The sequence below is a fragment of the Pleuronectes platessa genome, chromosome 4 (assembly GCF_947347685.1).
Source record: "Pleuronectes platessa chromosome 4, fPlePla1.1, whole genome shotgun sequence".
NCBI classification, from domain to species: Eukaryota; Metazoa; Chordata; class Actinopteri; order Pleuronectiformes; family Pleuronectidae; genus Pleuronectes; species Pleuronectes platessa.
Window position 1 is genome coordinate 29,947,531 of NC_070629.1, and position 61,691 is coordinate 30,009,221.

Sequence of the window (61,691 nt, forward strand, 5' to 3'; positions counted from 1 at the left end):
GAATTCTCTTTACTGAACTGCGTGGAGCGATGGCGTCCTCCCATCACCCCCCCCCCCCCCGCGCCCCCTCCCCCTCCCCGACCACCAGTCACCCCGCCCCAAAACAAAACAAGACGAGGACACACCCCCCACGGACCGTCACCCGCTCGTCTCCCTCACGTGCACACGCCCACCTGCTCACCGGGGAACTGAGCGAGCGGCGAGGGGGCGGAGCTACTCCTCTGGTCACGTCGCAGGAGTCCGGTCGTTTACGTTGAAGATTGTACGTCCTCCTTCACGGCTCCAGGGCTCATGGGTTCGATTCCCACTCACTCACTCACTCACTCACCTCCGAGCCTCCCCACCCCCCACACCGCGAAACCACGCTTACAAGTGATTGTGGTGATGTGGCGCCCGCTCTGCCACCGGGGACGGACTTCACTCTGGGGACATGTCTTTGTTTTCCTCATCCAGCGACTCTCTGACGACTGTTTTGATTTTTAATCTTCTTTAGTTTCAACGTGTGGTTTTTGTTTAAGGTTCTTTTTTTCTTGCTCTAGTGGCAGATGGATGTTACTGGTTAGCATTTCATTTCCCCGTCACGTTGTGTGTCTGTTGGTGTGTGTGTCGGGCTGGTTGTGTGTCCGCCTGTAGCTGAGCGTGCTTTTCTTTGCTAAAGTCCAAATGAGCGGTCTGGGACGGGTGGGGGTTGGGGGGGGGGGGGGGGAGATATCCTGGTTAAGGATGTGTAGCAGCATCTTGCTTGTTTTTAAAGTGGCAGCGGATCTGATTGCAGTAGTGTGGGATTTTATACCTAATATTATTTTCCGTTTATATATATTTTCTGGATTGTGAATTCCCCCCCCCCCCCCCCCGCACCCTTCTGGTAGCACCTGATATTTTCCTTTTGACATAAATGTGTGTGTGTGTGTGTGTGTGTGTGTGTATAATAACACACAGTACTTGTTGTGTTGAATGCGATTGTGGCTGGTTCCATTTTGCAGCAGAAACATGAAAAGCTGACGTCGGTGTCACTCGTTATGAAACAGATTGTATTATTCCATCGTGTAGTAATATGAGACACGAGTACATATGAGTATAAATACACAGACTTTGATTATTACATATCCACAAATACTGGAGAATGTTCTTAGTACGTAGATATTGGAACATGGATTCTACATATATATATATATATATTTGCTGTCATGCACATATGTATATATGCTTATGACTGTGTGTGGTCACCGTTACACAGACACACACTTGAACACTTTGCAGAGGCCGCGGCTTCCTGTCGGTTTAGAGGCAAAGCGGTCGCTGGCGCTCGTCTGGTTCGAGTCCGTCTTTTTAAAACGTCCACGGAGACGAGAGGACGTTTGACGGTTCGGAGGATTTCAGCTTTTCTGATTTGATCAACATGAAGTCAAACTGAATTCTGCTTCTCATCAGTTTGATTCTTTGACTGGAGGAGAAAAGAGTCGTTTCTTTGCTGCTGTTCTAGAACCCCCCCCCCCCCCCCCCCTCCCCCCTCTCGTAGGTCTTTTGCACTTTATCCGTCTCTGTCTTGTCTCACTGTGGACGCCGTCTGTGCTTTGCCTCTAAGCCGCATGAATCCTGCTCTTCTTCAAAACATGCCCCCCCCCCCCCCTTGTGTTTTCTTTCTGTTGTGCAGTGCATAACTCTGACCCCCCGGGGTCAACACGGCCCTCCAGATCACCTTCTTCACCAAAATCCTAGTTCTGGGTCGACAGACACACGTATATATATATTTTCTATGTTCAGATTCAGACACAGATGAATATTCAGTTTATTAAATCGCCGGGCGAAGATGGAGGCGTTCGGCCGCTGAGGGGGGGGGGGGGGCGGGGACAGATTTAAGAATCAGAAGTGATTGATTACTTTGCCGGCGAGGTCGGTCATATCACCTTTAATCCTGAAAACAAAGACAATGCAGTGAAACCTACTTGAAGATAAACAGCTGAGTCATTGGCCCTGTTACAGTTTTTGTATATAAAGTAATATTTAAGGTTTTATATGTATTTCTACCGGGTTAGTTCTCTTACTTCCCCAACTTGAAGCACTTTTGTTCACTGTACCTCTGGCTGTGTGTGTGTGTGTGTGTGTGCGTGTGCATGTGTATTAGCCCACGTGCACGCCGGCACACCAAAGCGAATGTTTGGTTCCTTTTCCTCCGACTTGTTTTATTTCTCTCTCTCTTTTCTCCGTCTGTTTAGTTTGGAAGTTTTTTTATTTGATGGGTCCTGTTGTGTTTGTTTTTCCTCTCCCAGCTGTTCGGCGTCACCGTCTCTCCCGGTGCTCCGCGGCGTCGGAGTCGGGCTGGACTTTGTTTGGAGGAGATTTATCCCCGGTGTTTGTTTGGTTGGTTTGTTGTAGCTCGGTGGTTCGAGCCCGTTGGAGGTTCAGGTCTCTGCTGAGCCGTGGCCAGGGCGAGCTGGAATCTCCCACCGCGTCGCAGCCTTTACAGAAAAACCCTTTCACCACCGCGCCCCCCCCCCCCCCCCCCCCCCGGCTGCCACACGGGACATCCTGAGCTTTTAGAAACGCTGGCTGTGAATATCTGATTGTACTTCTTCAGAACTTTGTCCTGCTTTGTTTGATGGACGTTCTGGTTCTGATGACTCGTGACCTCAGTCGCTTCGTCCCAGTCGAGGAGCGGCCGCCGTTAAACCAGTTAGAGACATGTCCAACTAATTCTACCCTTTTCTTTTCAAAAGCCCAACCCCCCCCCCCCCCCCAGTGTTTACATGGTGCATTCAGGCGCTCTTTGTTAGACCGTAACCTTCGGGACCTTTGACCTCACTGAGTCATCAGTGCTGGTAAACTGGTAAAAGACATTTCGTGAAAACTCGCTGAAGTTTTCTTCTTGTTACTCGAGAAAAGGACGAGATGTCCCGATTCAGCAGCTTCCTCCGATCGACTCGATCACATCAGACGATCGAGTCGAGTGATTCAACGGATGAAGTTCACACTTTGTCCCTGAGCTCCTGTCTCAGAGTCTTTAAAACGCTCTGAGGACGAGACGTGTGAACGTCAGCGTGGCCTCTAGGAGGCGCTCTCTGAAGGGCCCTTAAAGATCACGGCTCCTGAACTGGGACGAAGCGTTTTGGGTTCATGTCAAAAACTCGGATTAGAGTTTTTTTTCTGGGACCTACAAAAATTTGATTAATCACAAGTTTTACACGATGACTGGTCCTCAGTCCTGCATCAACTATCATTCACTGTATCAGAAGCATTATCAACATGTCTGTCAACGATTTGTGATTGACAGGTCGTTGTACAATGTGGCAGAAAATGGTGGAAAAGGCCCAAAGTTACATTCTGAAAATATAAGAATATTAAATGTATTATCATTAAAAAACTGATATTAAAAGATAAGAAGATGTCTGCTTTAAAGACGGGGGGCGGGGGGGGTACTGGTCGTCTGTGCCCCACTAGCAGAGCCCCTGTTCTCTCCCTCAGATCAGTAACAATAAGTCGAACCAACAAAGAGCCAGTGTCACGCCGGTGTTTACCAAATACGACCCAGGTTCTACGGAACGCGTCGGCGACAGGAAGTGAGGACGCCGGGCGCCGCTCTGCCGACTCGAGCGTCAAACCAAATCCACGAGGAGAAGCGTTTGTCTCTCTGTGGAACGTTTGCTTCTCAGATGTAGAAACCTGCTGCTGATGTTTACTTTGTGTTGTTTCCTTGTGACACCGACGTGTTGAGCTCTGTGACGTGGACCCGAGGAACCACAGGGACGGTTCACAGTGTGAGGTCTGACGCATGTTGTATTTATAATGGCTATATGTCGTGCCTGTTTTATTATTATTATTATTATTATGATTTCTTTCCTAAATTTTAAAACAAAAATACTCTGCTTTTTATTTGACTACATCGCTTTGCATTCTGTATTAGTGAAGCCATGTCACACGTCTGTTTTCACTCTAATGTAAACTATCAGATATCACAATAAATTTTCAATGGCATTAAGTTGTGTTTGTGAAATATTTTGCATTTTTGTGGAGTTATCAGAGGGATGTGAATTTCAAAAGCAATAATACAAATCTAATAATAAAGATTCTCGACGTGGTGAGAACCATAAAACAGGATGTGATGGTTTGAGAAACAGGAACAGGTGTGGGACTGTGGTCGTGGTAATGAGTGTGTGAATGTGATGAACGGTGACAGAGGCTGAAGATGATTTATTATTATTATTATTATTATTATTACAGATGAGAAGAAACATGAGGTTCACTCGGTGCCTTCGTCTTATTACTGTAAAGCTCAGGAGTCGTGTTGCCTCCTCTTCACCGACCCTCTGACTGTTTGGATTAATGCTCAAAATAATGTTACAGTGTCAAAGTTATATATTATATTATCTTGTTATTATTATTATTATTATTATAGACCAGGCCTTCGCTTTAATAAAGTAAATGAAAATATTTTTCTCCCACCTGATGAACCAGTGTGAAGATCGGATGAGTCTCAGTCTGATGAACCTGCAGCTGCCACGAGTTCAAGAGAAACATGAATATTCATTTATATTTTCTGTGAAAAGAACTCGCCACTGTGTGTGTGTGTGTGTGTGTGTGTGTGTGTCTGTCTGTGTGTGTGTCTGTGAGAGAGAGAGAGAGAACAAAGGAATACAAAAAGCAGAAACACAAAAGCCTTTTCATTATAATCCACCTGTTAATTCCTCATGTGTCTGTGGAACATTTAAACATTTATCTCTCAATGAAACATCTGTAAATAAAGATAAATTAAAAACCATCACCGTAGCCTGATTGGCCGTCAGCTCGGCCAATCAGGCGTGTGATTAGAGTGTGATGGTCTGGAGCTGTCATGATAGGAGATGATGCTGATGCTGAACCCACTCAGCTGCTCGGCCGCTCTTCAAGCATCTGACTGGTTCATGAAGAGTCTGACGCTCACAGAGAGGAAACCACAACAACCACAGAACACAAAGGAAAGAGAGACATGAATCCAGTTATTCACAAACTGGCCTCACACACAGTTTGTTACTTTCCACTGAGATGAAGCCGACGTCATGTTCTAGAGTCTGAATCATCCACAATCCTTGATCAGGACAAACATCCGCCTCACACTGATGACTTCATGCTCTTCACACACTGAGGTCTGACAAACAGGAAACTGGTCGATAGGATCCAGTCGACATTCTGAGGCTGGTTTGTTTTTTCCTCTCAGAACAAACATTGTGCTTTTCTCTGATTTAAGACTTTCACATGGTGGAAGAGATGTTTCTGTGAAGGATGGTTTCACGTCACGTGAAAATGAAAATCACCACAACGGAGAGATATAAAAAAAAACACACAAAGAGCCGCAAGAAGACTAGAAAACAGAAAATGAATCACAGAGAGAAAGAGAAACAAAATGCAAACCGACCACAAGGCGAAAAAATGAAAAGAAAGAGAAACGAAATGAAAACACAAAAGAAACCACAAGAGACACAAGTTCTGCAAAACAGAAAATTAACACAAACACCCACGCACACAATTAACTGTATCTCTCCCACCATGTAAAACACCTCATAACACAAACTGACCAAACAGATGCAAGTCCACACAACATGTTGTCTTGAAACAGACACACACACACAAGCAGGTTTGAGTTGACTTCCTCTGGATGTTACACACAACGACATGAGAACCAGAGCAGTGTACTGTGTGTGTGTGTGTGTGTGTGTGTGTGTTTGTGTGTGTGTGTGTGTGTGTGTGTGAGTTCACTTCAGTCCACACACATTACTTGTGACCTTTAACTTGTCACATCATCTTTGAGACTTGTAATACTCTGAACTACTTTATTCTGATCATATAGAGGAGGAGTCACAGTCCAGAGAGGAGGAGTCACAGTCCAGAGAGGTGGAGTCACGGCCCAGAGAGGAGGAGTCACAGGAGTCACAGTCTAAAGAGGAGGAGTCACATTCTAAAGAGGAGGAGTCACGGTCCAGAGAGAAGGAGTCACAGGGGTCACAGTCCAGAGAGGTGGAGTCACAGTCTAAAGAGGAGGAGTCACTGTCCTGAGAGGAGGAGTCAAAACCCAGAGGAGGAGTCACAGGAGTCACAGTCCAGAGAGGAGGAGTCACGGTCCAGAGAGGAGGAGTCACAGGAGTGACATTCTAAAGAGGAGGAGTCATATGAATCACAGTCCAGAGAGGAGGAGTCACAGTCCAGAGAGGAGGAGTCACAGGAGTCACAGTCTAAGGAGGAGGGGTCACGGTCTAAAGAGGAGGAGTCACAGGGGTCACAGTCCCGAGAAGAGGAGTCACGGTCCAGAGAGGAGGAGTCACAGGGGTCACAGTCCAGAGAAGGAGTCACGGTCCAGAGAGGAGGAGTCGTGGTCCAGAGAGAAGGAGTCACAGGAGTGACATTCTAATGAATCACAGTCCAGAGAAGGAGTCTAGTTTGCTTTTGGAGTTGATTCTGATCTGAAACAGGAAGTGACCTTCACTGACTTGTTGCTCTGTCACTTCATCATCTTCTCTGTTTTCTTTGCCAGCCCCGTCCTCCCTCCCTCCTCCTCCCTCCCTCCTCAACCCCCCCCCCCCCCTCGCTCCTCGCTCAGATGGAGGTGAAGTCTGAACTGGAAGCTTCCTCGATGCTGCAGCTATTTCAGGAGTCCTGATGTCATCTGAGGGAGGAGCTGGTCATCAAGAGGGTGAGTCACAGACTCAGAGGAGGGGGGGGGGGGGAGACAGGGGAGGGGGGGTTCACATCATCAAAACAGCAGCTTGTCTCTTTGTTGAAATGGTCGAAGTGGACGTGATGTTAAAAAAAGTGAAAACCAGTAACAAACTGTTACTGTGACAAAAACAGTTTTATTCTGAAAACGTCATTCCCAATACAAACAAATATAATATTTAGTTTTAGTTTTTTGTATTGATAGTGAATAGTGTTTCGATTTGTACCATTTAAATCTGTGCTATTTTTTAATCTGTGCAATTTTTTTGCTTCCCTTTAGATTTTATGATAAAAGCTTTTTGGGGATTTTCTTTAATATTAAGATTGTTTTTATTTTTCTTCACTTGGTGAATTAACACAATCACAGTCACAGAAAATCCTTTTGGGAGAGAAACAGAAAATCTTATTAAAATATCAGGAAACAAATTAATAACAGTTTAAACCTTTTTATATCAAACTACATCTTCTGTGGAGACAAACAGGTTTGATCCAGTTTCCTTCAGCTTATGAATCGTGATCTGATGCAGAGGAACAGGATCTGAGGGAGATGTTGTTTTCCTCTCGTCTCTCTGAGTGATGTCATCCTCGTTCAGGCTCCGCCCACACAAAGTCGTGGCAGCGCTCAGCATCCACTGTCGCCATGGCTACAGCCCCCCCCCCCCCTCCTCTACCGAAGCCGCCGGGCAGCGAGGTCATCGTGAACGAGCGACAGGCGCTGCGTCCAATGAGAGGGCAGGAGAGTGATGTCACCACAGAGATCAGCTGACGCAGCAGCTTCAGGAGACGGAGCCGTCGTCTCTCTGGAGGAAACAGGTGAGAAGACGTCAGCTGAGGGAAATCTGATTCAGAGCTGAAGTCACCACCAGGGGCTGATCGGGGGGGGGGGGGGGGTCAGGGCGGGGCTTGGATCAGAGCTGGAAAAACATGTTTTAATATAATGATCTATTTGTTTTATGCACAAAACAAACATGACTCTTCTTTACTGGATGAGAGGATCTCATCTCAGCAGCTCTCTGTGTTTAGAAAGAGACGAGCTGATGAACCAGAGAAGATGTGGGAGGTGACTAAGAACCTGAGCATCATGTGACCACAGCAGGAGAACGTGGAATCCAGTGGAAGCCGGTGAACCAATCACACGACAGCAGACGTCTCAGAAACCAGGACGTGCACGTGGTGAAGTCTTTTGTCTCTCTGTGATGTCCCTGCTGCGTCATGGTCCTCTGGTCTCCTGGAGCCTCACGTGTCTGGAACATCTCGTTTGAAGCTTCTACAGATAACTAAAAAAATCCCTTTGTTGAAACCAGAAGCAGAAAAACTCCTGAGCTTCTGGTTTTTCATCAGTTTTTCCTTCTTTCTTTGTTTCCTGTGTTCTCTCTCTTCCTGTTTGTGAGTGGGCGTGGCCATCCCCCTGGCTCCTCCTCCTCCTAACTGCATCAGCCAATCATCTCACTGACCTTTCTCACGTCTTCAGATCGTTAAGTGGTTTTAATGAAGTTTTGTCCCAGACGTCTCGTCTCTGCTCAACATCTCTATATTTATACTTGCCCATATATAAATAATATATGATTTTTTCTATTTGGGGAATTTTTCCTTGAGCACATACAAAAAACAATTCAGCCGACCCCACCCCCCCCCCCCCCCATTCGGCTTCATAACCCCGATGGTCTGTGAATCTACTTTAATCCCTTTCATGAAAAGCTTTTATCACAAATATAAAACTTCATATTAGCAGAATTAATACAGCGTTTGTGTCGTCATCAGGTTAAGAATCTCAGTTAAAAGCTTTCAGCTGCGAACACGGAGCTTCTCCTGATCGGTGAGAGTTCCTGTAGCTTCATCATCTCTCTGTGGACGATGAAGCATCATAAATGTTTCAGATTCAAAAGCTCTGACGAACCCTTTGCCCTCGTGGGGGGGGGGGGGGGGGGGGGGGCGGCTGCCTTCTCTTCCACGACGAGGATTCACTTTAACGTCTTAACAAGAAACCAGTGATCTCCTCCCACAACGATCCCAGTGAAACGCTCTCTGTGTGTGAGAGAGGACACAGGTTGTCCCTCAGGGGCCATGGGACTGAAGGGGGGACGTGACAATATGTGACTTTGGCCTCTAGGGGGCTCTCAGTCCCAAAATAACAAATGACCTAAGCTGTGTCCCAGTCAAAGCTCCGCCCCCCTTTTGAGGACGAAGAGAATCTCGATGATTGGCGTCACGGCGTCGTTACCTCTCTGATGACGACTCGTCAGCGAAGCCCAATGCATTCTGGGACAGGTTGACCTGAGGAGGAGCTGCCTCCTGGAGCCGGTGGAATCTGTTTGTCAGAAGAAGAAGTGAAGCCGCTGCTACGTTCATGTTGGTGATGAACCCGTGATGAAGACATGATGAAGGCTTGATGAAGACATGATGAAGACATGATGAAGACTTGATGAAGACTTGATGAAGACATGATGAAGACATGATGAAGACTTGATGAAGACTTGATGAAGACATGATGAAGACTTCATGAAGACTTGATGAAGACTTGATGAAGACATGATGAAGACATGATGAAGACTTGATGAAGACATGATGAAGACTTGATGAAGACTTGATGAAGACTTGATGAAGACATGATGAAGACTTGATGAAGACATGATGAAGACATGATGAAGACATGATGAAGACTCGATGAAGACATGATGAAGACTTGATGAAGACATGATGAAGACATGATGAAGACATGATGAAGACTTGATGAAGACTTGATGAAGACTTGATGAAGACATGATGAAGACATGATGAAGACTCGATGAAGACATGATGAAGACTTGATGAAGACTTGATGAAGACATGATGAAGACATGATGAAGACATGATGAAGACTTGATGAAGACATGATGAAGACTTGATGAAGACTTGATGAAGACTTGATGAAGACATGATGAAGACATGATGAAGACATGATGAAGACTCGATGAAGACATGATGAAGACTTGATGAAGACATGATGAAGACTTGATGAAGACATGATGAAGACTTGATGAAGACATGATGAACCCGTGATGAAGACTTGATGAAGACATGATGAAGACTTGATGAAGACTTGATGAAGACATGATGAAGACTTGATGAAGACATGATGAAGAGTTGATGAAGACATGATGAAGGCTTGATGAAGACATGATGAAGACTTGATGAAGACATGATGAAGACTTGATGAAGGCTTGATGAAGACATGATGAAGACTTGATGAAGACATGATGAAGACTCGACCTCCATGTTGGAGCTCATTAATCCTGATGGGAACACACAAAGATCACGTCTTCTGGTGGTTGTGGAGACAACTCGTCCACATGAACTGAATTAGTTATATGAATAAATTAAATTGACATAAATCCACTGTCCATGATTCTAATGAACTGTGTTTTGCTAACATCTGTTTCTGTGAATTAAAGTTAACTGTCGCTCTGAAACTAGACGTAAGTTGGAAAACTAATTCTTTAAAACTCAAACTTAAGTCTTGATGAGTTTGAGTTTGGCAGAATCACCGGCTTCACTTTAACGGTCGCTCTTGTGCTCGGCGCTGAACTGTCCAACAAACATAAAGCAAATGTCCTCGTAAAGTCCTGAGACGTCTCGGGGACAGAAATACAGGAGGCTCGTGATTACAAGTGTCCTCGTGAGGACAATTAACTGAGACCTGAGCAAAGGACAGACCTTAAGAAAACTGTTATTTCAGGTCAGACACTAAAACCTGTGGCTGGAAATCAGCCAATGGAACATTTCATCAGTCTGTGTTTAGGAAACTGTTTTAATTTACATTAGAGAAGCTGCAGGTCGAGAACAAGAAGCTCAGAGGAGCTCAAATAACTGAAAGTATTGATTCACAACTTTTCTGTCGTTCTTACAGTTTGTAGATGAATTCAGTTAATGTGAAGGAATTTCTTCTTTTGATAGAAACGTTGAGATTGACTCAGTAATGACCTGATGAGGATTCAGAGGTCAAAGGTCAAATTGATCTCACAAACTGTCTTTATTATCCTTATGAACGAGTTATATTAAAAACTCCTCGACAGGATCCTGCACAGAAGTTTGAGAACAGCACAAACTTTCACTGCCGATTGTAACAGATGAATTTAATATCTATAAAGCACGTACACACACTTTGTTTTACATGTATATATATATCACACAATGGGCCCCTAAAAATTCATATCTGCCAAGATCTAATTCAAACATTTATCAAAACAATTTGGTCAAACATATAAATTACTCGATAGATACTTTATTAATCATGGGGTAAATAAAGTAAAACCTTTTCAACACCTTTAAGTATCTGTATATTCTCAGTCTATTGTATTGAACCGTGCAGTTAAACCTAATGACACCGTGTCTGAACATTATGTGAACTGCTTCATGTCTGAAGTTACCGTGACCTCGTGACCCCCCCCGTTTCAAATCACACGTTCAATTCTTTCAAGAACCACAGAACTCAATTATTCATTGAATCAGCGACTTCAGAGCCGACGGGACAGAAACGCTGAGTCACTGCTGCTCGTCCTCAGGACCCGGTGTGAGGAGGAGAATCATGAAGCTCCGGTTCTGGAGTCTTCATCGTGAAGCTCTGGAAGTCACACAGCTTCACCTCACTGAGGCAGAGAGCACGGTTTAAAAATAAGACCTCAGAGGAGAAGCATTAGAGACGTTAACCAGGCAGCTGATGAATTATGGATAATGTGACAGGGGGGGAATCGGGGGGGTTCCACTGTTCCTCCTGAGCAGCGAGGACCTGAACAGGAACCGTCCCAGTTTAACTTCTGCTTCACAACCAGCAGCTGCAGATTCCACTGGAAACTGATGTTTTCCAGAAACCAGAGTCTGAAACGTTGCATCATTTTAGATCTTAATGACACTCGAGGGTCGGAAACTAAATTACAACTTTATACTTGTTAAATTATGACTTTAATGTTTTAATATTACCACTACAGTCTCATATTGTTAATATATTCTCATAGTATTGCTACTTCATTCTTTTAATAATGCGACTGTTGTCTTAACAGCTTCAATCTCATATTACGATTTTATGTTCATATCGTTAAATTAAGACTTTTATATCGTTTATATTGCAACTTAATTCTTGTTGAGGTTACAATTTTATTTTCTTATTACAACTTTATTCCTCAAGGCTCATATTCATATTTAATATGTAGAAGAGCTCCTCCGAACTTTTCTTTTTCACTTTTCAGTCGGATGAGTAGAATCTGAAAGTCCTGAAATAAGCAGACGTCCTCTGTGGACATGAAGTGAGCGAGCTCCAGATGAATCTTTCATGTGTTGACTTCATCTTTACCTGGAGCTTTGTGAGGCAGCGGCTGAAGGACTCACATCCACTAACAGATCTGGGAGCTGCGCTGGCATCGTTCTTCACCAGAGAGTAAAACCCCCTGAGTCTCTCTGGTGTTTATCATTAACTGCCCACAACCAATCAGTTCCCTCACATGGTCTCAGCCCAAACATTGATCAGATGGTGAATCGTGAAAAGATGAATTCATTCTTACTGAGAAGTGTTTCATCTTAGAACTGTGGAAATCATTCTACACAATCACACAGTTAAAACAACACACAGGATGTGACACAAAATACAAGTTAACGCATCATCATTGAAAAACGTGACTTTAATCGAGACTTTCACAAGACACCAAAACTGAGAAATGATGAACAATAATAAAAATGTAAATGTGAAGTAGAGCCGACATTTAGCTTCACCAGTAAAAATACAGAGCAGCTGAAAGTGTCGCTCTACCAGGAGCTGAAGTCCCCCAGACTCGACTTCCCTTTGGACTTCTTGGCTGCAGCTGCTCCGCTGGTGGACGCTCCGCTGGTGGACAACCTGCTGGGTAAGGGTCCCGTGATGGACGCTCTGCTGGTGGATGGTCCACTGGAGGACGCTCCACTGGTGGACGCTCCACTGGAGGACGCTCCGCTGGTGGACGCTCCGCTGGTGGATGGTCCGCTCTCATCTTCAGCCGCCGGACGTTTTACTCTGAAAGAGCCGAACCAGATGATCAACACACTGAGGTCACTATGAGATGATGGATTACCTGAATAATTTACTATTTCCACACACAGACTGTAAATAACGATAGCAACAGGTTTCCAATTCCTCTCAACATCCAGAAATGAGCCCAAAACCTCCCGGATATGAACAAGCTACAACAGTCGATGGGTCAAAGAGGAAGTTGAACGTTCTCCAGAGGAGGAATCTTCATACGTCTGGTTTCAGTCACTAACTCCTGCTTCTCCACCGACTGCTGCTCAGACACAAAACTACTTCCTTGTGTTTAGGCTAAAAGCTCATTTCTGTCATCCTGAAAACTTATGAGACCATTGTTCAACGAGCCAAAAGCATTAATACTTTTCAAAGTTCTGAATATAAAGATGTGACAGCAGCCAGAAGACAAGAGGGTTTCATTCTGAAGATAAAACCTTTTCCAACACAAACTATTTCTACCATAAATCCATAAACCAGCATAAAAACCCTGCATGGCTGAGTTTAATAAAGCCACAGAACAGAGATCTGAAGTGTTCCTCTCTTTATTGTGTCTGATGATAAAGTGGCAGCAGTGTGCGATGTCTTTATGATTTCAGACAAACATGAACTCTCCTATAAAAACACAAAACACATAGAAATGTCCCTGAATTGTCCCCATGAGGAAAAAAGGTAATCTTCTCTATAATTGACAATTTAGAATGTCAGGCCTCGGCTCCTTCTGAGTTACTATAATGTTTAATCATCTGTTTCCTTCCTGTTCATCAAACCTCCTGCTGAGAGAAAACACTTAGAGCCGGTGAGGACCAGAGAAACTTCTGACATCAAGTCAATGATCTTTAAACTTCCAGCAGCTTTTATAAGACGTCACAGCAACATTAACACGAGTCTCTTCTACAGCAGAGGACAGGGACGTTCCTTGAATAGTACATGAGTGAGTGTGTGTGTGTGTGTGTGTGTGTGTGTGTGTGTTCTTACACTTTGGAAGGGTTGATGTATTTCCCCACACCCTCTTTGAAGGTCTTAGGCGCCAGACGCTCCTGTCTTTTCTTCAGGGAGACGCTGGCCTGCTCCTTCTCGTCCTCCTGCCTCTGCACCTCCTGCTCTCGCTCTGCTGCGATCTGAAGAACACGCATGACAGAGGACACGCGTGACAGAGGACACGCAGGACAGAGGACACGCGTGACAGAGGACACGCAGGACAGAGGACACGCATGACAGAGGACACGCATGACAGAGGACACGCAGGACAGAGGACAAGCGACAGGACTTCCCTCCGAGCAGCTGTTAAAACCGTGTCCACTCTTTCAATCACTCTAATCTGGATCTGCTCATTAATTCTGATCGGGACTGAAATACAATGGGTTCTTCTTTGGGTCACCCCCCCCCCACCACAAAATATCCACTAACTAGTGAACAGATGCTAATAACAACAACAACATCTGCAGATGTAAACCAGGACGTTCAGTGAGTCTCTGCTCAACCTCACTGACCCACACACATTCAGCTGATGTGGCCTCTGCTCTGGATGACGTCCATCATTAACTCAGAAGTGTTCATGTGAAGAAGAGACACCCACCTGAGCGTCGGCCTCTTCGTACGGGTCCACGAACACCGTGGCACTGATGAGCTTGATCTCCGACTGGAAGACAGAGACATGTGGAAGCTGAAGAGCTGAGAGGACGAGTGAATATAAGAGAAGTGTCTCGTCCTCTCAGCTCCTGTTAACGTTCCTCATGTGAACTTCACAGACTCTTACCTTTGGTTTGTCTGATTTGGGATCACTCTCCACGTTCTCCATGGCTGTGAGGGCCTCAAACCCCCCCACCACCCTGCAAACACAAAACACAACATCCTTCATGTTCTACACACAGAGGTGAACACAACAGAGACCCAGGTTCCCCCCCCACACACACAGATCAAACAAGGGCAGAACAAGATTTAGTATTTGATAATATTTCCCTGAATCCAAATCCAGAATCAAATCCACTTATCCGATCTGATCCGTTCAGATCCCACTGGAATCTCAGTAAGAAGCTTTAACAGCTGTCAATCACAAACACAGGTTTTTAAATGGTGGTTAATCAAGATTCTTCAGATTCTTCAGGATTATTTCAGTTTAACCTCGTTCACTTCACCACCTGGAAACGAGCAACAGATGATATTGATATTAATGTTAATTGATTCATTCCTGAACCCTCCAGCTTCCTGATCCATGTAACTGAGACTCATCAGCTGATCGTTACTACAGTTCAGCTGCAGGCCGGTGATGTCACACCCTGATGTGTGGTTCTGAGCTCTGAACCAATAGGATGAAGTTTCAGCCGTTACACAATCACCTGTAATTAGCTCCTGATCGAATCTACCGACGCACAACAGAACCTGAGAGTTAAATAAGAAGCTGCTACCTGCTCCTTTTTAACATCGGCTTGTTAATGAATCTACAAAACTGATCCACAGGAGGAAGGCTAACCGAAATGAATGCAACCCCCCCCCCCTTGTTCAAAATGACATAACCTTTATAAAGATGTGACATCGCCCTTTAGCCAGACACTAAATCCATCTCCACTGCAGGGCTGCTGAACTGCAGGCGACCCTGCAGCTGAAGGAGAGGGGGGGGGGGGGGGTTCACACTCACTGGTTGTGTGTTTGAAGTTGTGCAGGGGTGTGCGATGATGCATGTGTGTGCTGCAGCAGGTAAAGGTGAGAAGATGAAACACGAGGACGTTCAGACTGAAGCTCTAAAAGCTGCCATGACACCAAACTGCAGACTGGAGACGTGTGGGTCAATAACACAGTGAGTGTGAGACTGAGTGAAACACACAATATCTTCCTCTGGACCAGAGGCCACATAGTTTGATTTGAGTCACAACCTCAAACAAGCGTTGAACAACCTGTGCTACAAACTACAGAACCCAGTGATTTGAGCCAAGACAGGAAGCAGATCATTATGAAGTCTGAGAAAACACATTCACGTTGTGTTACACTCGTCTCTCAAGTCCCGACAGGTGCACAAGATAATAACTTGTTCCCACAGGATAATGTCTTAACTTCTTCCCACTGGATAACGACCGTGTGGGAACTAATTGCTTCATGTGCAGCAGATGTATCGGAGCTGAAAGAATTTGATTGTGCGACATTCGAAGGTGAAATCAGAAGCTGCTCAGCAGAGTTCTCTCAGTTTCTGGGCCTCATGAGCAAACCAGTTTACATTTTCTGCCCACAACATAACAAATATCAGCTGTTGGGACTTAACACTGGAGGGATGGTTCCCTGCTGCCACGGACTCAAACACCATCACTGCTGGGCGGTGGCCACAGCAGCTGCCACCCGCTGCCTGAAATCGCCTCAAGTCCAATATTCTTCTAACTCGGTTTAGGGCTCCACCAACCCCCCCCCCGAGGTAAACATCTGTCTCCAGCTGCTCTGACTGTGTCTGTCTGAGGTCTGTCTCTGAGCAGGTTGGGAACACTGGGTTTTTAGAGCTTCTTCACTGGAAACCACTTTCTGCTGCGACCCCCCCCCGAAAAAGACATGATGAAAACTGTGAGTGAACTAAAACAGTAAAGATGTCGGCTGAGAAACCAACATAGAAACAGAGGAAAGAACTCTGTTGGTTCATCACTGCCTACGACAGCCTTCATATTACTAATACAGAAAATATGGATTATTCTTTAAGTCTTTGCAATGTCACTGCTTACAAATGTAAAGATGTTTGGTTTCTATTGGTCGATCACAACCAATCAGAACACCAATTAATACTAAACGTGTCATCATTTAGTGACTTAGAGAAACACCTCAACTCTACCGGGTCCCTCCCCCTGATCGACACCAAAACTTAAAGTGTTCTGCCAGAACCGATACCAGATTGTTTGGGGTAAACCGTCCAGTAGATTCTGTACAATCGTGGTTACACACAAACCAAACAACCAATCAATGGACAGGAGTGAAACCAGTAGACCCCCTGGTTCTGATAGCAAACCAGTCTGGACAGCATGAGACGCTGCACTCGCTCAGAGCAGAAGCTTTAAGTGAGTCGACCATGAGAAGAATCAGTTGAAAGCAGCCTGAATATTTTAAGACAACTGCAAAAAGAAAAGCATTTAATATCTTGCTCAGACAGAGCGAGAGAGCGAGAGACAGAGGAGAGAGGGAGAGAGAGAGAGAGAGAGAGAGGGAGAGAGAGAGGAAGAGAGTTTCAGTGATGCATGTTTCACTGGTCCTGGTCGAGTCGCTCTGGAAACCTCACATGAGGGAGTTCAGTCAGAAGCACCAGGCTCATAATGAGTTGTTATTACAAGTTGAGTGACACATTATACATAACAAAGGCCCCCCCCCACCACCACCAAATTTGTGATTGCACTCACACACCAAGCAAAGATTTTTATTTATGCACAAATCTAGTTGGAACAAGAGTTATAATTCCTGTGTCTTTGTAACAATATAGAAAGCTTTTAATTTATATTTATTATAAATTGATTACATTTTGTAATATTGGTCATCTGCCTCTTTCAAGGCTCATCCCAGGTAATGTGCTTTTTCATAATTGTTGATTAATCAGCAGGTTTATCTGACACATTGAAATAACGGCCTGTAAATAGCTCTACAGTGTGCAGGTCTACAGTGTGCAGGTCTACAGTGTGCAGGTCTACAGTGTGCAGGTCTACAGGAAGGTGTAGAGTCTCCCTCTCTGTCTGGTGACTCTCTGCTCTGAAGCAGCTCCACAGGAAACAGGTTATTAAAGAACAACATGAGAGGATCAGAGAGTGAGAAGAAGATTTAACAAGCGTCTGTCAAGATGATCTCATTTCAAACATCTGCTCCGCTGCTTAATTACTCACAACAACAATAATAATAATATAAAAAGTTTTACCTTCCAAATATCGTGTGCTTTCTGTCGAGGTAGTTGCACGACCGGAATGTGATGAAGCTGAGAGAAAAGGAAAAGAACACAAAGCAACGTTAGTATAAATCCTACGTATATTTAAAGTACTTTTAGGAAGAAGCACTTTTTAAAAGAACATCTCTCACAACTGGGACTTGTTGGTGTCAGGACCGGAGTTGGCCATGCTGAGGATGCCGCGGCCGGTGTGGGACAGGTTGGGCCGGAACTCGTCCTTGAAAGGTTTTCCCCAGAAGGATTCTCCACCTGAGCATAAGGAGACAGGGTGAGGGAGGAAGGAGAGAGACAAGGAGACAAGGAAAGGTTTGAAGTTACATCGACTCTTCAGCAACATTAACTGAGAACAGTAACACATATTCATCTCCCCCCCAGAGTCCCAGTTCACTGGAGTTCAGGCGTCTCTATCAGTGGTTTCCTCTTGAAGGGGAACAGATGACTTCAGCAGACAGAGGGAAGATGGAAGTCGCTGAACCACCTCACATTCCACCATGATACAGTGAAACCATTTCTCAGGCTGATACGCAGACTGGGAATAAAGATAGATGAGACGTCTCCACTTTCTCCCAGTCTCCAGAAATGAAGCCCAAACAAATCCCAGATTCACACTTTGAGCTGTGGTATCAAGTTCCTGCTGAAACACACACTCGACCAATCAGAGTCAAACTCAGCTGTCAATCACGAAGCTTCACCCTGTTAAAGCCAATTCAAACCAATCTGATTAGAAACATGAGGTTTGAGGAGCCGCCATCTTTATCATCTCGATACAACAAGTCAAAACCTCATGTTTGTAAATGTGATTTAAATGAAAGTACATCATGTTTATGCAAGTTTGTGTCTGCCAATAATTACACAGGGATATTACTACAAATAAAAACTTCCTGGATGAGGAAAAGGAAGTTGTTTGGACGAGTACAACTAGTCCAACAAGTTATTAAAGGAACTCATCGAGTTCTTTCCCTTCAGGCAGCAGGTCACTGACAGTTCAGTGTTAATCTGTTGAACTGAACCATCTGGAGTTTAATGTGCACACGTCGCTGTGTACAACTGATAAGTGTGTGTTTAAGTGTCATGATCCTCTTAGTTTGTATGAAAACAACACACAACCCTCGCTCATTCAAACCACTGCAGCATTCCAGAGGCTCGGTGTGATTTCACGAGAAGCCGGTTTGCCCTCGAACACGTCGAGAGGCTTCAGCTGTGAATCATTATTCAGAGCGACTTCATGATGGAGATTCAACACGATGAGTTCACAGGAACACGCAGCGCGGGAGCTCATTGGCTCACGATGGGGAAGAGGATCTGTCGCCCTGAGGTGTGTTTCAGTTTGTGTCCTGCCAGCTGGTGTACGTGCATGAAACTGTGTGTGTTTGTATACAACTATGAGTGTGTGCTGTGTGTGTGTGTGATGGGTTGGAAGTGTCTAAACATATACCACCAGCCAATCAGCTCCTCGGAGGTGTTATGCAGCCGTCAACACCCCCCCCCCCCCCGCCCCGGTGACATTTCTACATAATTTATCAACTTGTTGACATTTTACCTCCGTGCGTCTGGATCGTGAACGAAGAGGAGAGCGAGAGGGAGAACTTCTCCACCGACAGTTTGTGAAGCTGCAGTCGCTCTGTTGTTATTTCAAATGATTCCATCACAACAGCAACATCTTGATTCAGAGAGTGTAGGAAAACAGAAGAGGAGGAGGTCTCCGTCTGAGAGCCGCGAGGCATCTCCACTAACGAGCACGTTATCTGACCACTGCCCAACACGTGAGCTTCATTTCATATGAGGAGTGTGAGTCCGGGTTTGGATGTTTAAAACATCTCCTTCTCCGAAGCAGCTCCTTCTGGAGGGTTTTAGATACATGAGGCTCATCTGAACTGGAACGCCACAGTGAGCAGCTTCCAGGAAGTGGCTCTGCTCAATTTACATGAAGACAATGAAACTCAAAATGAGCTCACATTTTCAGGTGGGATTTTCTTGCATAGCCTCAATTCATGGTGACATTTCCCCTTCTACTCCTGCCTCTGTCAAAGAACCACTTCCTCTTTAGCAAGTCGTCGTTAGAGTGAAAGCACCAAGTTGGTTCTGTGGATGTTCTCCACGAGGAGAAGTCGTCTTTAAAAACACATTAGAAAGTCTGTTCGTGATTTTCAGTGCACACGTTGTTCGCTCCAGGTGACGAGGAGAGTTTTACCCTCAAGCCAGATATTCTACACCTTCATAAATCTGTCAGCGTGTGTGTGTGTGTGTGTATTTTGTGTAGCGTTCAGAGACGCCCTCCGACACAAAGCACACTTTGTGCAGTGAAGTCCCTCAGCGGCACAGACGGCATGAAGGCAGGAAATTAACTGGATGAGGCCTCGCAGTCAATTACACCAAGCTGCCTTTGAAACTCACTTTAAAAACAGGAACATGACACCGAACGCTGGTTGTTTGGTTGTTTAACACCCCCCCCCCCCCCCCCCAGCCCCCTTTCTGCCCCCTACACCCAGCCCCTTTCCCTCCAAATAATCACTCTCTCTGTCTGTGTGTGTGTGTGTGTGTCTTCTGAACCCCCATGTCCTCTGCAGAGTATATTTAGTAACACTCTCGACTTACATGTGAAGTTGCCAGCGGTATTTACGCAAAGCTTCCAAAAGGGAACTATTAATAATTCAACAGGGAGCTGTTCTGTGGTGTGAGTGCTGGTTCTCACCTGTACCGGTGCCAGTCGGGTCCCCTCCTTGAATCTGGAAACAAAAACAAACTCTGTTACGTGCTGGTGACGTGTGATGCTCATTCAAAAGCTGAATACACACTTTGTTCCTTTTACCTATTAGAGGAAAATGTTAAATTTTTGTTAAGCGGTCAAATGAGGGTTTAACTTGTAACGTTATATTTTCCTTTTGTCAAAGGGCCAAACTGGAGTCGTGTTCCTTGTAATCATTAGGAACAGACGTCAAAGCCTCGCAGGATACTGGCCTCCATTGTTCATTGTTAATCAAGAGCACTTCTCTGAAAAGCTGCAGGTTCTGACCACCGGTGCTGCTGCGGAGCACATTGAGACGAGTGGGTTCCTGCAGTGTGTGTGTGGACGCCATGACCCCAGGCCTGGCAGAATCATTTCTGCCAACACTGGAGGAAGCAGGAGCAGAGAGTTTGTGTGTTTACTCGTCTCTGAAGTGATAAACACTCACATGTGTAATTATCTCAACAGCAGACGAGGTGAATGACTCCCTGGTTAGTGGTTCATGGGTAGGTGGGTACACGGGGGGGGGGGGGGGGGGGGGGTAGAGGATTAATTCACCTAAATATAAAATAATCTAAACCTTATTCACCAACATTCATATAAAATGTCTCAGTTTCCAGTTATGAGACGTCCCCAGATAAAATCTATTTGTTCTGGAAACTGTCACTCATCCTTTTATCACATCTCACTCTCTGTATTGAAATTCTCCGTATATTCCAGTTTCTGCCGACATAACCAGTTCCAGCTCTTCTTTGTTGGTGCAGAGGAGAGCGAATGAGAGAGAGAAGCAGAAAAGCATTGTGGTGGAGTTGGAGTCCTCACCATGAAGTTCTTGATGGACCTGTGGAACACCGTGCCATCGTAGTATCCTTTCTTACACAGACGGACAAAGTTCTCTCCAGCTTTGGGAACCTGGAGGACAGAGAGAGACACGTTTATTAGATTAAAACAACTATCATTAACTGACTCAGCTTCTCAGTCACTGGGGTCGAGGAAGGTTTGTCCACAGTCAATAATATCAGCTGCTCTATAAGTTTATCACCTCTGCCAAAGAGATTATCTTTGGCAGAGGTTAGTGCAGCAAAAGGGATTTTTAATTCCTCTCTCTTTAACATTGTGAGAGACGTTTTTCAACATTTTCATACATTTCCCAGAGAATAATTCATGGGTCCTGATATTTGGTGCAGCTTGATTGAATTGAAGGAACTTTCTGGTCTTGGTGGAGGTTTGGGACATGACTTTAATTAATTAATTTCAACCTCCAGATATCATCCCATAGATATCAGAACAGATGTCATCTACATCCCAGTAACCATTGGGATTGGCTGCTCTGTGGTAAACGTAATGCAACGCTGAATCATCCGCTAATAGCTGACATGATTTTTGCAGATTCTGGATATCATTTCCCTGCTTACAGTGACGCCACTATTACACCTGAGGATTGTGGGTAGTGTAATATTTCTCCTCAACATTGAGAACTCAAGTTTTCCTTAAAACAAGGTTGATCTCAAACAGACTTGTTGTTTCTTCAGGAGCACGTAACGTCTTCATGAGGTTTTGGGAATGGGAACCACGCTGGTGAGCTCTGTAGACAGAAGCCAGGTACTCTACACAGTCACAAGGATGTTGTGTAGGTGTTTTTAAAGAACACACATCTGGAGGGTCGACCTGTGTCTGTGTTGGCGTCTGGTAAATCATAACAGAACCCCCCCCCCGCTGAGAGAAGCTGCTCTTGACGGGCTGTCGCTCTGTGAAATGAGCCGGCTGCTCTGGTCCAGTGTTATTATCACCAACAGCCTCGAGGAACACTTCTGTGTGTGGGAGAGAAACTTAACTTCCCCCCCCCCCGGCAGCGGTGGCTGGTGGTTTCCAAGAACCTTCATCAAACCAGTTTTTATTCATCGGCCTGTCGTTGTGTGACGAGTTCCTTGAAGCTCCGCTGGTCTTATTTCCTCCTACGTCTCAATTCTGCTGCTGAGGCTCGACTCGCTGCTTCTTTTACCCTTCATGCTAAATCCTGGTTTGTCAGAGCACTCTGGTACAAAGAGGCTTATTGTTTTTAAACCCCTCCACAAAAGAAGGAAGAAACTAAAAACAGGGATTGGTTTTAACCAATTTTAGCCATTAAATACAGTTTGTGGAATGGAACAGAACGCGTCAAACACGAATCTCATGAGAAACTGTCTTGTTGGAAGACAGAACCAGTTTGCATTAATAACATTTCAGTAAAATTCAAACCTTTTCCTTTCTTTCATCTCAATGCTTCTGATCTGTAAACAGAATCTTTTACGTCAGAGATCTTTGTCTGTGACACGTCTGCCTGCCGCCGCTGTGTATTAGTGATTAACTTAGCGTGTCCGCCTGCTTCTGTGTTTGTGTCTCCGTTTCTCTGAGAGACTTTTCAGCCGGGGAATGTTTCGAATGCAGTCCACATAAAAACAAGCCTGGCTGCCTGGAGCTGTCAGCAATCAGTGATGTCAGCAGGGAAACAGGATTTGCTGACGCAGACTTACAAAATGGTAATTCACATTAAGTTACGAGCTTTTCTCCTCTAAAAGTATTACCCGGGGGATGAGGGACATAAAAGCCATTAAAATAATTCCATTAGTCTGAGAAAATAAAAAATGTATTCTGCCAAGATTGTGTGCATGTATTTAGAACCCCAGGAACCTAAGCACATCATTGAAAGTTAAAGAGAAGGATGTGGTAAAGGTCAAGAAGTTACATATGAGGTCAGATAAGTTTTAACCTTTCAAGATCTCGTTTGTCTTATTTCTTGAGAAATTACCAGAAAATGTTGAAAAACCTCCTTTTCACTGTTAAACACAATGAAAACAACAACTTAGATCTGAACCCCATCCTTCCACAGTGTTGGAATCAAATACACAACCTAAACACAACTAGAATGGCACTACACGCACATCACACACACACACTGACCTGAAATACAACCAAGCCCAAACTGCACCCCCCCATAGAAATCAGTCAAGATGCATGAACTGTTCCCAGGAACTCACTAAAACAACCTCCAACACAAAAACAACCCCGGCCCCGCCCCCTCAATTTGATCTGCTTATATAAATAATGAGTTTCATGAAGATCGGTTCAGTGGTTAAATGTCCTGCTGACAGAAAATAAAACCTCCTTCAGATTGTTATTTGAATCTAAATATAAATCTTCACTGTGTAAAAACATTTGTGAATCCATCACAGTCATCAGGTGAAGTCTATTTCCAGCTGTGTCGTCATCATCACATCTCCCACGTCTGCCCCCCCCCCCACGTCTCATCCGAGCCGGGACAACGAGGGCGGTGGAGACGTCCAACGTGAACGGGCCCTTCAGGCTGGGGGGGGGGGGGCTCTGGACTGAGAGGGCATGTGACAGCGAGGCAGCGCTCATTAATTCATAAACACCCGGCCGCGAGTAGAGCCGCTGTGTGAGAACCACCAGGGAGGAAGGTGCTGAGGAAGAGGAGGAGGAAGCGGGGCACCGAGGGCAGCTCGTCTAACCGCTGCCTCGCTCCACTCATTATTCTGATTCGACGGCTCAGGGGCCAATGAGAGCCCAGCACTCGAGACGCCTGGTTACCGGGGCAGAAACACATTCCTGGAACGCACGCCGTCTCCCAGGAGCCAGAGAACAACCTTAAGAACGAGGAACACGACAAACAACTCTTTGCCAAGATGTAAAAACTTTGGCCGGCTGAAGGTCAGACTCTGCAAAAGGTGGATTTAAGTGTTTGGATGAGTCGAGCAGGAGCTCAGGCCAAACCTGCGTCACAACAACATCACAAGACGAGTGTGTGTGTGTGTGTGTGTGTGTGTGAGGTCGTTACCTTATCACAGTGCAGCTCCACATTCACGTCCCCCTTGTTGGTGTGGAGCCGGACGTAGCCCTTCTTCTTCACGTACCCGTAACGCACCGTGTCGTCAGCGATGGCCTCTGCAACAGGAAAATATGATTTCAGTTCTTGTGACTTATGGATGACAACCTTTTGAGATGGAGACAGTCTTTGGATTTCATTGATTTTTGTTTGTGAGCCTCATGCTGCTGAAGGTAAAATCTCTGACCTTTGAAAACCCTCAGAGCTTCGTCAGTGTGACGGTTATTAAGATTCACCAGGAAATGATTCTCTCATGAATATTATTTCATCCAAATCACCTTTTTACATAGAGCAATATTTAAAAAGAGATTTAGAGACATAAATAAATCAGTAACTAAGATGGAAATCCTGTCTATTCAATACCACACACACACACACACACACACACACACACACACACACACACACACACACACACACACACACACACACACACACACACACACACACACACACACACACACACACACACACACACACACACACACACACACACACACACACACACACACACACACACACACACACATCATCAGTCCCAGTGACGCCAATGCTTCAGCTCACTGAGACATTTTGGACAATTCTAAGCTTCCAACTTTGTGGGAACAAATTTTTCTGTTCCAGACTCTGGAACTGAATATATGGATATGATAAATACATGCGTTGTCTATACAATGTATAGAAAATTGTGTAGTGAACGCACTACACAGTTGTGTAACAGTGACTCTTTCCCATGAAGCAGCTCAGAGTTTGACAGGAGGAGGAAACACAGTGTGAGCACAAAGCTGCACGAGTGTGACCCCCCCCGACTTCACTGGATAAATAAAGATGAATGTGTTGATCTGAACCAGAGGTGCACGTTTCTCTCTGCTGGGAACCTGAGGTTCACTCACCTGCTACGTGAACAGTGGCCGGAGTCATGGCCGTGGACGTGAAGGAGGCGGACACTGTGCCTGTGGAGTAATGAGCCTGAGGGAGAGAAGAGAGAGAGAGAGAGAGTTACAGTTTGGATGTTTCCTCACTCCACCTTCTAAACACCACGTCTGCTCTTAATGAATTCATTTATAATGTTGGTTAATTCAAAAGCCAATGAATGGGTTGATTTTAGTTTCTTCTATCTACAAACATAACACGATGAAAACGGCTTTGAACAGCAGAGACCTCATTATATATTTTTACTTTATGCAAGTTTTTTTTCACGCTCTTCAAAATATGACGCCATTAATTAAAATGAATGAAATTAATAGCAGATTAAAACGAGCATTGGACTGACACAGAGACGTCAGAGGACGAGGACAGATCCACAGGAAGCAGACGAAGTGATCAGATGAGAGAATTGGGTTTGATACCTTGATGAATACAGAATGGGTCGAGGTAACAACTTCATATTTTCCCTTTTGACAAATTAAAACTTGCTCTTTACAACAGTTACGTTGTTTTTAGGATTAACTTTGTCATATGTGCACATTCTTCATTTTATAACCAGAAATGTTTCTTGCAGACGTGCACCGACATGCAAAGAACAATAACAAGTTTTAAAGGAGAAGTTTTGTTTCCTCACATGGACTCACAGCGTTGTGTGTCCTCACATTCAGCCGCGGCAGCTTCTGTACGACTAAGAGCACAGCCCCCCACCCCAGCGTGGAGAAATCGCTGCCATCTCATAATTCGGGGCACTTAAGATGCTTTCAGGTCGTTTGAGCTTAAATTATAGTAGAATACATTTGCTGAATAGTGATGTTCACCTTAATATACCACAAAACCCAGCCGGGAGACCGGAGGAGTTATTTAGGTCTAAGAGAATAAGAGCTGAGCGAAGATGAAAGCTGAGAAGTGAAAATGGATTTTAAAAGCTCACGTCTATTCTACAATCCTGGCTTAGAATTCTTCTGCTCTAGTTCTTGTGAAGACGCTTGAAAGCACAGACTTCACCTTGTGTGCTCAGTCTGACCTATATTCCCTGTTCCCTCAGAGGCTGCTGAGCGTCACCTCCACGGTGAACTGAGAGCCAGCGGGGGGGAAGCTCTGGTGCTTTTCAAATGTAATGTAAAATAATTACTTTACTATAATGACTAGATCCATCAGTGGTCCAGTTTGACTCAAACCAGCTCTGACAGGAGCTCAAACAACTCTGTGGAACAACTTAGAGAGAAAAACACAACAAAATCTAACCTGTTATGAAAAATGTAATGAATTTCTGAGTATTGTGTCAACGTGATTGAAGCAACATGAGGTTGAACATATTTTTCGGAGGAATAATTCAGATTTGGTGTGAAAGACCTTTACACTGAAAACTGGTAAACAAGACAAACTTAAAGCTTTGTGAATTTACAGAACACTTGATTTTCACTTTGACTTCAAATCAAAATCTCACCAAAAAATATCATTTTATTTCCTTCTTTGCTTTCCCACAGATTAATAATGATGTAAATTTGCAAAGCAAGGAAGCTCACACACCGAAAGGTTGATGTACATATTTTTAAACTTCCAATGAGAGCACTGAACGTTTGCTTTACAAATTTTCCCGGTAATTAGATCTACTTACTCGTATTTTGTATTTTAATGACCATGAATCTTCTACATGGACTCAGTTGCTCTCCAGGTCTGGAAACCAGACGTGGTGGAGCAGCAGCTGATAAAAGCAGAGATGTTGTCTCTCAAAGTGAATCAGGATTCCTCCTCCTCTAACCTCCTCCTCCACCACCTCCTCCTCCTCCACCCGGTTATTCAAGGATACGTCTCAGAGGCAGCCTGACCACAGACGACCTTCTTTGTTCAGCATCTGAACGTTTTCTTTCCCTTTAGTTAAACTGGAAACCACTGAGGCCAGAAGTTTACACCAGGTAACACAGAGAATCCAGACGCTGTTTCAAAGTTAATCCTTTTCTACCAATCACATTCCAAACTCAAAGGTTTAATTATGTCTAATATTTTAGATCTCAACGTGTTTTTCTAAATATCTTTGTAAATACAGACATTTGCTGTAATTCATTGAACGCACATGTTAAATATGATCCATATTCCTCACAACACTGAAACATCCTTTGTTCTGTTTCTGGATGTTGTTGTTTTGTCTTGTTGTCGTCAGTGCAGTTCATCTATTAATGTGTGTTTGGCTCCTCCTGGTGTACGAAGTGAAAGTTACACTTCTTCACTGGATAAATTCCTCACAGCAGCTTTACTGTAGAACTGTTACATCTGTTTAAATGCTTTTAATAAATTATTCATGACTTATCAATTTTTTTAATCTCCCAAGAGCTGAAACTGAAAAATTGATTTCTTATGATTCAACAACTGAGAAAACTGGACCTTGTTTCCACCAAAGAGAACTGAGTCCTTGTGCTGGACCGGTTCTACTGCAGGTTCTACTGCTGGTTCTACTGCCGGTTCTACTGCCGGTTCTACTGCAGGTTCTACTGCAGGTTCTACTGCTGGTACTACTGCAGGTTCTACTGCCGGTTCTACTGTTGGTTCTACTGCCGGTTCTACTGCCGGTTCTACTGCAGGTACTACTGCAGGTACTACTGCTGGATCTACTGTTGGTTCTACTGCTGGATCTACTGCAGGTTCTACTAGTGGTTCTACTAGTGGTTCTACTGCTGGTTATACTGCCGGTTCTACTGGTGGTTCTACTGGTGGTTCTACTGCAGGTACTACTGCTGGATCTACTGTTGGTTCTACTGCTGGATCTACTGCAGGTTCTACTAGTGGTTCTACTGCTGGTTCTACTGCCGGTTCTACTGCCGGTTCTACTGCTGGATCTACTGTTGGTTCTACTGGTGGTTCTACTGCAGGTACTACTGCTGGATCTACTGCAGGTTCTACTAGTGGTTCTACTAGTGGTTCTACTAGTGGTTCTACTGCCGGTTCTACTGCCGGTTCTACTGCCGGTTCTACTGCTGGATCTACTGTTGGTTCTACTGCTGGATCTACTAGTGGTTCTACTGCTGGATCTACTGCTGGATCTACTGCAGGTTCTACTGCCGGTTCTACTGCAGGTTCTACTGCCGGTTCTACTGCCGGTACTACTGACGGTACTACTGACGGTTCTACTGACGGTTCTACTGCCGGTTCTACTGCTGAATCTACTGCTGGTTCTACTGCTGGTTCTACTGCTGGTTCTACTGCCGGTACTACTGCCGGTTCTACTGCCGGTTCTACTGCCGGTTCTACTGCCGGTTCTACTGCTGGTTCTACTGCTGGTTCTACTGCCGGTTCTACTGCCGGTTCTACTGTTGGTTCTACTGCTGGTTCTACTTGGGAACCTTTTAAAAACCAGTTCGAAGCCTTTCAGATCTTTCACCTACCTCTAATTTACTGAAAGTGAAAAATGAATTACAGAATTCAGTTCAGTGTAATTTCTGGTCACATGTGGTCAGTTCTGGTTTCTTCGTTGTCGCACACAGACGGAGGATGTGAACCCACAACCCTCAGGTGATTTACTTACTTTACCAAGATGTGAATCTGTTTTTCTGCTTATGTTTGATATTTTAACTCAGAGTTTCTTGGTCATTCGTCATGTTCCCTCCACAGGTTTCAGTTTGAAATCAAATGAGCATCATAATGTTTTTGCTTACAGCGTTTATCTTGTCCGTCTTCTTGGGCACGGGCACTAACATGGTGGAGGCCAGCAGCTTGTCGCCCTTGTAGTCTTTGTACAGCTCAGCTAAGGTCTCCCTGGTCTCCAGGTTGGTCGTCTTCAGGTGGTACTGGGGGTGCAGCTTGGCCTTTTCCTCCTCTGAGAGAAACAGAAAGAGGAAGGAAATGATTTAAAACTCTTTCAAGTCCGAAGACAACGTGAGACTTTAGGCTTTTAAACCCTCAACTGTATTTGTCAATTTCTCATATTTGTCTGTAGCTATTGTTCCATTGTTTTTGGCTTTAAAAGGATGTGATGTAGATAAATTCGAAATAGGTTCAAGCATCAGGCAACACAACTTCTGTTGAAGAAAATTAATTAACCAAATGTGTAAAACTATGATTAGTTCTGGAAACATCCTGTGAAATATCCTGAAGCTCAGAAGCATCTGAAATTCTCTCTTTGTCAATAATGTTCTTTGTATTTAATTAATTTTTTCTTGAATAGAAGAACAGATCATCCTCGCTTGATTCAGACTCTTTCATTTCCAGAGGCTCATTATTTTCTGAATCCATATAATTTCATGTTTAATGCAAACAACATCTCTACAACTCACCTGGATCCAACACCTTCAGGTTGTTCTTCACGTGGAAGAAGTCGGAAACATTGAATTTATCCAGGTTTGTTGGATCCTATGAAGACAAAACAAAAATCAACTAAACAATATAGGCTTCTTTCCCCTAATTATTAAAAATAATAATTACAATAACCTTTGTGAACCAAAGCAACAACCCACCTGAATTGTGATGATGTCCTTTCTGGTGAAGGGTTCATCGGTGAGCAGATCTCTAAAGCTCTTGGTCTTAATGTTGAGTTGCTCCACAGCCTGAGTGACAAGGTGAAAGAGAGAGAAACTAGAGATCTTTCCTTTGTATATACTTCTTATCATCATGTTATAGCAATTTGACAGATTTTTGTTGCTTTTCTGATTTTTTCATAATTAAAAATAACGTATTTTTTAAGAAAAAGTCAGTTTCTACTTTGTTGAAGATCTGTCAAAGCAGAGGAAATGTTTCCTGAACGTGTTTAATCCTCATTTTAATTGGAGAAACGTTTGTTGTACACAACTCGTACTCTGATGTCAGGCAGCATCTTATGAGACCATGTGCACTGTATCACACTGACGTGGATAATCATCATAATAACATCTCTGGAGCTGTTTGTGTAATCTGAGACATGTGGACAAAGAGGTCGTGTGAGGATCAGTGGCACGTCGGTGATGTCACTCACCTCGTTAGAGAAGACGTTGCCTGTGACCTTGTTGGTGACGATGTGAGAGTTGTTTGTGAAGATGTTGTACAGAACGGGGCAGTGATACTTCCCTGGTGGAAAGAGAAGAACACATCAGAGGAAAGCAAAGCAGCAGAGTCACAGAAGCTCCTCATGAGTGTGCCCCCTGCTGAGTTAGATCTCCTCTCCCGTAGCCACTTGCTTTAATTTACTCCTTCAAAGGCTCTCTCACAGAACCGCAGTGACATTAGTGGGACTCTGACCTTTCTATTTCCCAACGACCCACTAACTCTGGTGATTTGGAGCTGAGGAATTAAGCCCTAATGTCAGTGTTAACCTTATTATGCTTTGTAATTAGTGTCTGTGTGAATCTCTGGAGGTTAAATGAGACGGAACTCGAGTTTATTTACCATCGTTGTTTTTGGCGAAGTTGAGTTTGATCAGAGACTTTGCTTCAAGTTTCTGTGGGAACCAACAAACAAGTGTTAAAGTGCAATCAACAACGTTTTTACACTTCAGACGTTTAGATTCAACCCATGGTGATTTTGACTTTAGATTTGTAACTGTGACTCATTAGAGTTTCCAAACACATGTTAGACACGTGTCCGGTGCAGTGCTTCATGTCTGAAAACAGCATTCGATATACATTTTCATATTTCGACCCCCAAACAGCTGCAGAACAGAAGTCAATGTGGTAGATGAATGACAGTAGATTAAAGAACCTGTATCAATATGATGAGAATCATTTCTTACCTCTCCAGAGATCGGATTAGTGCCGAACCTCTTAATCCACGGAACAATGCTCCTAAAACCGAGGGAAGAGAGAAGGTAAGGTATTAAACAAATAACCAATAACAACCGACAGACAAAGCTTCACTTAGAGTCCAGCAGACATCTTTAAGATATATATTTATTAAATATGATGTTCTTACAGCAGGTCAAAGAGGACTCCCTCCTCCGTGCAGACAGGATACTCAAACGGCTGCAGGGACAAGCTGAAAGGTTTCAGAGAAAACTGCTTTGAAATAACTCGCCAAAAACAAATGTTCAGTTATGAGTTTGAGTGTGAACCTAGATTTTAACATCTCTGCAGTTTACAGTATTACCTTCAAATGATCGTACAGTAATGGAACAGCGAGGACATAATTTCATAGATGTCTAATTTAGACGTGTTGTGATTCTTCTTACCTGCAGTGGTCGAATGGAAGGCGTCTGAAGTTTGCCTGAGGGATCACTGGAAAGTAAAAACATAAAGACAAACTTCAAACTTCTTTAAGTTCCAGACGTCTACTTGGTTTTAAAGAAACTTTCTAAAACTGGTCTGTGAACAGCAGCTCGAATCTTTATTTTGAAGACAGCGATCGGAGGAAATGTTGATAATGAAATACTTTGACAATTAATAACTATTATAATTAACACTAACATCCTCACTGTGCTTAAATAATGCATAATCAATATATTTATGTATTTAACTGGAGAGTAAAACTACAAGAAAGGAAAAGAATCATTAATGATCCAAACATGAACTTCAAATCTGTGACTGATGATCGCAGCTGATTGTGGATTATTAATACAACTAGAGCTCAGATACACAATACTTCTACACTGTACTGCTTATTCATCTGTCAGACTTTTGCAAAAATACCTGAAATATTAATACAACCATTGGCTTATGTAAGTCAGTCTTTTCTAATAAATGTAAATATTGTTGTTATGCTCTGTTCCCTGATCCCTCACACGTGACCCACTGGGGTTTCTAATTATTATTAATTTCTATTAAAGGTTTTTTGAACGTTTTACTCTTGTTGAGGTTTAACTGCAGAGATGTCGCACCTCGTTAAGTCCAATGAGACAAACTGTGACTTGAGAACATTTATAAATATTTATTTACACTACACAAATACAATGAAAGGTTTGTTTTCACAGGTTAAAGTTAATAAAGCTGTAAACACAGTTTGTGGGTTGAAAGGTGGTAAAACACAAACCGTTTCGTTTTCCTCCGTAGTAGTTGGTGTACTCTGTACACGTGATGTACCTGAAGGGGGGGGTAAACACACAATAATACATGTAAACACCGGAAGATACGTTAAATAAGAGTAAAAGTAAAGTTAGCTTGTTGACAAACAGCGTTAGCATGCTAAGCTAACAGCAACAAGCACGTCTCGGTGTCGCTGTTTGATCCAGAAACACGTGATCACTCACATTTTATCCTTTTGATGCTGCCGCTTCCCCATTTTGAGTTTCTGTGTAAAAACCACGAGTTTCTCTCCAGAAAAAATCAAATAGTTCACCGACACAACAACAGACGCGCTGCTCTGTTTCCTTTCCGGTTTATCTTCTTCTTCGTCGTCGTATTTTATGATGCTTTATCTGCTACAGCGACACTCTGCTGCCCCCTAGCGGAACATTGGTTCAGGCCAAATTACCTCAGCAGCATCAACAAGTTCACTTCCGTTCAAGTGTGTACAAATAAATATAAATACACAAATAAGTACCTTCAAAGACTGCTTTGATCTATGAGCAATGACACTTCAGTCTGGCCTTAGATCAATGCTCCCATTGAATCCCAAAAACAAATGTTACTTTGTATAAATATTAGAAAAAGTGAGTAATTAAGAAGTAAATAGTGAGTAAATTTATATTGTTTCTTTTCATTCTTATGTGTGTTATTGTGTCTTTATGTTTTTATGTTCATTGTACGCACCAATAACCAGAGCAAATTCCTTGTGACATGAGGTCATGTGACCGGAGCCCGACGAGTGAAAATCTACGTTGTGACTGAAGAGAACCAATCAGCAGGAGGTTGTGAGCGTCATTGTTTCCAAACGTCTCCGTCTCTGTTCGTCCAGACTGAAACTCATCCTGAAGTTTTCAAACTAGAACCTGGCACCAGACGTATCTTCAGCTGAGTTGATGCTGAAGCAGCTTCTGGCTCCAAAGACGTCAAAACCACAAAACGGTAGAACTCGTATATTTACATATACTCTGATATTTTGGCTTTATTTTTGTACAGTGGGAGGAAGTGGGGACGTCCATCTTTATTTACAGTAAAATAACAAAGATTTGATTACAAACTTTAGACTTTACACTGAACGTAGTGTTGCACAGAGAACAACTCGACCAGTGAACTTTCTCTTCGTGGAACTTTATCCATCAGGCAGAACCAAACTTTTACAATAACAAAGGCTGAGTTACCGGACCTGTTACTCACAAACACATTTTTATTTATAAAACAAAAATCTGAATGGGCAGTAAAGCACATGTTCACAGAGACAACGGGGGTTGAAGAGCCAGAGGTTGAAGTTGTTTTTGCTCAAAAAGTGCAGTAATATGTAGATTGGTTTTTCTGACAGAGCAAAAACATAAGTTCACGTTGTCGTTCCTTTGGAGAACGACTGAAGTCCATATGAACGGTAAACTCGAGGGCGGCATCTGCTCGGTAGCGTCCCGACAATAAAACAAGTGTTTAGTCCAGTCTTCATTTGATAAAACAGTCTGTGAGTCTTCTGGTGGACAGAAGAAACTGAATCACCGCAAATCCATCATGGACACGGTGTCGTTGGTGATGGTGACGTGTCCCGCGTGCTGGAGACAAGAGACAGATGGTTAGACTCTGTTCACGAGGACAGATGACATCAGACATTAGAGTTTCTCCCACAAGCCAGAGGAGTCGATGTGAGAACCCAGCAGGAGATCGTCCACAGGATTCAATGCTCCCACATGTTCCTGTTGTTGTGAACGAGTCAGACCCAACAACCTGCTGCTGCTGCTTCACAAACACTAACTGAGTTCATGTCTGAAAACTGCTCTAGATAAGCACGACTACTTTCCCCCTGACAGGGCTAATATCAAGAAAATGATACTGGACAATTACAAAAATGAAATAAAACAGTATTTATAAGGAAAAGGTCATTGAAGTGTGGATTGCTCTCAGGGGGGGGGGGGGGGGGGCTACTCACTGTAAATAGAGGGGGTTCTTTGCTGTGAGGGTGGAAGCCTTTCTCTTTACACGTGGAGATCTCATTGGTTCCTCGGTCCGTCAAACTGAAGTAGCCGATTCTGGGTCAAACACAATCACACTTCAGCACAGAGAAAACACATCGACACAAACACACAAACCCTGAAGTAATAATCCTCCCTCGTGTCTCATGTTCGTGACCACGAGACACGAGCGGGTTTCCGACTCACTCGTTGAACTTGGGCGAGCAGACGATGGCGATGGCCTCTGGCAGCATCATCTGGTAGGAGCAGTGTGTGTGGAGGTCCACGCTGGACAAGAAGGCCGTCTGTGTCGGGTGAGTCTGAGAAGAAAGAGCACAGGCTTCAGTTTCCTGCTCAGCTGGTTTCAATTTACTGTGAAAAGTTATCGACGCCTCAACACCACGACTCGTTCTCGTGAGCCTCGGACTTGACAAACCACATTTTGCACGTAGCTTGTAGCTGTTCAGTGTAAAACCTCGGGTTGCAAAGGGAGGACAGTTTCCGGTAAATTTTCGGAAACTTTCAGGAAACTTTCCATGGGAAGTTAAGCTCAGAAATATTGGGAATTTGAAAGAAAGACAAATCTACGCAAAGTTTGGCCAACTATTCATATCTCTGCCATTGCTTTAGTGTTTTTTTACAAGCTTTTTTCTCATCTTATTCTATAGAACAATTCCACGTGCACTATCTCATGTGTGGAAACACATTTCACCTAATCCAATGTAGAAGGAAAGGTTGTGTGCATTTGCAAATACGATGCAAAGACCTATGTTGAGAACTAAGACACTAAGATGCAGAAGGAGTGTCAGTGCCCAAAGTTTCCTCAGGGCTCAAATCAGCCTATGAAAAAACAAAATGTTTATATTTAAGTCTGTATATGACAAGGTAAATACAGTTAGTATAAATTACCCACAACATTTCCAGTTTATTCCCGTTAATTCCCATGGAAAGTTTCCCATTTTGAATATCCCTGGAGTTTTGCAACCCAAACCATGAATTACTGACACCACTGAGTCTCATGAAGTTTAAAAAGCCAGAGGGAGATTCCTGCAGCTCTGCTCACTCACATGAATCCAGCCCAGGGTGATGAGATCGTACTGGTCCTGTATGAGGAAGAGCTCCTCCTCATTTTCCGTGTCACAATAGTCGGGTCCACCGCTCTGCTTCGGTACGATGACGTGTGTCACAGTAAACGCATTTCTGGTCTGAAACAAACACACAAAGCGACACACTGTTTGTTGCTCTGCGTTAAATTATGCAAAGCGGCCGTCTGCCAACAGGACGTCCACAGTCTCTGTCGACTTTGAGTCTGGACGGGCAGAGTTTGGAGACGATGACACAACCACTTGCTGATTGGTCTCGATAGAACTCCGATCACATGACCTCCCTTCAGAATAAAACAACCAACTGAAACGAAGACAAAACACTCAACTGGACAGAGATTGTTTTAGTTTGAAAACATTATTTTCAAATGAAATCATAGTAGAATGGATGTAGCTGCTATTACCGTGGCAAAATATCTGATTAGATGAGAAAGAATTTCAACAAACCGGAACATTACAAACTAAACAAAAACTTCTTCTCATAAAGCAAACTATTTAAACACAAGGGAACTTTGACATAATTCAAATCTACCCAAACGTGTTCCAGTGCTTGTTAATAATATTCAGGTCCGAGGTCATTCAGACATTTTAAGAAGCAGCAGAAACCCGGTTGAACACGAATGACTCAATTCAAGAGTCTTACCAGTTTGCCACACAGGATGCCGCAGGTCTCCACAGCCCGGCTGGTGTTGGCCTCGGCCAACCTCAGGAAGCTCCGGCACAGCTCGGCAGGAACCGCCAGCTGCCGAACGGCATCCGACATCGTATCTGCACAAACCATAAGAGTCAGAAAACCTGGATTCTCTCCTGGAGCAAGGCATGGTGTGAACAGGAAGTGAAGTAGGTCAGGGGGAGAGAAATCAGCTCAGGAGAATAAAGACTTTAGAGCAGGAACAGGGCAGTATGTAAATCCTCTGAGGGCCGGCCCCTCACAAGAAGATTAACTCACTGTTGTTCCCGGGGCTGACCAGAGAGCCGGGCTTGAGCGCGCGGTCGAAGGTGGGCGGGGCGGTGGCGGGTGTACCGCCGGCTGAAGGGGGGTTGTACTCGTGGTTGGTGCCACTGGACACGTCCCCCAGGCTCTGTGGGAAGCTGGGGGGGACGAGCGGGGGGCCCTGGATGCCCGGAAGGAGGGCCGTTTCAGGGGGGGGCACGCTGGGCGTGGCGAACTCGAGGAGCACGCGCTGGCGCTCCTTCTCCAGCTCCTGGCGGCGGATCATCTCCTCGAAGGCACTGAACTGCTCCTGCTCCCGCTGCCGCCGCTGCATCTCGGCCACGCGCTCCCGCTCGGCGTCCAGCGCCCGGCGCCGCGACTGCTCCTGCTCCAGAGCCTCATCCGCCACTTTCTGAGAACCACCAGAGACGTGCAGGTTTCAGTTTCAGCAGCAGAACAGTTAATGAAAGTTGTAAGTGGATCTCAAATGAATGTGTTTCTTTCATTGTAATAAACAATGAGAGTATTCAGGCTCAGTGTTATCGTTTAGCCTCCGATAATGAATCACTGCTTCTTTCATCACAACCTGGTTAATGTTTCAGCCCTTTTACAGCCCAGATGATACACTGTTAAACCAGAGTACTGTACTTTTCATTGTATTAACAGTGGTTTTGACAGATGTGAGTCAGGACACTTCACCTTTTTGGCGAGATACTGGGCGTGTTCTTGTTCAAATCTCCTCAAAAGACCTTTTTTCAGAATCTCTGCCTGAGGAAATGCGACATCCTTCAGTTTCTGCAGAAGAAAGGAAACAGAGTTAAATCTGGAGCTGAGTCGATTTCTGGAAAACAATTCAAAACACAGTTTCCAGGTCAGTGTGAACTCGGTGATCGTACCTTCAGCGTGTCCTTCTTCTCCGGGACGTTCGCCGTCTTGTAATCACGATGCTTGGGAAGTTTTTCTATAAAGAGCCTTTTGGGCAGAAAAGAAGTTCTTGTAATTGAGTGAAAAACCTCTGTGTCCTGAGAGAGCTTTTTAAAAACCAGGGACTAAACCTTGGAATTCAAAGTAATGACAGACTGTCGACTTTGAATTGGTTTTCCTCTTTTTGAAGAGCCACAGAACTAAAGCGAGGATGGGGCCTACAGCAAAAATCAGCTGAACCTTTCCTCAGCATCTTATCCTTCTTTTATATACATTTCCTCCCAACTTGACAAATGTGCTGCATTTAATTGTGACTCCAGCCTCTGCAGGGAAGGACAAAGTAAACACTTGAACCCAGGCCGCCCACGTACGTGATGTATCGGTTGTACAGGACGAAGGCGTGTTCGATGCTGCCCTCGTCCGTGTAGACGTTGGCCATGCGCACCATCTCCATGCCTGAGCGGAAGTAGCGCCTCAGGGGCACCAGGTCGTTCACCTCCACCGTGCTTCCCTTCTTGGTGAGTGCACGCACCCGCTCCTCCGGCAGCAGACTGACATCCGTGTGATCCGCCATCATGACCAGTCAACCTCGAACACTGGGAAGAGAGGGACAGGTACTCAGTGCAGCTTCCTGTGGAGTCGGTGCTGGAGAAAACCACACGCACCACCTGTCAGGAAGGGTTTGAACTTTATCTGGTACTTTGGGTTTGGTCCTGACATCGTTTGTTTACGAGAACAAAGGGACTGTTTTCACATTCAAGGCCTCATGAATATAAATTATGGACAATAACCTAAAACTTTTTAATGTTGTGCTTCCTGTAACAGAAGCAGTTTACATCACGGTTCCTGCAGCAACAGAACAAGTCAACAAGTTGAATTTAAGACTTTTCAAATCAGTAATTAATAAGATCTATTTTGAGTCAGACACATATGAAGGAAAGTCCCAGATTGACTGACACATCATAACTGAACACAGGGCGAAGCAGGCGAGTGGAAAATAAACCTCAGAGTAAAGTGATCGATTCTGACCGAGGAGCCACAGACCAGTCAGAAAATCACAGACTGAGTATATTTACAATAAAAACCAGTGTCCCTGCTGGGAGGCTCCACGACTCTGGATTTCCACTGAAGTCTAATGTGAGACCAGCTCCCTGACTAACAGTCACATGGGCTGCATGGCGAGCTGGTGTCCTCCCACTGAGACACAATGTGTGGCTGCTGGCGGTGGAGTCACCGAGGTGTGGCTCTGATAGAAGGTGAAAGGTGGACGCACTGGCAAGATTATTTAATATATGACCTGTTGGTGTTTCTCCAACGGGAAATCAAGCTTTTACAAATATCAAACTATGATCAGAAGAGTCTTTACAGTCTGGACATGAACAGACTGAATGGTGTTGGAGCTACAGCTGATATAAAACTATTAAATTCATCTTTTTGTGTTTTCATAGATAGAAATAAAGGTTTTATAGAACTGTTTTTATGAATGAGGCATTTAAAACCTCTGGTCTCTTGACAGATAAATTAAAGTTATGCTTATTATATTAGCTTTAGATACAAAGGTTTTAATAATCTCAGGCCATGTTTTACACAGTCTGTAGCTTCTTTGGGTAAATCCAGTCCAAACTGAGTTATTGGTCTTGTTTTGTTTTCATAACTAGAAACAAAGGTGAAGTTATTAAAGTGTAAACTCTTCTGTGGGTGACAGACCGGATGTGACAGGCAGAACTCTGCTGGTTCCGGAGCTGCAGCGGATCTGATGCGGTTCAGGTTCAGAAAGGAAAAGAACCAAGTTTCTCTTGGTGTGGAAGCTTCAGATTAAAAGCACACGAGTTCAAGTTGAAGCTGAACCACAACACGTGACCCTTCACCAGTGAGACACACGAGATGAGGAGAAACCAGTTCACATGGTCTCGGAACCTCCTGTGATTGGACAGAAGAAGCTGTTTCACTGGTTCTGTCTCACGGAGCGTTAGCAGCTAACTTAGCTCGACCGGGCTCCGAGTTTCAAAAGGCTCAAACAGGAAGTGAATGTTGGTCCTCACCGAACCGAGCAGTGACCCGCGGCTCCCAGGGCTCTGACATGCAGAGCAGATCCGAACCGGAACCGCTCCAGGCCCAGTGAAGACCCGTTCCTCTGGTTTCACTCTGGTGTCACTCCAGCGACCCAGCTCCGCGGCACACTTCCGCAATCCTAACAACTTCCGCATGACGACACACGCCCCGCCGGAAGTCGGGTATCGTACAAAATAAAATAAAATAAAACAAAATAAAATAGAAAAAATTTAAATAATATGAAATGAAAACAGATTGAATTCCTATTTAGTTCTCACGTTTTGTCATAAAAACCATAACGTCAGGGTTCCCTGCAGAGGAAGGTTCTGGGTTCTGGACTCATATTCCGTGTTAAATTAACACATTATATTATATTATATTATACTGCATTACATTGCATATTGCTATTTGACACTGTTCACTGTTTTGCATTTTGAATTTTACTTTTTACTTCACTTTTTATTTCTTTTATCTTTTATATATTTTTATGTAGATATCTTTATGTCTAAATAAATGTTACTTTGTATAAATATTAGAAATAGTGAGTAAATAAGAAGTAAATAGTGAGTAAATATATATTGTTTTTTTATTGCTTTTCTTATGTATGTTGTATTTATTGTGTTTTTATGTTTCTATGTTCATTGTATGCATCAATAACCAGAGCAAATTCCTGGTAGGTGTAAACCTACTTGGCAATAACTACTTTCTGATTCTGATTCTGATTCTGAAATCCTATTAGAGGCTGTTTGGTTGTTAGTCTACTGCTCCACCCTGTGGTTAAACTCCAGTATCACATGCAGGGGGTTACAGAGAGTTGATGTGCAGCTGATTGAATAATAATAAAGATTTAATGTTGTGTTCTCTTGTTCTACTTTAGAATCACTCCTTGAGTCTTCTTCCAATAATCATCAGTGCCTGTAATTATCTGTGTTTACATGTGAGACACTGAGCCTGACACATGTGTGTTCTCACTCTGATATGAAAATACATAAAGTCATAGGGCCTCGGTTGAAATCTATGAAAAGTCTTTAATCCACAAACAATAATCAAAATACATCATACTTCAATTTACAGTGAACTTATAAGAAATATCACATCTTTCTATTCTTGGTTTTGTCGTGAAATCACCAACTGATCTGAATAAAACACTCAGTTCCTGTAATGAACTGTCTTAATGTTCCTCTCATAAACGTGACTGAGTCTTTTCTATCTTATATGTGTTGGAAGCATAAAGTGTGACAAATATAGACAAGCTGTAGTCGATTATCTGAACAAAATAATACATTTGCATTCGGATTTCAAAACCTAAAAGCCCCTTATCTTCAAAATATAGAGAATAAAAATATAACAAATTGTACTTAACATATAGGAAGAGTGTAGAAGTTGCAGCTATTGGAGGAAGAAGTTCAAGTTAAAGTGAGTTAACAGTGTTTTCAGTCAGACAGAACCCGGTGTTGCTGATGTCATGGTTTGAAACAACAGTGTAATCAAAGCTGAACGTGGGAAGGAGAGTGAATCGTCCCTGGATGGACGTGAACCTCCAGCTGTTCAGTTTACAGCAGAATGTGATGAACTAATGAACCACAGAGACTCGTTCAATAGAGAGTTTTAAACCCAGATGAAACTAGAAGAGGGTGAGAACCACATGCACCCTGCAGCAGCAGCTCAGCGCTCATTGTAAACGTGTCTGTTTGTAAGGATTCTTATTTATTCCTCATGTCCAGTCAGAGTTTCCTCTGCGAGTCAGAGCTGAGATGTTGTTAAGTAACAAAGTTTTGAAATTGGAGTGTGATCAACTCAGTGCATTGAGAAGGAGAGCAAATCGTCCCTGGATGGAGTTGAACCACCAACCTTTCAGATAACAGCAGCAGACGCTGACCTATAGACTTTAGAGAGATTTGAATCAAAATGAAAGTAGAATGTTTTCCACACACATCTGATAGTGAGGAACTGTTTGACTCAGTGAACATTTCCTCAACTGTGTCTCTTTAGTTTCAGTGTGGTGACAGGACTCGGTTGGTACAGTCCTCTGTGGTCACACTGAGTCGTCCTTGTTCAGAACCATAGATCCACTGTTGTGTGTTGGAGACAGAAGACCAGTCTGAAGCAGCAGCTGAGCTGAGGGACATGAGGACGAGTCAGGGACGGCTCTGTGATGAGTCTGTCTTCCTCACAGACCTCAGGGTTTTCACCACCGCTCTTAGACACACATGCTTCTATAAATATGAGCACAATAAAAACTCTCAAAGGAGCATTATAGATAAGGAACAGTCCATAAATATGATGGAAGAAAACAACTCAGTCGACCCAGTTTGACACTTTGCCAGAAGCAACAATATATGGAGGAGCAGGGGGTGGAGCCTGACTACACACCCACCTGCACCCATTGGACGGTACCAGCTGTCAATCAAGCTTTATGATCTGTTTGACTCTAAATGATCATAATTCACTAAATAAACATCAGCTGTTTGAAGAAGACTTGAAACTAGAGACTGAGACATAAATTCCTTCATGTTATAGAGTGAGAAGAAGAGTCACTTTCTATTGAAACAACAAATACAGGACCGACTATGAAATAATGTTTAATTCTCATGGCTTGTCAGTCTAGGGGTATGATTCTCCCTTAGAATATATACAATAATCATAATATAATTTTGAATGATACAAGAATATCCTCAAATATGAAAGTCTTGGATTTGGAGATAGATTTACTCCATAAGGTTTCTTTCTCTTATATATGTCTGTAAAGAGAAGAGAAGAGAGGACATCCCTCATCTGTAGAGGAAACTCTGTTTATGGTCACATCCCATCACAACCAGTCTCAACTCCTCAGATCGATACTGAGGAGTTCAACATTATAACAGGATGTGTGTCAGGTGCTTCAAACCGAGTCCAGAGTTTCCAGAGTGTCAGTCAGAGCGTGTTGTTGAGTAATAAAGTTTTCAAATTGGAGTGTGATGAATTCAATGCTTTGGGATGGAGAGCAAATCGTCCCCGGACTTGAACCACCAACCTTTCAGATGAATGGGCCACAGAGACGTCTGTCATGAGTTCTTTCAGAGATTTGTTTATTAATTATTATCAATAGAGAGAAAGAAAAGAATGACTCCTGCAGTATAGACACAAGAAAATCTAAATCTTCTTTTCAGCTTCAAAGATGCAAGTTTTCAAAAATGTAACTAAACATGGATCTGACATCTTTACCCTGTTATGTTTTTATTAAATTTTTTAGTGTTCACTTTCCACCGTGTCCTTTTTTTTGTGCAACACTTTGCTCTCATATTTTTAGTTTGATGGTTAGCTCCACCCAGTGATTTACAGAAGTGAAACAGGAAGTGAGATTATATCAGTTTTTTGGGGAAACGCTGAGTCGTTCATTGGTTCAAGTTTTTCTATCCTCTCCTCAACTTCTCCTCCTTCTGCTGATCTCAGAGGGATTTCTGAATTCTAATTCAACGCCTCCCTATTTATATTTCTCATGAAAATCTGAATTTAATTTGGGTGAAAATTATAACTTCTATCGATTTTTTTAAGATTATTTAATCCAAAAACAAATCTCTTTCGTAAAGATTAAAATGATCCGATGTTTTATAGTTGTGAGATTTTAACAGGAAACTTGTGTAGAGACTTCATATGCTGTTTGTCATGTTTGTTTTGTGTGTCTACAAAAATGTTTTAAGAGGAGATTTAAAAGAACTCAATCTACAAGTCTTCTCTATTTGATCTGTTTTTGTGTGACTGAGGGAGTGTGTGTGTGACCTAGTGTACATGTGAGTGTGTGACTTAGTGTGTGAGTGAGTGTGTGAGTGAGTGTGTGACTGAGTGTGTGACTTAGTGTGCGAGTGAGTGTCCTGGTTTTTGTTTGTCTTGTGTAAATGAAAAGTTCTTTACAGATAAAGTCAGATTAATTGATTGATTGATTGATTGATTGATTGATTGATTGATTGATTGATTGACTGTTTAATAAATGAGGCTGTGAAGTAAATGTAGACAAATCAAGTTTTTGTGTCTGAAATGTTATGAACTATCATATTCTTTCTTTGTGCGATGTCTCAACTTCCTGTTTCTCTTCAACGAGGAGGTTTTTATTTTTGACTCATTCTAATTCTCAACTAGTCAAATAGATTTGTATCATGTTGTTGTGACAGTGGCTCAGTTGCAGGTTGGAGGGTTTTGGTGGAAGAGTGAGTGACACACACTTCCTGTGTAGTGTTACTGGGTCATCTGATTGCATCAAGGCAGCAGAAGAACACAGTGACACTCTCTCGCCCTGAGCTTCCGCTGTGATGAGACAGGAAGCAGCTTCAGTGAGCGAGGGAGTGAAGGACATGTGCCTCCTCATCATCACACTGCAGCAGCCAGAGGAACACACAGCTCTCATGTCCGAGTTCTCCAGGAAACATCATCTTCAAACGTCTGAGCCATGATCAAACGGAAACTGAGTAAGTTCCACGTCTCTGGTGCAGATGAGTGAAGTTGTTTTTATTAATAATCATCAGAGTCTAACTCTCTTATGATCTGTGATGTAAAAGAGATGAGACAAACACAGCAGGACTTTGTTTGTTCATTCACTGTGATGATGTTGATCTAAACATTACAGACATGCTCTTTATGTGAATTGAAGTATAATTACTATCTGAAAATACTCCATTACAAGTAGGGTTCCCTATCCAAAATCATACCGAATGATAAAGGGAAATATTAGCAGCAAATAAAATCTAATATTTCAAAAGTTGCAGTTGTTATTTGATCCATTGGTTCTCAGCCTCTGGCTCGGGGCCCTTCAAAGAGGCAACATGTAAACATGAGATGTGTACTGGGCGTTGGTGGAAAGTGGCCGAGTGGACGTGTGGACGAGGATTCTATCACGTGACGCACGTGAAACTGGACGAACACAAACATCTCAGGATGAAGAAGAGGAGCCGGACACGTAGAAGACGAAGACGTCCACTTGGAAACACGAGGAGATTCCAGATCTTCTGGTGATGAGGGCCGACACCGGACGAGCTGTAAACAACAACACTGATCTGTCCACAGCAGAGTTCATACGTCATGTCCCGCCTCCTGCTGCTCTACAGGCTCCGCCTCCTGCTGCTCTACAGGCCCCGCCCCTCGCCTGGATGTTCCCACATGTTCCTGTTGTTGTGAAGGAGTCGGACCGACAACCTGCTGCTGCTGCTACACAAACACCAACTACACAACATGTCCAGACCCAGCTGTAGAGACCTTTTCTGGAGTTCATGTCTGAAAACGGCTTCAGTGTTTTATGATGAGTCAGCGCAGAGGGGCTGAGTTTAGAGACTGGGATCCATTGAGTCTGGTGTCGCTGTGTGATGCTGTGTGATGCTGTGTGATAATGTGTGTGTTTGTGTGCATTGGCCCTTTGTCCACTGTTCCACTCACACTGTGGTGTTTTTGGTTGATTGTAAACGAGGCATAAACGAGTCTTTGTGCAGCATCAATGGACACTGGTGCGTCTGAGGGCGGAGTTTAGCTCAGAGCTAAGAAAAGACAGCGAGTGTCACTGTCTGCTCGCTGTTCACACTTACCCATGATGCATCTGAGGGCCGCTCATTCAGTCGGGTTCGGCCTGAAGCGTCACATCAGTGGACACGTCGCTGTGCTGCAGCTTCTCTCAGGTCACAGCCTCAGCCCAGAGGAGCCGGCCAGCGATGAGCGACCACACTCAAGTGTCACACCTCAACCCAACAGCTAATATTGAGAAACACTCTCTGACTCCAAAAGGATATTTTACCCTCACTCTTGTGCGGGGGGGGGGGGGGGGGAGAGTGGCTGTTTCCTGTCAACTGGGTTTCTCTCACTCCTCTGACCTTTGACCCAGAAGCTCTCCAAGACTTTTGCCCTTGTTATTTGTGTAAAGTTTGAAGTGAAACATTGATAAATATCTTTCTTCTTTCTCTCTGTCTTACAAGTCTCCAGGTTCAGGCCCTGACTCAGTTTGATCTCAATGTTCTGGACGTGACATGAGCAGTGAAACAGGACGACCCGACCAGGGACCGTTAATCTGAGTCGTTAAATATGTCAGAGGAGGAGAATTCTTTCTCTGCTGTGAGAAAATGAGAGTTGTCTCACTCCAGGAATGTTGTTGTTGTAGCCTTTAAACTCTCATCGGGTTCTATTCTGATCCGCGGCCCCTGGAGATCTCTCAGCAGTGTTTTATTATGTCCCCCCCCCCCCCCAACCCCTCCATTTCCTCAGCTAAATATAGACAAATGATCCTGAGAAAAAAGATGCTGGAGGTGCACATGCAAAGAAGCTGAGTTTAGTTTTTTGATTTTATTTCACTGAAAGTTTATCAGGGAATCTGCGTGAGGAGATAAATGATAATCTGACTTTGAGAGTGTATTAATAAACGTATTAATGAACTGTTTCCTTCTCTCTCCAGGTTTCAAGTGGTTTGGGAGCCTCACCAATCTCTCCGCCCGCCGCTCCTCATCCCCGGGCAAAATCCAGGCAACCCCAGAGCATGATGGGAGCCTCTGTGGGGCCAAACCAGCAGCAGCTGGGGACCAGTCAGTGGACGACATGGAGTCGTGCCTCCACAGCCCCGGCTACGCCCGCTCCAGTGACATGTACACACATGTGGGCACTGTGCCCCGCAGCGACAGGCAGAAGAAGAGCTTCAGGGGTCTGAAGGAAAAGATGAAGAGGAGGAAAGAGGAGGAGGAGGATGGGGGGGTGAGTGGAGGGCAGGGCCAGTCCAAGGCGGGGGAACAAGTCCCAGACTCCCTCCTGCTCAGTGCCCTGTCCAGCCTCACTGTGAGCAGTCCGGACCGGCCTCTGCCTGCAGCGTGCCGGCCGCTGCCCGCCACTCCGACACCCAGCCCGGCCTCACCTTTGACCTCAGGCCCCGAAGGCTTCAGTCGTCCTCCAGGAGAACTCGATAAGAGCCGAGACGCACCGTCCAGGAGCAGGGATGCTTTAGAAACCAGTAGACCTGTGAAATATCCATCGAACATGGCCACTAACGGACCCAAAGTGGCTCCAGCGCAGGACGTGTACGTCCCGATGGACCCGATTACTGAGGCAGCTCGAGACGACCCAAGAGGGAAGCAGCACAGAGACACAGCTCAGGAGCCCAGGAGCCCCGGGGACGGTCCCCAGGACGTGAGGTGAGGACGGTTCACTGAAGGTTCCTAGAGGCTCGGTCTGGGTCTGGGTTTCAAACCTGTGACCTTGGAGCTGATGACACGAGAACTGAGGCTTTAAAACAAGAAAGAATCAGGGTCAGGTCTAGTGTCATTAGAAGCTTTATGTTTGAAAATCAAATGGATCAAACAATGAAACGGTTTAATTTCAGAAAACATTTGAATTGAGTTTGTTTTTAAGTTAAGTACTGACAGAATCTAAAATAAATGAAAGAATATTTCAAAAATATATTTTCAATATATTATTGATTAACAATATACAGAATGGGTTGATGGTGAATCCAGGGAAACTAAAGAATTTTAAATGAATTCAGATTTAACTCTTTCATTTATAGTAATTACTCATACTTCTCTATACCAACGCGTAAAAACACGATAATGACGCGTGACTGAAGTTTTGTTTTACGAAAAGAAACATTTTAAATAAAATAATAATAAATGAACGCGTCCTAAATAAATAACATCGATCACAGTAAAAAAAAGTGATTTGCCACCGGGCATGCGCAGCGCGTCCCCGCCTGCCAGTCCGCTCAAAGTGAGCTGCTGGAGAGGTTCGGCGGGAGTGAGCGTGCGGGACCGTGCGGGACCGTGCGGGACAGGATGAGTGGAGCCGGGGACAGAGGGTCGGTCCGCTGCGGAGCCGGAGGACGGAGGTGAGAGGAGCGGGTTCCGTTGTGATGAAGGTCCGAGTCATGGGGGGGGGCAGCCGCAGGACTGAGATCCACTGACGATCGAACAGTGATCGATGATCGAGGTGTGATCGATTATTGCTGCGTGTGATCAGTGCTCGATGATTCCAGACTAGTGACGTTAGTTTGAAAGTTGTGAGAAAAAACCGTAAAAGGTTTTGCAGCGACCAGTTCAAAGTCAGGCAGTGAGTGTGATTGTGTGTCTGTGTGTGTGTGTGTCTGTGTGAGTGAGTGAGTTTGTGTGTCTGTGTGTTACATAAGTGGGGGAACTGGATCCTGTCAGAATAGTGATAAGCCTTTTTAGTCAGAGATGCTTCAGCCTGTTTCACTCAGTCTGACCTGAGTCACACCTGACGCTGACCTCTGACCTCTCACTGTCATACAGGAGTGTCTGAGGCCTTTTCAAACTAAAACGATCTCTGTCGTCTTCATACCAGTTTCCAGAGACAGGTTGTCTACCTCATTGTTTGTGTTTCTCAGCTCTGAATCTCACGCTCGAGGCACCGGACCCGACCGGACTGACTCAGAATGCAGATTCCTCTCTCTCCACTTTCTATCCAGTAATGAAGCCAGTACACCTCGGACTGGGCGCCGCCATCTTGTTCTGGTCGGTCCGCTAACGACCAGTCGCAGCAGAAGTGCTTCGACCTTGACTTTCATTCCAACAGAGTTTGGTTGGACTCGTCGTCTCTGTAGTAAACAGCTTCAGCTCTGTGAGGACACGTGGAGCTGGTGTCATGTTTGGTTATTATGGGAGCGTGTGTGTCTGTTTGTGTGCGTGCGCGTGTCTGTGTGTCTTTGTGAGGACTTCTTTGAGATGTATGCGTTAATGCTGCTGCAAACTAGAGGATTTTCAAATATTAATTCATTTTAAAAACACAGTATCCAACATAATGATGTAACCGATGCTTAATATGTTAATAGTGAACAAACAGACACACACACACAAGTTTGTCCTTGTCTACACGCTACAGGAAACAAAAGTCTTATTTACGCGGTCGGCAGCAAAGTTTCGGTTCTAAACTTTTCTGAAGTTTCTAAAGTTTCTAAAGTTTCTGCTCACTCAACCAATTGCTGCACCTTTAATATGAGAATCTTCTTGATAATTACGATTCTAAATAGTAGAGGTTCCGATTCAATCAATAACCTGAAGATTATGTCTGTGACCCCGATCCAGTGTTCTGCAGGTGTTACAGTATTTTGAATGGTCCTCACTTTGTGACACAGGCTCAGAGGAATCGAACTCCCGGGTTTTCCTCTCCTCTGAACTCAAATTAAGTTGTTGAAGGTTTTGGTCAGGGAGCTGCATTACATCACTGTCCAGTGTCCTCACTGGAGGGTGGAAGTGTGTGAGAGAGCTGCTGGCCTCAGAGGCAGGAAGTGCTGTAAACTTGATGCTTGTTTTGGGGAATGCAGCCCTGAGGTGGAGGGAGTTTCCACAGAGCAGCTCCGAGTCGCTCTGGAACACGACAGTGATGCAGAGGCTCTGGACTCATCCAACACAGATCAGAGCTGCACCAACTGGGGTTCACTGGGTTCTGTGTGGTTCTCTGTGGTTCACTGTGATCCACTGGGTTCTCTGGGGTTCTCTGTGGTTCTCTGGTGTTCACTGGGTTCACTGGGGTTCTCTGTGGTTCTCTGTGGTTCACTGTGGTTCTCTGTGGTTCTCTGTGGTTCACTGATGTTCACTGGGTTCTGTGTGGTTCTCTGTGGTTCTCTGTGATCCACTGGGTTCTCTGTGGTCCTCTGTGGTTCACTGTGGTTCTCTGTTGTTCTCTGTGGTTCTCTGTGGTTCACTGTGATCCACTGGGTTCTCTGTGGTTCTCTGTGATCCACTGGGTTCTCTGTGGTTCTCTGTGATCCACTGGGTTATCTGTGGTTCACTGTGGTTCTCTGTGGTTCACTGGGGTTCTCTGTGGTTCTCTGTGGTTCACTGTGGTTCTCTGTGGTTCTCTGTGGTTCACTGTGGTTCTCTGTGGTTCTCTGTGGTTCACTGTGGTTCTCTGTGGTTCACTGTGGTTCCCTGTGGTTCTCTGTGGTTCTCTGTGGTTCACTGTGGTTCTCTGTGGTGCTCTGTGGTTCTCTGTGATCCACTGGGTTCTGTGTGGTTCTCTGTGGTTCACTGTGGTTCTCTGTGGTTCACTGTGGTTCTCTGTGGTTCTCTGTGGTTCTCTGTGGTGCTCTGTGGTTCTCTGTGGTTCTCTGTGGTTCTCTACCACAAATTTCAACGAACCTCTGTTTGATTGTTTGTGAAATGTATGAACAGATACATGTTAGTTTTCAAACACATATAAACTGTACACTACATAGATATCGGCCCATATATCACAATCAATTTGTGTTACTCCCCAACATCAGGGTTGTGTACATCAAACCTGTTTCCTTAATGTTTCTTATTATTTCATGAGCTGTTTTCTTTTCGCCGACTTCATCTCAGAAACATAAAAGTTGAGTTGTTGAGTTGTTGAGTCAGAACATGATCAGATACATGTGCTTCCTGTCCGGCCTCACAGAGCGACCCACATCTACCCTCATCGTGAATAAATCATTACACATCATCACACAATGATGAGCGATGAGTTCAGGGACCAACAGGGACAATCACACTGTCAGGGAGTCAAGAGTATATGTTTTATGTGTGTGTGTGTGTGTGTGTGTGTTTCAGTGTGTGTGTGTGTGTGTGTGTGTGTGTTGGCTCTGTGCTCTCTGGGCTTGTGCTTGGGAACGAAAGGTCACCTCCCCTGACGTTACTCAAGGAAAATATGCAGCATGTTGAGGAAGAGCAGAGTGACCAGAAAACAAATAAAAAGAGGTTCACACTCCCATCGTAACCAGCATCGAACCCCCGGTGGTTTTCTCACGTCAGGTGAAAAGTCTCAGCAGGCGTCTGAAACACCGCTGCAGACACGAGGCTTCACGCGGCTGCAGAGATGTTCCCCGGCCTCCACGGAGAAGTTTGTTGTGTTACAAGATGTAGCTGGGTGGTGTCACACTAACGGGTGTTGTGCTTGAGCAAGAGGACGCACACGTCCACGTCTTCCATCGTTACTGTTGTGTTACGGGTTGTGTGTGAAGTGTGTGACGTGATTAGTCATAAATAATTTCACATTTGTCCCGCTGCTTCCTGTGAGTTCAAACTAAAGCTCAAATTAATCAGTTGGTAGAAATCGGCTGAAATTAGACTTTCGTTAAACTGTAAAATATCAAACCTCAATTATATTTCTTTGTTATTATGGTTTGATAACCCTTAACTCTAACCCTTAGGAAATATTGAGGATTTAAAAATACATGTTTATCTTTATCTAACATTCCTTTGTTTATCAGTTGAGTTGCAGCCTGATACTCAAGCACTGGACGCCATAAATAAACAAATCAAATCCATTACTAAATAAAATAAAGATGGACGACATGATGGCTCCCAAAAGTGAAGCCGCCTCCTCCATGTTGGCAGACGGGACCTGGACTAAACTGAAAGATCAAAGTATACGTAAAAATAACGTTTAGTTTGTGTAATTTTAGGAAGTTCTTATCACACCGTGTAGAAATAGAGCTCACGTGACTGTGTCATGTTTGTAACGTGTGCTCGTCATGTGTGTTTCAGGCCGGGTCACGTGACAGACGGCAGTGGAGAGTATGTGAAGGTGAGTTTCACCGGTCCTCACAAAGTCAATGGGCTGTTTGAGGGTTAAGACTTGTTGTTATGTTCAGGCATTTAGTTTTGGATGGTTCATTTTAGGGTAAGTAGCTAGGGAGTGTGTGTGTGTGTGTGTGTGTGTGTGTGTGTGTGTGTGTGTGTGTGTGTGTGTGTGTGTGTGTGTGTGTGTGTGTGTGTGTGTGTGTGTGTGTGTGTGTGTGTGTGTGTGTGTGTGTGTGTGTGTGTGTGTGTGTGTGTGTGTGTGTGTGTGTGTGTGTGTGTGTGTGTGTGTGTGTGTGTGTGTGTGTGTGTGTGTGTGTGTGTGTCCTAAAACAAAACAAACAAAAGCATTCCCAGTCCATCCCTGGTGCAAACACTTGATATACAGTATTTTGTGTGTGGGGGGGGGGGGGTTGTTTTGTTTGTATAAAGACACGATACACAAAGCTCCTCTGAGTGATGCCCCCTCGTTGCCACAGGGACGAGACCCCAGCATGGGTCTGGGTCTCGGGCCCCTGGTGCCGCCAGTGTGGGAATGCCAGAGCTGTCCTCCCTCGCCCCGTCCCTCTCCCCGTCCCTCGCCCGTCCCTCGCCCCGTCCCTCGCCCGTCCCTCGCCCGTCCCTCGCCCGTCCTGTCCCGTGTTAACACACTTTCCCCCGGACAGCGAGCGGAGGAGCAGGATGACTCTCGTTCCCTCAGAGGACAAAACGAAAGTTTGTTGTTCCAGATGAAGATGGGATTTTCACCCAATGCCAACATGATGGGTTCATCCTCTCTTGTGTTTGTTTTGTGTGTGTGTGTGTGTGTGTTTTGTTATCTGATTGTGTGTCTGTGATGCTCTTTAAGTTCTCCAAGGGGAAGTTCTGGTTGGAGCCGCCGTCAGAGACACAGAGGAAGCAGCTGGAGGAGGAGCTGAAGCTGAGCAGCACGAACCTGAAGAGCAACGTCTGGTACCACGGACACATCCCCTGGGAGGTGTGCCCCACAACACACACACACACACACAACACACACACAGACACACACATTGTGCACTTTTGTCCCCTGGTGGCTGGCTGCAGTGAAGGTCACAAACCTCGCCTCCTCCATGTTAGCAGATAGGACATTGACTAAAGTATAAAAAACCTGAGTAGTCGTTAAATAAATGTTTCTCAAAGATGGTTCGTGTTATTTTAGGTAGTTCTTGTCTCACTGGTGTATGTGAATGAAGTGTCCTAAATTGGACTAAAGTTAGCATTTTGAAGTTTGTGCCTCGTTTCTGAGAAGTGGAGATGCGTCTTCCGTCTTTATTTATAAGTCCATGATGTGCAAGTTCTGCAAAGTTAAAAAGTCAAAGTCATATGACAGAATATCCAGCAGCAACTCTGCCCCCCCGCTAACAAAGTCCGGTAAAGTGAGAGCAGGTGCTGTGGTTTTAATACACCTGTCAGAAGTGGTTGACCAATCACAACAGAGGGGGCTTTATCGGGATGGGGGGGGGGGGCCTTAAAGAGACAGGAGCTCAAACCAAGAGGCTGAAAAGAGGAAGAGGAACATGTTTTTTTAGGAGGTGCTATTTGTTATGACATTTGCTACATATCCATTATTAGCAACATGTCACACAGATAACATGAAGCTGCCTCCTCAGGTGTCGGAGAGCCTCGTGGGGAAACATGGCGACTTCCTCATCCGAGACTCCCAGTCCAGTCAGGGAGACTTTGTCCTCACCAGCCACTGGGAGGAGAAGACGCTTCACTTCCTCATCAGGAAGACGGTGGTTCAGGCTGGTGAGACGTTCACCCGGGTCCAGTACAGCCTGGGGGGGGGGACCTTTGACACCTTACCGGCCCTCGTCCACTTCCACGTGGGCAGCCGGGCGGCTCTGACCCCGTGGAGCAGCGCTCAGATCCATCAGCCAGTTCACAGGACGCTGCCACTCAGTTACCTGGAGACGGCGTTCTGCACCGTCAGCAGCCAGCGCCCCGACCCCGGGGGGGCGAGGACCGGCAGCTCGGGTGGAGAGGACAGGATCCGTCCCAGGAGGTGAGGCTTCACCCACACTTCACAACAACACATGGGACTGGTGTCACAGTTCACTAGTCACGTGATTTAAAAATCAGCACAGACATAATGTCCTCCTGTGATCTGTCTCTGTCCTTGTCTGTCTCCGTGCAGTCCTTCCTCTCTCGTCCACAGGGGGACAGACATGAGCAGAGGACAGGACGAGCAGACTCTGTCGACTTCAGGAGAATCAACTCTCACTTCTCCAAACATCAACAGTGAGTTTTATTCTAATCTCATCCAGGTCTTCAGTACACGATTCATAGATCGTTTCACAAAACACTGCTTAGCATTAGCTTTACGTATTAATTATAATGGTAAAATAAATAAACAAACCACTACACACAAGAAAGGAAGTGAAAAGGTTTGTGTGTCGGCTCGGGGGTGAAATTAAGAAGTTCCAAATCCTTTATTGTTATGAAATCCATCATTAGATCTCAACTAAAAACTATTACTTAGGTCAAGCTTTAAAAAACTTATGTTCATACATTTTGGAGAGTTATTAGATGAATAAATTCATAAACATGATCTCTAAGACGTGTTTGGTTTGTATGTCATGTGAATCCTATGAGTCTTAAGATGCGGAGCTCCCTTGTGCTTCATTACACTCTCTCTTTTTTTTTTTTTAATGGTCCACAAAACAGACAATCTTTAAAAATGCGAATTACTCACATCGGAAAACAAGAGTTAATAACAGTCCTTCTTTGCCGTGTCATCTTCCACCTCCAGCCCCACGGCCCAGAAGCCCTTGCTACCCTCCGACAGCCCTTGTGGCTCCATCTCCATCCTTCTCCAGGAGCTTGAACACCTCTCAGGCCACCTCCTCCCCGAACAGCACCCTCACCAGACAGCGTAACAACAGATACCATCAGAAGCAGGACCCTCCGTCCTCTGATGGAGACGGAAGCTGCTACACGGAGCTGTACCCTGGTCCTCAGAGCTATGTGGAGAGGCTGTGGGCAGAGGATGGGACGCTGGGCCCGGACCCACTGAGGCTGGAGCACGGGAACGTGTACTTTTCACCCGTAGTGGAGGAGGTTTCTTCTTTCAAACCGAGCAGGTACAAGTCCCCGCTGATGCCTGAACAGAATAAGCCTTTGGAGGTTGGAATTCTGCGAAGAGTGAAGGAGCTTCTGGCTGAGATGGACCCCAGGACTGCAGCCAAACATATCACCAAGGCCGACTGCATGGTACTGTGTAAAGCTGCTCTAATCAATATCCACTAGTCACTGTCACGGGGTCGTCTGTGAACGTGATCATTTCTTTGAAATTTGTCAGTACAGGTTTAGGTGGACTCCAGGATGAACTAATTAGATTTTGTTGGTTAAAGGTCAATGTGGCTGTGGCCTCAGAAAACAAGTTCCTTTCCTGGCTTTTTGTATTTTAAATTTCCAGAAGCTTTACTTACAAAAACTACAATGATCAGCCTGTGGTTTTACGCCTCCACCAGCCAGTGCAGGTTCAGTTTACTGCCTCAAAGGCCGTTACATATATGTGAATATGGGCAATACAAATAAAATTTGATTGATTGATTGATTGATACCTAACATCTGACAGTAAGGTGATAACACACAACTTTTTGATCATACAACTGCTAACTGCTAAACAAAATAACAAAATACAGACACTGCTGGTGGGTTACTGGGCATTAAATCACACATCGAATACCAAGAACCACATTCAGGAGTGGTCCAATAAGTGTATCTCTGTTTCTCAGGTGGCAAGGATTCTGCCGGTGACTCCGGAGGTGCAAAGGATGATGGGAGTCAGCTCTGGGATAGAGCTGCTCACGTTGCCACATGGCCAGCAGCTGAGACTGGACCTGCTGGAGAGGTGAGGAAGAAATCCTCATGGATATCAGTCCCCTTAACGTGGTTTTGTTACCTGAATTCAACCCTGACTGCAGTGACTGAAGACTTCCTGACGACCTCTCTCTCTTCAGGTTCCACACCATGGCCATCATGCTGGCGGTGGATGTGTTGGGCTGCACCGGGACGAACGAGGAGCGAGCCGGTCTGCTCTACAAGATCATCCAAATCGCCGCCGAGCTCAAGAGCACCATGGGAAACATGTTTGGTTTTGCTGCCGTCATGAGAGCTCTCGAGATGCCGCAGGTAAGCAGGCTTCTCTCAGACTGTTGGGTGGAGGTAGTGGTGGGTGGAGGTACTGGTTGTTGGAGGTACTGGTGGGTGGAGGTAGTGGTGGGTGGAGGTACTGGGGTGTGGAGGTACTGGTGGGTGGAGGTACTGCATGTTTCCCTGTCTGATATTTAACCAGGTCTTCCGTCCTCCAGGTGTCTCGTCTGGAGCAGATGTGGACGGCGTTACGGCAGCGACACACAGAGGGCGCTATTCTCTACGAAAAAACTCTAAGGCCGTTCATGAAGAGCCTCAATGATGGGAGAGGTAGAGGCCCTTCTTAACCACCCCCCCCCCCCCCGGTTATAAAATGACTCTCTCACCTCTCTTCTTCCACCTAAAGCTGACTCTGTGTGTGCGTCTGTCTCCCCTCAGAAAGTTGTCCGCTGTCCAACACCACCTTCCCCCATGTCCTCCCCCTCTTGTCTCTGCTGGAGAGGAGTGTGGCGGTGGGTGAGGGGACGGAGCCATGGGAGACGGCGGATGTCGGCATGGACGTGGTCATGTTCCACTTGGGGGCGGCGAGGACCATCGCACAGCTGGGGGGCATCTACCAATCCAACGCTCAGAGCAAACTACAAGGTGAGCAAAGTCAAAGGAGGACACACTCCAGGCTGTGGCGTGGTGTCGGTCTGTGTGGGTGCTGCATGGTGGGTCCTGGATAAGAAACCGTCTGAAACCAGCAAAGACATTTAACCTTTAAACTGGTGTTGCAGGTTTCCAGGAGCAGGCCGAGGTCCTGGAGCTCTTCCTCACCGACTTCCAGCTGAGGTTGCTGTGGGGTAGCAGGGGAGCCCCGGAGAGCCAGGCTCTGCGATACACCAAGTTCGACCAGGTGCTGACGGCCTTGTCCAACAAGCTGGAGCCGCCTCTCAGATCACACTGACCTCAGATCTGGACCAGTGGCCTGTCGCATTCTCCCCAATGGAGTATGTTCTCAATGAAACCTAACTCAAGCTTACAAGCTTCAAAGTGGTTCTGATACTTAATGGTTTGTTTTTGTACTATGTTTAAAACCAAGCCCAACTGGTCTGACTCGGGCTGGGAGATAAATGGACGACCAGAACAAGAGAAACAAGATCATTCAAAGACTTTATGACTCATCAGTTATTCTTTTAGAACATAGATTTCTCTGTTTCCCTGGAATACTGTTAAAGATGGAAATGAACTGACCCTGAACACAATGGTACATCCCACAGGTACACAACATTTCTACTACCTTACATAGAGTCAAAGTCTAATCTGTACATATAATATATTACATTGCATTTTATCAGACATATCCAGGTCCATCGGTGCATCATTAATATGTAAATGTGTCTTAGCAGAGGACTTCATCTGTTCTACATTGAACTCAATATTAACATAGGACATATCATATCAGATATGAGTGTAAACAATGTGGTTTGGTGCTTTTGTTCCCGAGATGAGGCTGAGCCTCCGTGTGTCGATTGGTTAATATATAGAAATGTTGTTGATCTTAAGGCTGGACCTTCCCCTGAATTTACAAGTTCACCAACTGTATCTTATATTGTAAAACCAAATAACATAATATCTGCATTCATAACATTGTATTATTTTGCATTCTGACTACTTAAATGTGTTCATAAAGATATTTCTACTATTTTCACGTTATCGGGTTTGGATTTTTTAACCTTTTTTCTTATCTCACATCATAACTGTTTAGAATGGAATGAGATGAAGGAGCTGAAAATGAACTGAACCTAAATAAATGAGTACATCACACAGGTACACAACTTTTCTCCTACCATACATAGTGTTAACATCTAATCTCTATATAGAATATAATACATCGATGTGAGCAAGGAGGGGGTTTGGAGAGCACCTCCAGCTGAACCAGGGACAGTTGGCAGAGCTCCCTGGACTAAAGGCACCAGGAGAGCAGCCGCGAGGGACAGGGAAGACAAAGCTGAGCCTTCACCAGGACAGAGGACACTTATGGACATGCTAAGTTTAGGTATTTTAATTTGTGTTTGCCTTTTCTGATCACAAGCAAATAAAGATGTTGAAACCTGAGTGGTTTGGGTTACTCATTTATCCTGTGAGTAACCCGCTGTAGATGAGTCAACGCACCTCGCAGGTGGACACATAGGAAACTGCAACACGACACACACACTCTCACACACACACACACTCACACTAGAATACTTCACCTTGAAAGAATCAAAGAACTAAAGGACTCAAAGCTTGACGTTGATCCAACTCCTTTGAACTGATGTTGGTTGCAATCCAACATCAGTGGTTTATTGAACTATAAGAAGAGGATCAATTTTATCATCTTTAAAATTTAAGATCAATTCAATTTACTCATGAACGAACCAACAAAGAGAATTTTGAGGACTGAGGAAGTTGAAGAGACCGGAGACAAAGAGGAGGAAATGGAGACGATTATAGAGCTTGATGTTTTATTGACTCCATTTCAATAATTGAATATTTCAATAATTCTGGTCGAAATGTATAAGATTATTCAAAAACGTCATACATTATTTATAAAAACATATTCATGGATTGATTATATGAGCAAGAATAAACATGAATGAACACAACAATACACTGAGATGTATTTTACGCGATGCTGGCGCCATTTTGTGTTCGCGTTGCGGATGTCGGCAGCCTTTGAAGTTAATTTAATTTATATTGTAGATTTAATAACGGAGCAAAGAGGTGAAAATAACCACAGCAAACCTAATGCTGGTTTCTACAGGGAATGAAGAGCCGGAACCCAGTCCCTGAGTCACGTGTCCCTCTTCAGGTCCACATCTGTTACACCTGCAGCATGAGGACACAGATAAACTGGACCAGCTGAGTCTGGAGAACCACCTTCTGAGAACAACGAGCTACAAGATGATCTTCAGGATGCTCTACATGAGAAATACCATACTCATCAAGCTCTCATCTCCCAGCAGCAGGAGGTAACAGACTCTGACCATCTGACTCTGGATAGTTGCCAACTGGCTTCTGAGAGCAATAAGTTAAAAGGTTATCTCGAGGATGCTCTACGTGAGTCAGCTCGCTCGAGGAGGAATTTAAGAAGGAGAGAGCCCAGCTCTACTAAAACAATTAGATGGCCTACAGACCGCCTCAGCAGATGCAGAGGATGGAGAGCAAACACATCAGAGCTCTATCTCTATTTTTCCTATAATAATCATATTGTCCTTTGATTCCTTTGTATACCACAAAATAAAAATACTCAATATGTTCATTGTCTTTTCTTATTAGGAGGAATCAAATCAATATATTATCCTGTCCATGATTATTTTCTATCCATCTAGATATGGATAAATGCACATGTACTGGTATATTTATTTCTTTACCCATATGATTTATATTGGTGTCTAAATGAGATGTTGACACGCACACATCATATTAACTCGTGGTTGTGTTTTAATTCATGTTCATAACTTCAGTTTATCACCGCACTTCAAACACAGGCTCTTTGTGAAAATAACGAATAAGCGACAACATCCGGAACCTGCGTCACTCCGACCTGTGAGCCTCCAACGTGTCTCCAGGTGCCTCATGGGAAATGTAGTCCTCCTCACACTGCTACATGTTTCTCCACGTCGTCCGGGAAGCAGAAGAAACTACAAACTGAGCGGTGGTCGCTGGAGCAAGTCCAACATGGTGCTCGTCCGCTGTGCGCTGTTTTTATTCCTCTGCAACCCGGTGTGCGCAGTTTTCCAGAAACTCTACTGCGCCATTTCAGAAAGCTGCGACTGCGACTTCAGACCGCGCATCAGAGGTACGGCTAGCTAGCCTGAATGACTTCCTGTTAGCCTGCTAGCTAGCCTGAATGACTTCCTGTTAGCCTGCTAGCTAGCCTGAATGACTTCCTGTTAGCCAGCTAGCTGCACACACAGGATTAAAGTTCGTTTGTTCAGTGAACGGAAACTCGAACGTGGCTGATTAGTTTGGTTCGCGAGCAGGAAGAGGTCACTCACCGACATGTTAGTGACCGTGTCCAGAAAGAGACAGATTCTTACTCAACAGCTAACATGCTATGCTAGCTGCGGGGGCGGGGCCACTTGCCCAGGCTGAAATCTGATTGGCCAATGTGCTGTCACTAATAGTTAAAACAACAAACTTACCAGACAAGGTTCCCGAATATGAAGTAATTAATAGATGAAGAAGTAAACAGTTTGCAATGACATCGCTTTTCTGTAGTTCTACAGTTACATGTTTCTACATTCATTTATTTATTTGTGTACATCTATATTTTGACATTTATTTACACAATTCTACATTAACTCGTTTATTCTTTTCTATATTTCTACATTTATTTATTAACTTTTTGTATTTCTGTGTCTGTATGTTAATTAGGTGGGTGTGTTTAACTCTTTGTTTACAGTGGTGATCAGGTCAGTCACTGTGGAGCTTGGCAGGAAGTGAAGAAATGAATAGTTTCATCTAGAAATAAAGAAATAGCCTTTTCTATTGCGAACTTTGTTTTATTACCATTTATTTAGATATATGATTATTTATTTCTTTGTAGTCGCATCTTGCCCCAGAAACTGAGTGAAGTCTGAGTAGTTCTTCATTGTTTCTGGGACTTTTAGTTTGTGTGTGTTCTTTGCTCCTTGAAGAGTTTTAACATTATGTTGTCATCACTCAACAGTTGAGGATTATGTGTTAACATTAAAATCACGCATGTCTTTTATTTCCCATGACCAGACTTGGAGTGGGACCTCTACAAGAATGTCTACGGTCAACACCTGGCCCAGGACATCGTGTCAGAGGCGGTGGCCAGTTTCCTCCAGAATAAAAGCCCCGATCGCCCCCTGGTGCTGTCCTTCCACGGCTCCTCTGGGACAGGGAAGACACTGGTCAGCTCCATGCTGGGAACTCATCTGTATGGATCAGCTATGAGCAGCCCATTCATCCACCAGTTTGTTCCCACGCTGCACTTCCCAGTGCCTCAGCGGGTCAATGAGTACAGGGTAAGTGAGGGGATGAGTCTGAAGATCTGATCCAGACGAGCTGTGAAAGCTTCCTACAGAAAGACAGATGTGGTCTGATGGACATGTCCCCCCTCTGGTGTGCAGGAGGAGTTGAAGCTCTGGGTGCAGGGGAACCTGACGGAGTGCGCACGCTCCATCTTCCTGTTTGACGAGATGGAGAAGATGCCCTCAGGCCTCATCGATGTCCTGGAGCCCTTCCTCGGTCCTTCTCACGTCGTGTTCCGCACCAACTACCGCAAGGCCATCTACGTCTTCATCAGGTAAAGAGCAGCCCACACACAGTCTATACATTTATAACTGGAGTCTTCACTATGAGAAAACACATCGTATAAATATGATTTTGATATGATAATGTGTGTGTTTCCCCCGCAGCACCACAGGAGAGGAGGTGATAAACAGACTGAGTGTGGAGAACCGTCGGGCTGGACGGGACCGAGAGGAGATCAGGTTGTCCGACCTGCAGGACGACATCGCACAGTCGGTCTACAACAACACCTCAAGTGAGTCGCACACATCTGGATCCTTTCACACAACTTTTAAGAATTCTGTGTCTGGATGAACATAGTTATACTTTGAATATTAATAAACAGGTGAACAGATCTTTGTGCAGCTGCAGATCTTCACTTTGTATCTCAAGTCGGCCGTTCAGGACTTATTCCCAGTTTGACCAGTTGTCTCTCGGACTCAAAGATTAACTGATGGAATTTCCTAAGAATCTGTGGAAGAAACCTCCCAGTCAATAGAACAGAACCTTCATATTCATATTCATTAGCCAATAGACCATAATTATCTGTATAACTCTGCTCAGTGATGAAACGGCCTCTTGTCTTTGCTCCGTTGAGAAAACGAGTGGATTTGCTGGAACGCTCCTGTGACATTAAGTCTGAGTTTCTTCCTCCAGGCGGCTTCTTCCACTCCAGCATCATCCAGCAGAAGCTCATCACCCGCTTCGTTCCCTTCCTGCCGCTGAGCCGCCGCCACGTCGAGCGCTGCGTCCACTCGCAGCTCTGCCAGCTGGACCGGTGTGGCCGCAGTGACGTGGTGGAGGCAGTGGGGGGCGACATGGTTTACACTCCTGCTCCGGGACAATACTTCTCCACCACCGGCTGTAAGGCCGTCTCCGCCAAAATCAACATCTTCCTGTGAGCCGGGGTGTTGACTTTCTTTTTTTAATGACTGACAGGGAAACTCCCCCTGAGGTGAAGAACTGAACGTTTGCCTGAACGAGTTTCTGCCACGTGGAGGTCAGAGGTCAGAGGTCAGAGCAGCGGAGATTCACGGTGGAGGAGGCCTCCAGTGCTTTAACCAAACAGGAGAGTTTGTTCCCTGAGCTTTGTTCAGCGTCTGAACCCGGGACACGTCTCCGTCTCTACCTCAAACCCATCACAAAGAATCTCAATGACACTCATCTGTGGCCACCGACACAATATCAATACTTCAAATTAGTAAATTAATGAACAAAAATGACCTAAGTGATAATGATCATATGGAGGAGGAAGCTGGATCCGATCACGAGAGGTCACAGGAGACACGGGTTTCAGCTGCTGGACGTTTTAGTGCCTTGCTCATCTGTTGGCATCCAACAGCAAAAAGAAAGGGACCCGGCCTATTTGATCTATAATGTGGTTTCTGCTCTGTGATCATAGTTTTAGAAAAGAAGAGAGAGTTGAAAAAAATTCCATAAAGACTTTTTAACGTTTGAAATATTTATTTAGTGATAACTCCTTCGTGCTCCAGTGACAGACTTAGTTTGTTGTTTACTATGAAAGAGCGTTCAGAAGTGAACTCATAAACTCTCAAAGTGTTAAACCTTAAAACGATGGAACAAACAATGAAAAAAAAAAACATGATTCATTTAAAAAAGAGACGTAAAGTTAAGTCTGTGTCACTTCCTGTCAGATCCAGGAAATCATGGATAACTATTTTATCTTAACAGCAAGAACTTTTAGAAATAAGAAATC

At 44.5% G+C, this 61,691-nt stretch overlaps 4 protein-coding genes across 8 annotated transcripts; 2 read left to right on the forward strand and 2 right to left on the reverse strand.

Annotated features, from left to right (window-relative positions):
• Window positions 1-12,317: 12,317 nt before the first annotated feature.
• Window positions 12,318-32,431, reverse strand: ppil2 (peptidylprolyl isomerase (cyclophilin)-like 2). 2 transcript variants are annotated; one of them, XM_053419992.1, is made up of 21 exons: window positions 32,289-32,431; window positions 32,072-32,121; window positions 31,275-31,320; window positions 31,019-31,081; window positions 30,840-30,891; window positions 30,497-30,548; window positions 30,087-30,178; window positions 29,593-29,682; window positions 29,413-29,488; window positions 28,795-28,955; window positions 25,111-25,186; window positions 24,170-24,276; window positions 21,157-21,246; window positions 20,302-20,335; window positions 17,741-17,858; window positions 17,583-17,639; window positions 14,469-14,541; window positions 14,289-14,351; window positions 13,688-13,830; window positions 12,659-12,703; window positions 12,318-12,628 (listed from the first exon to the last, which is right to left on the reverse strand). In XM_053419992.1, exons 1-21 carry the CDS (start codon window positions 32,318-32,320, stop codon window positions 12,460-12,462), a joined length of 1,689 nt encoding a protein of 562 aa, XP_053275967.1. In that variant the 5' UTR covers window positions 32,321-32,431; the 3' UTR covers window positions 12,318-12,459. The 2 variants fall into 2 exon arrangements, with proteins under 2 accessions (XP_053275967.1, XP_053275966.1); XM_053419991.1 differs by having other exon boundaries at window positions 12,318-12,703.
• Window positions 32,432-33,059: 628 nt separating this feature from the next.
• On the reverse strand, window positions 33,060-39,219 carry LOC128437757 (STAM-binding protein-like A). 3 transcript variants are annotated; one of them, XM_053420011.1, is made up of 10 exons: window positions 39,071-39,219; window positions 37,400-37,624; window positions 37,001-37,076; window positions 36,804-36,899; window positions 36,120-36,516; window positions 35,814-35,938; window positions 35,135-35,272; window positions 34,275-34,387; window positions 34,046-34,145; window positions 33,060-33,671 (listed from the first exon to the last, which is right to left on the reverse strand). In XM_053420011.1, the coding sequence occupies exons 2-10, from the start codon at window positions 37,603-37,605 to the stop codon at window positions 33,615-33,617; spliced, it is 1,308 nt and encodes a 435-aa protein (XP_053275986.1). In that variant the 5' UTR covers window positions 37,606-37,624; window positions 39,071-39,219; the 3' UTR covers window positions 33,060-33,614. The 3 variants fall into 3 exon arrangements, with proteins under 3 accessions (XP_053275986.1, XP_053275987.1, XP_053275985.1); XM_053420012.1 differs by having other exon boundaries at window positions 37,400-37,659; XM_053420010.1 differs by having other exon boundaries at window positions 37,400-37,696.
• A 3,813-nt stretch (window positions 39,220-43,032) lies between these two features.
• On the forward strand, window positions 43,033-56,378 carry sh2d3cb (SH2 domain containing 3Cb). 2 transcript variants are annotated; one of them, XM_053419974.1, is made up of 12 exons: window positions 43,033-43,522; window positions 45,487-46,213; window positions 50,540-50,579; window positions 51,420-51,548; window positions 52,201-52,595; window positions 52,728-52,831; window positions 53,343-53,803; window positions 54,331-54,446; window positions 54,556-54,727; window positions 54,907-55,018; window positions 55,127-55,333; window positions 55,468-56,378. In XM_053419974.1, exons 1-12 carry the CDS (start codon window positions 43,504-43,506, stop codon window positions 55,635-55,637), a joined length of 2,652 nt encoding a protein of 883 aa, XP_053275949.1. In that variant the 5' UTR covers window positions 43,033-43,503; the 3' UTR covers window positions 55,638-56,378. The 2 variants fall into 2 exon arrangements, with proteins under 2 accessions (XP_053275949.1, XP_053275950.1); XM_053419975.1 differs by lacking the exons at window positions 43,033-43,522; window positions 45,487-46,213 and adding an exon at window positions 46,810-46,902.
• A 1,909-nt stretch (window positions 56,379-58,287) lies between these two features.
• On the forward strand, window positions 58,288-61,434 carry tor2a (torsin family 2, member A). Its single transcript, XM_053420019.1, has 5 exons — window positions 58,288-58,514; window positions 59,444-59,709; window positions 59,815-59,990; window positions 60,103-60,230; window positions 60,632-61,434. The coding sequence occupies exons 1-5, from the start codon at window positions 58,292-58,294 to the stop codon at window positions 60,874-60,876; spliced, it is 1,038 nt and encodes a 345-aa protein (XP_053275994.1). The 5' UTR covers window positions 58,288-58,291; the 3' UTR covers window positions 60,877-61,434.
• The last annotated feature ends 257 nt before the right edge of the window (window positions 61,435-61,691 follow it).

Excerpts from the sequence above, each read along its gene's own strand:
- ppil2 (XM_053419991.1), bottom strand. The coding sequence starts at position 32,320 with ATGGGGAAGCGGCAGCATCAAAAGGATAAAAT. Across the intron at positions 28,956-29,412 it reads CCTGAAGGTGTTGGATCCAG|AGGAGGAAAAGGCCAAGCTG; the intron begins GTGAGTTGTAGA and ends TGTTTCTCTCAG. Across the intron at positions 14,352-14,468 it reads CCAAATCAGACAAACCAAAG|TCGGAGATCAAGCTCATCAG; the intron begins GTAAGAGTCTGT and ends TCTGTCTTCCAG.
- LOC128437757 (XM_053420011.1), bottom strand. The coding sequence starts at position 37,605 with ATGATGGCGGATCACACGGATGTCAGTCTGCTGCCGGAGGAGCGGGTG. Across the intron at positions 35,273-35,813 it reads GCATCCTGTGTGGCAAACTG|ACCAGAAATGCGTTTACTGT; the intron begins GTAAGACTCTTG and ends TGTTTGTTTCAG. Across the intron at positions 33,672-34,045 it reads AAGAACCCCCTCTATTTACA|CACGCGGGACACGTCACCAT; the intron begins GTGAGTAGCCCC and ends TCTTGTCTCCAG.
- sh2d3cb (XM_053419974.1), top strand. Across the intron at positions 46,214-50,539 it reads GACGGTCCCCAGGACGTGAG|GCCGGGTCACGTGACAGACG; the intron begins GTGAGGACGGTT and ends TGTGTGTTTCAG. Across the intron at positions 54,447-54,555 it reads AGACTGGACCTGCTGGAGAG|GTTCCACACCATGGCCATCA; the intron begins GTGAGGAAGAAA and ends CTCTCTCTTCAG.
- tor2a (XM_053420019.1), top strand. The coding sequence starts at position 58,292 with ATGGGAAATGTAGTCCTCCTCACACTGCTACATGTTTCTCCACGTCGT. Across the intron at positions 58,515-59,443 it reads CTTCAGACCGCGCATCAGAG|ACTTGGAGTGGGACCTCTAC; the intron begins GTACGGCTAGCT and ends TCCCATGACCAG. Across the intron at positions 60,231-60,631 it reads GGTCTACAACAACACCTCAA|GCGGCTTCTTCCACTCCAGC; the intron begins GTGAGTCGCACA and ends TTCTTCCTCCAG.